Source organism: Pseudophryne corroboree, chromosome 3, assembly GCF_028390025.1.
Source record: "Pseudophryne corroboree isolate aPseCor3 chromosome 3, aPseCor3.hap2, whole genome shotgun sequence".
Taxonomy (NCBI): Eukaryota; Metazoa; Chordata; class Amphibia; order Anura; family Myobatrachidae; genus Pseudophryne; species Pseudophryne corroboree.
The window spans coordinates 556,139,068-556,211,156 of record NC_086446.1 but is presented as its reverse complement, the minus strand read 5'-3'; the positions used below and the strand labels follow the sequence as shown (position 1 = coordinate 556,211,156).

The 72,089-nt window shown below is 42.5% G+C and overlaps 5 pseudogenes; 4 read left to right on the top strand and 1 right to left on the bottom strand.

The window, feature by feature from the left end:
- Positions 1–15,212: 15,212 nt before the first annotated feature.
- Positions 15,213–15,331, bottom strand: LOC134898236 (5S ribosomal RNA; annotated as a pseudogene).
- Positions 15,332–21,130: 5,799 nt separating this feature from the next.
- LOC134896575 (5S ribosomal RNA) lies at positions 21,131–21,249 on the top strand (annotated as a pseudogene).
- Positions 21,250–27,892: 6,643 nt separating this feature from the next.
- On the top strand, positions 27,893–28,011 carry LOC134897763 (5S ribosomal RNA; annotated as a pseudogene).
- Positions 28,012–34,867: 6,856 nt separating this feature from the next.
- Positions 34,868–34,986, top strand: LOC134896574 (5S ribosomal RNA; annotated as a pseudogene).
- A 6,751-nt stretch (positions 34,987–41,737) lies between these two features.
- LOC134896573 (5S ribosomal RNA) lies at positions 41,738–41,856 on the top strand (annotated as a pseudogene).
- Positions 41,857–72,089: the final 30,233 nt, after the last annotated feature.

The following is a 72,089-nucleotide window of genomic DNA, read 5'->3' as shown; positions in this document are numbered from 1 at the left end:
TAATGAGGGGTGTCCCACCCCCCCTTAAATGGTAAGTATACAGATGTGGATAAATCCACAGGGAACCAGCGCTCAAACCCTATTTGTAGTGGTGAATGATACGGTTATAAAGTGAAACTAAAATCAATAATGAAAAAGCAGGTAATATACTTAAGGTTGTTTATTCTAAGATGCTGAGATACTTTCTTTCCCAACAGGTATAAATTCGGTTTAAAAGTCAATCAGTGATTGGGGCACGCTCCTGGTTTGAGCTTAAATTCTGAAGTGCAAGGTTCAATTGAAAGAACAAATGCTGTAATCTTTGTAAAGTCGAAAAAAAGAAAAAGAAAAAGAAAAATGCCACAAAAAAAATATTAATGATAATATGTACTAAAGTCCAAACGGTTTACAAGTCTATACAGACAGCGGCGTCCCGCTAATCTGTGCTCTGAAGTGAAGGATTCTCTTGTGAAGTGATGAACAGTTGACAGCGGTAGTGTATGCTTTGGTTAGAGTGGAGAATAAGGACCCTGGACTGGCGCTATTCCTCCTGCAGCACGTCCCACAGTAGAGCGCCCGAATCAGGCCCGCTCTGTGGGGCCGCTGACCTGGGGTGTGCACCTGTCACAGAGGCGAAGTGGACCCGGCCGGAGTTCTCCGAGCGGCTGGCCGCGCCTCTCCTCCTCCTACAGGGACTTACCTTCTCCCTTCCCCTCCGCCTTCCACTCTCCGCTGTCTCGGGCTTCTTCCGTCGCCTGGCAACCGGTTGCTTCCGGATCTCCGGATCACGTGACCGGATGGTTTGCGGAAAGGATTAGCAGTACTGTCCTTCTTTGTAGTGAATATTCGTCCTCAGTCCAATGTAGTATAGATGGGTAGCTCCTGCTTATCATTAATATTTTTTTGTGGCATTTTTCTTTTTCTTTTTCTTTTTTTCGACTTTACAAAGATTACAGCATTTGTTCTTTCAATTGAACCTTGCACTTCAGAATTTAAGCTCAAACCAGGAGCGTGCCCCAATCACTGATTGACTTTTAAACCGAATTTACACCTGTTGGGAAAGAAAGTATCTCAGCATCTTAGAATAAACAACCTTAAGTATATTACCTGCTTTTTCATTATTGATTTTAGTTTCACTTTATAACCGTATCATTCACCACTACAAATAGGGTTTGAGCGCTGGTTCCCTGTGGATTTATCCACATCTGTATACTTATGCATACACAATACAATAATCACTGTAATCTCATTGTTCATTGGACACAGAGATATGTCTCCGCATTACAGTAAAGGTCATAGGTGGATTTGAAAGGGTGGGCGATGTCTTTCCCCAACTGCTCTTGTGGGTGGTATCCTCTGGATTCCCGCCGCATATGTAATTTACAGTAAATACAGTTAATGTTCATATTCTACTTTTGTACATAACTATACGCAGGAACAAGCGATCTTTCTCTAACTAACACCGGAATGTTACCCTCAAAATACCCTACAGCTGGATACTAGACATCACCTTCCAACCTTTATCTGACCCTTCCTATCATGCAAAGGCGAATCTCTCTGTCCAGGAACGGTTTAAACTATTAATACTCGCTGACATGGTCTAGGGGAACTATATCTACAATGTACACTATTTGGGTTAAATATGTAATGTTCTAATAACCCTCTATTCGTTCACACACTCTACCGTAAATGCGCATACCACGCGCCAAGGCGCATGGCCGTGAAAGCTCCGTTACGCAAAGTGCGGATATGCGCACGCACGGCAGGGCGAGTGCACGCGCAGCGGGCATGTGCATGGGGTTAGTACAAGGCATATGCATTATGATATTTTTCGACTTTGACAGTGCCTGCAGTGCAGGCAGCTAACAGGGAGGGCTGCGCTAGGCAGCCCTGAAAAGAGCTTTTCTGACAAGAAAGAAGACTTCAAGGGCTGCAGCATAGGCACTTGGTGCTATATGTCATACTGACATATCGTGCTGCGGCTCCCTCACCTCCCTCAGCGGCGCTGCTGTATACTCCCACGCCCTGGTTGCCAGGTACTTACAACGGAGGCGCTCCGGTCTCATCAGGCACACATATTGCCGCTGCTCTCCAGGATCGCATGGCCATAGGATAGGGAGGAGGTAAGAGGGTCCCCCAGGTGGGACCCGCCAAAATCGTAATCCGGTCGCGGTCTCCGGAGACGGACCGCGTCGCTGGCATGGACACTGTGGCCGTGCAGGGACCCCACTATATCCACCGGGGCAAGGAGCACAGGTCGGATTCACTAAAATCCGTTTAGTATAGGCTCCACAGTACCCGGTGGTGAAGTCCAGCAGAGGGGATAAGGCTCTGATCTGTAGACCCTCCCCCAGCCCCAGGTGCCATCTACAGCAGATATTCCCACCCTGGAGCTGCATCTCTCTCTCTCCCTCACTCCCTGTCAGCATTTGGGCGCCATTACACAGAGCTGTGATGATTTTGGGACTGCTGGGCACTATCTCCTCTGTAAAGTTGCCTGCCTTATCAGTGCTGTGCATTTACAGGACACTTAAGTATTCTAAATGTCGTTTAGACAGTGTTAGTTAAGAACAAGTGCATAACTTTAGGGATATTTAGTACAAGTATCCTGTGATATACATCCAGTATTTACTGTGCATTGTTATATCTGTATACATACATAGCTTTACTTAGTATTGCTAGTCCAGTGCAGTTTTATTGTTGTTTGTAATAAATTCTGCATTGTATATGTGACTGTGTGTGCCAATAACTGCTGTGTGGTTCCTATTCCGTGTATCTCACACACATATTGCTATCCCTATATTCTGTATCCTGACGGGGGCTAAGTGCATCAGGGTCTTCTATATATATATATATATATATATATATATATATATATATATAGTGTTTCACAAGATATACTGTTTGACATTTTTCTCTGTGTATTTCAGTCACCATATACCACTTAAATCCTCTGTTTGTGACCTGCATTTGCAATCACACTCCATATGTTTTTTTTTTGTCAAGTACGGTGTCTGGCTATATTGTACTGTTACGCCCTAGAGCTACATTCTCCAATTACGTCTGTGTGGTGGGAGATCCATGGCTGATCCCGCGTCATGCAGTGCTGATGCTGCGGATTTATCTGAGGAAAATATTCCTCCTGATGGTCCAGGTATTGGGGGTTCTGTACCCCTCGGTCAGCCTGCAGCACCGGTGGCACACCAAGACCCACCTTGGGCTGCTTTTTCTAATTTACTGACTATGCTAGTAATGATACTTGCACCCCCTGTGGGACCTCCTGTGCCTGTACAATCACATATTGTCCCTTTTGTAAATCCACCATGGGTGAATTCTCTGTTCCACTCAGTTACAGCAGTTAAATTAGTCTTTGGTTAAACAAAAGCCTGACCCTCGCCCCCCTAGGACCAAAGGGTCATCTAAGCGGGCCATTTCTTCCTCACAATCCATGCATGTTTCGGATACTTCATCCGATGAAGATGGCGTATATACTGACCCATCAGACACTGATGCAGACGCTTCTGATGGGGAGTCTACAACACAGGTGGATATTCTTGACCTCTTGGAGGCTATCAAACTGATTCTTCAGATCGATGATGAAACTGAACCTCCAGATATGTCTAAGAAACCTGATAAGTTCAAACGTCAGAAGGTTACTAAATTAGTTTTGCCACATTCTGACCATTTAGTTGACATATGTCAGGAATCCTGGGAGTCTCCAGGAAAGAAAATCTCCTTGTCTAGAAAGATGCTATCTCGTTATCGCCTCGCTGCAGAGTTAAGTAAAAATTGGGAAACTCCACCTCCGGTGGACTCACAACTTACACGTCTGGTGGTGTCTTCTACTCTACCTGTCACTACCGTCACCTCTCTGAAGGAACCGACGGATAAGCGTGTGGAGGGTTGCTTGAAGTCTATTTACACTCTTGCGGGTGCTGTGCATAGACCTACTATAGTGGCTTCTTGGGCTGCAAAAGCAATTGAAGCCTGGGTTCAAGAAGTTGAAGCGGAGCTACCTTCTAATTTTTCTGATAATGTTAGACTGTGTCTTTCATATATTACCACAGCCTCTCATTACATACAAGAGGCGGCCTCTGATGCCGGTGTACTGGCAGCCAAAGCGTCTTCTACGTCCATTCTGGCTCGCCGGATTCTGTGGTTGCAGTCCTGGTCTGTGGACCTGGGCTCTAAAAAGACCTTAGAGGTGATCTCTTTTAAGGGAAACATCCTTTTTGGGGAAGATCTGAACAAGATTGTTGCTGACTTAGCGTCTGCTAAAACTGCATGTCTGCAGAGTACTAATCCTTTGGCTCCGAAGGCTAAAAGTACCACCTTTCGTTCCTTTCGACCTCCAAGTAAAGCAAAGGGTCAGGCATACCCGAAACAGGCTCGCACTGCCAAAACCTCTAAGCCCAAACCTGGGATGCCCGTCAGCCTGCTTCCAAACCAGACAAGCCTGCTGCATGACGGGGCGTGCCTCCCCCTGGGGGACCCCAGGGTGGGAGGCCGACTTCTGCGGTTCGCCAAGGTATGGTTACAGACCACTTCAGACGCCTGGGTGAGAGAAGTCGGCACTCACGGATACACCATCTCTTTCAAGAAATGTCCCCCTCGCCAGTTTTGCTCGACAAATATCCAAAAAACTCTACATTTGGTGGTACAGTCCCTCCTGGAAACAGGAGTGATAGTACTGGTGCCTATGGCTCAGTGAGGCAGGGGGTACTATTCAATGCTGCTCCTAGTTCTGAAACCGAATGGAACCTCACGGCCCATTCTCAACCTCAAGTCTTTTAACAAATTTCTGAAGGTTTCCAAATTCCGTATGGAAACTCTTCGCTCTATTGTTCTGGCCTTGGAACCCAAGGACTATATGGTATCCTTGGACATTCAGGATGAATACCTACATATACTTATTGGCATGTTGCATCGGCAGTATCTGCGGTTTGCTATTGGCAACCTACATTATCATTTCCAGGCCTTGCCTTTTGGACTGACCACAGCTCCGCAAATCTTCACCAAGGTCATGGCGGTCATAACGGCCCTTCTACGCTGTCGGAGTATCAGGATCCTGCAGTATCTTGACGACTTGTTGATCCTGGCGGACTCCCCAGAGGTTCTCCTCCGTCATCTGGAGCTGACGATCCAATTCCTGCAAGCCCATGGGTGACTCATCAACTTGAAGAAATCCTAGCTGGTTCCTGCTCAGAGCATGGTACACCTGGGGCCGTTACTGGACACACACAACCAATGTTTGTTCTTGTCTCCAGAGAAGGTCCTGAAACTTCAGGACAGGATACGATGCTTCCTCTCTCGCCCTCGTGTATCGATACACTCAGCGATGCAAGTACTAGGCCTCATGGTGTCGACATTGTAGAGTACGCTCAATTTCATTCTCGCCCTCTGCAGAGGTTAATCCTTTACAAGTGGGATGCCCTGCCTCACCGGATCAGGTCTCACTTGATTTCCTTGACTACGGAAGTTCATCTGTCTCTGAGCTGGTGGCTACAGGACTAACGATTGAGCAGGGGTCGTCCCTTCTGGATCTCCAGCTGGGTCCTCCTAACAATGGATGCCAGTCTGAGGGGTTGGGGTGCGGTGTTGGAGCAACACTCTCTTCAGGGTCGGTGGTCCAGGGAGGAATCTCTCCTTCCGATAAACATTCTGGAGTTGCGGGCAGTGTTCAATGCTCTGAATCTGGCCCTGCCTCTGGTACAGAACAGGCCTGTTCAACCACAGTCGGACAATGTCACCACGGTGGCGTACATAAATAAACAAAGCGGCACTCGAAGCCGCATGGCAATAATGGAAGTGTCAAAGATTCTTCTATGGGTGGAAGGCCATCTGCCAGCCATATCGGCAGTGTTCATTCCGGTGCCCTCAACTGGGAAGCGGACTTCCTCAATCGTCAGGACGTACACGCCGGAGAGTGGAGCCTTCATCTGGAAGTCTTTCAACTCCTAGTGGACAAGTGGGGCCTACTAGATGTAGACCTGATGGCGTCTCAACACAATCACAAGGTTCCGGTCTTCGGAGCAAGGACAAGGGATCCTCAAGCAGCGTTTGTAGATGCACTGGAAATTCCATGAACTTTTGGCTGCCATACGTGTTCCCTCCCGTGTCACTCCTGCCCAGGGTAATAAGGAAGTTCAAACAAGAAGGAGGATAACTACTTCTAATCGCACCAGCGTGGCCCAGACGGCATTTGTTCTCAGACCTACAGGGTCTCTCGATAGAGCATCCTCTTCTACTTTCGCAATGCCCAGACCTCCTCGTTCAGGGCCCTTGTGTCTATCAGGATCTGGCCCGACTGGTTTTGATGGCCAAAGGATTTTCTGAGAGGGTCATTCAAACTATGTTGAAAGCCCGTAAACCGGCTTCAGCTCGGATTTATTTTAGGGTCTGGAATTCTTACTTCACCTGGTGTGCGGCTAAGAATTATGATGCATACAAGTTCAGTACTGCCAAACTCTTGGCTTTTCTGCAACAGGGCCTGGACTTAGGCCTTCATCTGGCCTCCCTCAAGGTTCATATTTCAGCCTTATCGGTATGGTTTCAGAGAAAAAAATTGTGACTTTGCCTGACGTTCATACTTTCACTCAGGGTGTTTTACTGATTCAACCTCCCTATGTTACTCCTGTGGCTCCTTGGGATTTGTCGATTGTTCTGGATGCCCTACAAGAGTCTCCATTTGAACCTCTTGAGTCTGTGGACCTTTAATGGCTTACACTTAAAGTTTTATTTTTGCTGGCTATTGCCTCTTCTAGAAGGGTTTCAGACTTGGGTGCCTTATCCTGTCGGTCACCCTTTCTGATTTTTCACTGTGCGGTTCTTAGAACTCGCCCTGGTAATCTGCCTAAGGTGGTGTCGTCTTTCCACCTTAACCAAGAAATTGTGATTCCGGCCTTTATCTCTCCTAGTTTGTCCTCCAAAGAATGGTCTTTGGATGTGGTACGGGCTCTCCGTATATATGTGAAGAGAACCGCCTCTCTTAGAAGATCTGATTCTCTCTTTGTCCTTTTCGGTTTTCACAAATGTGGCTGGCCTGCAAATAAGCAGACCTTGGCCAGTTGGATTAGAATGGTGATTGCACAAGCTTATATACAAGCTCCTGCTACTATTAAGGCCCATTCTACTCGGCTTGTTGGGCCTTCTTGGGCGGCACCTCGTGTCACGTCCCTAGAACAATTGTGCAAGGCGGCTACGTGGTCCTCAGTGAACACATTCATCAGGTTTTATGCCTTTGATACTTCTGCCTCCCAGGATGCTTCCTTTGGACACCGGGTTCTTGTGCCCACTACAGTGCATACCCTCCCATGAGGAACTGCTTTAGGACATCCCCGATGTTATTCCCTGTGGAATACCAGTGTACCCTGCTGCAGAAAAGGAGATTTATGTGGTTATATGTGGCTACTAACGGTTGTCATCTCTTTTACCTGCTACTGCATTGGACTGGTTAACAAAACTGAGCTCCAGTGCCTGGAGGCGGGGATATAGAGGAGGCGATGCAGTGTATCTTGGGATGCAGTCAAATCTTTAGCCTGTTGGTGCCTCGGATCAAGATCCAACTCTACACCCCGATGTTATTTCCTGTGGAATCCAGTGTACCTCGCAGAAAGAGATTTAACAATGGTAAGTCTTACCATAAATCTTTTTTAAAACTATTATTATCAGTGATCAAATCAATAAAAATGGGCATCCACAGACTATCAGGGTTTCAGCTGGATAATATATTCAATTCAGATATTTTGGTTAGAGGCTACTTACTACAGCAGCACAGAGTCTAACGTTGGACTTTGTTGTTGACAATATGGGTTGGTATCGGGTGACCGGCAGTTGGGAGACCGCCGGTCACCATACCGATGCTGGGATCCCGTCTGTCAGATGGCCAGCAGGGGGGGGTGGGGAGGGGAGAGTGCAATGAAACCACTTGCGGGCTCACTGCACTCACCCCGTAGCGAGTTTGGTGGCTCACTGCGCTCACCACAGGTTATATTCCCACTCGATGGGTGTCGTGGACACCCACGAGTGAGAATAGTCCCTGTTGGTCGGCATGCCGACCGGCGGGCTAGTCAGTGTTCGGGAATGCTGGCATCGGTATTGTGATCACATCCCTACAATACACAGGTTGTGAACTGAGGACCATATGGCATGAGGCTATCACTGGCAAAATGAAAAGATGGCAATGAGGCACAAGGATAACACAGTCAGAATTAACATGACAAAGAGGCACAAGACATGAGGATATTAGGAATGACGGAAAAGGAAAGGAAAAAATGGATGGAGCCAGAGCCGGCCCTAACCAATATGATGCCATAGACAAGATTTTGGCTGGTGCCCCCTTGCACAGATGATAGTTCCACCTCTGACCCTGTACCCCTTTCCCAGCACTCCTCACCCATAGCAGTACTCATTTTGGAGCTCCTACCCCCTATATTTTAAATAGGAACAGTGTGCACATTCAGTGTGCAGCCCAAAATGGTGCGTGTTCTTGCTGGGAAGGGGCTTGGCTTCACAATAATACTCAGAGTTAAAATTACGCCACACAGTACTGCAACTTTATTCACATTATATCATGCAATAGTGTCTCTTATTCACGTTACATCACACAGTAGTACCACGTTACGCCTCACAGTAGTGCCCCTTATTCACATTACACCACACCATATTGCTCTTTATTCACATAAGACCACACAGTAGTGCCCTTTCTATACATTTTGCCACCAAGTACTGTAGTACACCTTATACACATAATGTCGCACATTAGTAAGGCATTTTGTATGCAGATAGAGCCGCAGTCACACACAGTATATAGGCATGCTGCATATCATTTTAATCAGCAGAAGCTGCTTATGCCCCTAGGCATTTGCCTATGCATAGGGCCGGCTCTGGATGGAGCTCACAGGGTCCAAGTACCAAGCTACAATAAATAAGACTGAAAAATGGAAACTTGTAAAATAATGAGCAGGTTTAAATAGCCTGCTCACTGACGAAGAAGTGGGCATTTAGAGGGGGAGGGTCATTGACCAAAGGGTTTTAGCCTTGGTGAGACATAAAGTAGACAGAGATAAAATACAAACCAATCAGCTCCTGTTATCTTTCAATTGCAGCCATATTCATGGTACTTATTGGCTAATACTTTATCTCTCTCCATACAATCTCTCTCCAATGCTTAGTATACAGAGCCCTAAGCCTTTAAAGTACACCTGAAGTTATGGCACATAACAGTCATTGGGGTAATTCCAAGTTGATCGCAGAAGGAATTTTGTTAGCAGTTGGGCAAAACCATATGCACTGCAGGGGAGGCAGATATAACGTGCAAAAAGAGTTAGATTTGAGTGGGTTATTTTGTTTCTGTGCAGGGTAAATACTGGCTGCTTTATTTTTACACTGCAAATTAGATTGCAGATTGAACACACCACACCCAAATCTAACTCTCTCTGCACATGTTAAATCTGCCTCCGCTGCAGTGCACATGGTTTTGCCCAAATGCTAACAAAGAGGGTCATTCCGAGTTGTTCGCTCGTTATATTTTTCTCGCAATGGAGCGATTAGTCGCTAATGCGCATGCGCAATGTCCGCAGTGTGACTGCGCCAAGTAAATTTGCTATGCAGTTAGGTATTTTACTCACGGCATTATGAGGTTTTTTCTTCGTTCTGGTGATCGTAATGTGATTGACAGGAAGTGGGTGTTTCTGGGCGGAAACTGGCCGTTTTATGGGTGTGTGCGAAAAAACGCTACCGTTTCTGGGAAAAACGCGGTAGTGGCTGGAGAAACGGAGGAGTGTCTGGCCGAACGCTGGGAGTGTTTGTGACGTCAAACCAGGAACAAAACTGACTGAACTGATCGCAGTTGCCGAGTAAGTGTGAAGCTACTCAGAAACTGCTAAGAAGTGTCTATTCGTAATTTTGCTAATCTTTCGTTCGCAATTTTGATAAGCTAAGATTCACTCCCAGTAGGCGGCGGCTTAGCGTGTGCAAAGCTGCTAAAAGCAGCTTGCGAGCGAACAACTCGGAATGAGGGCCAAAATTCCTGCTGCGGTCAACTTGGAAATACCCCCATTGTTATTTGGCTATACAGCCATTGTGAGTCTGTGTCAGGTATTCTCATTTTGTCATACTGCCGTTGTAAATCTATGTAAATGTTAGTCTCTGTTTTTGTGAGTTTCTGTGATAGTATACTGTATGTCATTTCATTAGTGGATATCTTTGTTATTAAGTGAGAACTTTTTGATATATTTTAAAATAAATTATAAAACATCTTTCACTTTTTAATATTGTATTATTTTTTAGTTCTTTCTGCATGTGCGGTTTTGAAATTTAATTTCAAATTATTGCATTTTTTTCCACAAGGTATTTAACATGAGAAACCCATATTTATTTAAACTCAGACACTTTTTTATTGGAAGTCTGATAAACATTTTACAAAATCCTATTACATCCATGAATAAGAATAACCACAGTATGTTCCACTAATAGGAATTGTGAATGCAAGCGTCCAGTCCTATCCTTTCACTTTGATACTGGCAATTACCTGGGTGGCTTAATTCCACACACGTAGACCTGTTGGCTTATGTACAATATGATCTATTAGTGGTTTTTATGCCTATTCATTGCAATGTATCTAATCTTGAACAAACAAAAAGTAAAAAAAAAACTGCAGTTGGCAGAGTCTGAGTGAATGAAACCATGTACAAAACCACAAAATACATGAAACAAATATATAGACACACATAGATAGATAGATATGCAGTACATATATCTATATATTGTATATACACACACACAAGCATGTATGTATTTATTTATTTATTTATTAACAGTTTCTTATAGAGCGCAGCAAATTCTGTTGCGCTTTACAACTGGACACAATTAGAAGACAAAACTGGGTAGAAGCAACAGTCAGAGATAGAAGGGCCCTGCTCGTAAGCCTACAATCTATTGAGAAATAAGCATTGATACTAGTGATGTGCACCGGACATTTTTCGGGTTTTGTGTTTTGGTTTTGGATTCGGTTCCGCGGCCGTGTTTTGGATTCGGACGCATTTTGGCAAAACCTCCCTGAAATGTTTTTTTCGGATTCGGCTGTGTTTTTGGATTCAGGTGTTTTTTTACAAAAAAACCTCAAAAACAGCTTAAATCATAGAATTTGGGGGTCATTTTGATCCCATAGTATTATTAACCTCAATAACCATAATTTCCACTCATTTCCAGTCTATTCTGAACACCTCACACCTCACAATATTATTTTTAGTCCTAAAATTTGCACCGAGGTCGCTGAATGACTAAGCTAAGCGACCCAAGTGGCCGACACAAACACCTGGCCCATCTAGGAGTGGCACTGCAGTGTCAGACAGGATGGCACTTCAAAAAATTGTCCCCAAACAGCACATGATGCCAAGAAAAAAAGAGGTGCACCAAGGTCGCTGTGTGACTAAGCTAAGCAACCCAAGTGGCCGACACAAACACCTGGTCCATCTAGGGGTGTCACTGCAGTGTCAGACAGGATGGCAGATTTAAAAAATAGTCCCCAAACAGCACATGATGCAAAGAAAAAAAGAGGTGCAATGAGGTAGCTGTGTGGCTAAGCTAAGCGACCCAAGTGGCCGACACAAACACCTGGCCCATCTAGGAGTGGCAATGCAGTGTCAGACAGGATGGCAGATTTAAAAAATAGTCCCCAAACAGCACATGATGCAAAGAAAAAAAGAAGTGCACCAAGGTCGCTGAATGGATAGTATACTTGACGACACAGAGGTAGGTAGAGCAGTGGACTACTGTACCGTACTGCTATATATTATATACTAGTGGTCAGCAAAACTATGCACTGTCCTCCTACTACTGCACACAACAACTAAAATGCACCACAGGTATGGATGGATAGTTTACTTGACGACACAGAGGTAGGTAGAGCAGTGGACTACTGTACCATACTGCTATATATTATATACTGGTGGTCAGCAAAATTATGCACTGTCCTCCAACTACTGCGCACAACAACTAAAATGCGCCACATGTATGGATGGATAGTATACTTGACGACACAGAGGTAGGTAGAGCAGTGGACTACTGTACCGTACTGCTATATATTATAAACTGGTGGTCAGCAAAATAATGCACTGTCCTCCTACTACTGCGCACAACAACTAAAATGCACCACAGGTATGGATGGATAGTATACTTGACGACACAGAGATAGGTAGAGCAGTGGACTACTGTACCGTACTGCTATATATTATATACTAGTGGTCAGCAAAACTATGCACTGTCCTCCTACTACTGCACACAACAACTAAAATGCACCACAGGTATGGATGGATAGTTTACTTGACGACACAGAGGTAGGTTGAGCAGTGGACTACTGTACCGTACAGCTATATATTATATACTGGTGGTCAGCAAAATGATGCACTGTCCTCCTACTACAGCGCACAACAACTAAAATGCACCACAGGTATGGATGGAAAATAAACTTGACGACACAGAGGTAGGTAGAGCAGTGGTCTACTGTAGTGTACTGCTATATATTATATACTGGTGGTCAGCAAAATTATGCACTGTCCTCCTACTACTGCGCACAACTAAAATGCGCCACAGGTATGGATGGATAGTATACTTGACGACACAGAGGTAGGTAGAGCAGTGGACTACTGTACCGTACTGCTATATATTATATACGGGTGGTCAGCAAAATTATGCACTGTCCTCCTACTACTGTGCACAACAACTAAAATGCACCACAGGTATGGATGGATAGTATACTTGACGACACAGAGGTAGGTAGAGCAGTGGACTACTGTACCGTCCTGCTATATATTATATACTAGTGGTCAGCAAAATTATGCACTGTCCTCCTACTACTGCACACAACAACTAAAATGCACCACAGGTATGGATGGATAGTTTACTTGACGACACAGAAGTAGGTTGAGCAGTGGACTACTGTACCGTACAGCTATATATTAAATACTGGTGGTCAGCAAAATTATGCACTGTCCTCCTATTACTGCGCACAACAACTAAAATGCACCACAGGTATGGATGGATAGTATACTTGACGACACAGAGGTAGGTAGAGCAGTGGACTACTGTACCGTACTGCTATATATTATATACTGGTGGTCAGCAAAATGATGCACTGTCCTCCTACTACTGCACACAACAACTAAAATGCACCACAGGTATGGATGGATAGTATACTTGACGACACAGAGGTAGGTAGAGCAGTGGACTACTGTACCATACTGCTATATATTATATACTGGTGGTCAGCAAAATTATGCACTGTCCTCCAACTACTGCGCACAACAACTAAAATGTGCCACATGTATGGATGGATAGTATACTTGATGACACAGAAGTAGGTAGAGCAGTGGACTACTGTACCGTACTGCTATATATTATATACTAGTGGTCAGCAAAACTATGCACTGTCCTCCTACTACTGCACACAACAACTAAAATGCACCACAGGTATGGATGGATAGTTTACTTGACGACACAGAGGTAGGTTGAGCAGTGGACTACTGTACCGTACAGCTATATATTATATACTGGTGGTCAGCAAAATGATGCACTGTCCTCCTACTACAGCGCACAACAACTAAAATGCACCACAGGTATGGATGGAAAATAAACTTGACGACACAGAGGTAGGTAGAGCAGTGGTCTACTGTAATGTACTGCTATATATTATATACTGGTGGTCAGCAAAATTATGCACTGTCCTCCTACTACTGCGCACAACTAAAATGCGCCACAGGTATGGATGGATAGTATACTTGACGACACAGAGGTAGGTAGAGCAGTGGACTACTGTACCGTACTGCTATATATTATATACGGGTGGTCAGCAAAATTATGCACTGTCCTCCTACTACTGTGCACAACAACTAAAATGCACCACAGGTATGGATGGATAGTATACTTGACGACACAGAGGTAGGTAGAGCAGTGGACTACTGTACCGTCCTGCTATATATTATATACTAGTGGTCAGCAAAATTATGCACTGTCCTCCTACTACTGCACACAACAACTAAAATGCACCACAGGTATGGATGGATAGTTTACTTGACGACACAGAAGTAGGTTGAGCAGTGGACTACTGTACCGTACAGCTATATATTAAATACTGGTGGTCAGCAAAATTATGCACTGTCCTCCTATTACTGCGCACAACAACTAAAATGCACCACAGGTATGGATGGATAGTATACTTGACGACACAGAGGTAGGTAGAGCAGTGGACTACTGTACCGTACTGCTATATATTATATACTGGTGGTCAGCAAAATGATGCACTGTCCTCCTACTACTGCACACAACAACTAAAATGCACCACAGGTATGGATGGATAGTATACTTGACGACACAGAGGTAGGTAGAGCAGTGGACTACTGTACCATACTGCTATATATTATATACTGGTGGTCAGCAAAATTATGCACTGTCCTCCAACTACTGCGCACAACAACTAAAATGTGCCACATGTATGGATGGATAGTATACTTGATGACACAGAAGTAGGTAGAGCAGTGGACTACTGTACCGTACTGCTATATATTATATACTGGTGGTCAGCAAAATTATGCACTGTCCTCCTACTACTGCGCACAACAACTAAACTACACCACAGGTATGGATGGATAGTATTTAACAAGAGAGGGAGGGAATACCGCACAGGATATGGTAAGTATAAGCAAATGATATTATACAACCAAAGTCAAATGATTACAAGAAAACAGTGTTTTCTAATTCTAATATTAGTTGGTGGTGCACCCTGAGTCAGTATAAGAGCATAGGAAAGTGTAGAGAAAAGAAGACTCTTTTGTGGGCGCACTCTTTAATTTGAAATGAATATAGAAATTGGTCTAAATAGATTAAAATTCAAATTTTAATGATTCAAAAAAATTAAGATAATAAGTGGTTCATAAAGAAAATAATAGTCAAAACGATAATACATTCAAATAGCACAAAGTGCTGATACAGGATAGAAGCTAAATTCTGGCTGACAGAAGAAATTCTGAGTGTTTATGAACAATATAGTTTGAATTTTTGGACGGTACGTTCTACTGATAAACACAACACTGTAATATGTTCCTTGTAAGAGTATAATTAATACAAATAAAGCAGTCTGGAGGCTGGTTATACTTATGAATAGTATAAGGGTGGAAAATAAGATGACAGTGTGAATCTTCTGTCAGTGTTAGACACTGCATGGGCTAAACCAATAAGCTCTACTAAACTGAGTATTCCTCAATGGTCACCCACTTGAGTACTGACCCAGCCCAACACTGATTAGCTTCCGAGATCAGACGTCTTCTGGCGTTTCCAGTGTGGTATGATAGTAGAGGAAATGAAGATTAATTGGAAGCTCTGGACTCACTGATGAGAGTTCACGAAATTACATAGTTATGAAGATAGATATAAGAGATGGAGGGAACCAGATGGATCTGCAGCCAATGTTAGACAGGGACGTGGCCCTGAATCAAATGGTGAGAGTCCACGAAGTACAGAAAAGAAGGAAATGAGAGAACAGTACTTGTAATTTTGACAGTATTGTAATTTGGACAGTATTAGAATAGATAGTAGCATCAATTATTGTAAATGGCTGGAATCTAATGATATCGTAATCAGAAATTAACAAGACAAAAAAATGTCTGAGATGAAGAAACAAAGAAATGAAAGAATGAAGAGGGATAACAAATAATCACCCTACTATATTAAAGTATCCAACTGCAGGATGTTGATATTGAAGGAAACAAAAATAGATAACACAAAGACTGTAGCAAAATTACAATGGTATGTCCTGACTTGGGGTTTAGATTGATTAATATCCAATATCATAATACATGTACAGTAAATCGTAATATGGAATATAGATATTAATGTAGTTGAGAATGCTGGAACGAAACCAGCTAATAATCTGCACACCGCAAGTATAACCTTTTTCAAACATAAATTAATACTAATTGAATGTGTAGCGATGGCGGGCCATTAACTGCTGATATGCATTTTGTAATAAAAAAGATATAAGGTGAAAAAGAGAAAAAGGAGCTGATATTACCGCACTGGGTGTTAAGCCATCTCGTTATTGCGAGTGCCCCTGGCTTGGTAGAGCCCCTGATGGCTCGATTGGTGAGAGAGGGGAGGCGCCGGGTGCCGCCGGCTTGGCGGTGATGCTGGCGAGTGCGGGAGGCCGTCCACTGGAGGTGCCACTGGCTTGGTGGAGCCCCTGATGTCTCGATTAGTGAGAGAGTGGAAGGCTCCGGGCACCGCCGGCCAGGCGGTAATGCTGGCGGGTGCGGGAAGCCGTCCACTGCTTCGACGGGGATGGGAAAGTCAGAGGAGGCGCTAAGCGCATATAGGTGCTGATAAACGTCCGTTGCTGCAGTCAGCCAGATGAAAAAAAAGGGGGGGGGGGGTGATGTCGGAAAACGCGTTTCACCCGTCCACCGGGCTTGATCACTTCCTGGTGAGGGCTGGATCCCAGCGGTGCTTTTAAAAGCAGGTTAATCTGGATCATCCAATCAGGCGGACATGTGTTTATCCATTAATTTAGCTGCTAGGATCATGTGACTTGTGTCGTCCGGACAGATTGCAATAGTACTGGATCAATTGTTGATTGCCAGGAGACTCCATTATATATGTGAATAAAATGGAAAAAAGGGGGATTATAAAACACAACCAAAGTAATGACCTTAGACACTTTGATATATAAATTGTAGATAATGACCGAAGAAATGCAGACTAAATTAAATGTAGGTAATTGCAGGTGATTGCTTTGACCCTGCAAATGTAAAAGCACAAATAAATCCTAAAAAGCGTGAAGGATGCTGTTTGTTGAAAAAATAGGTTTGTGGACACAATTCACGAATAGTATCACCTAATTGTGAGAAGTACTGGTACATTAAAAGGATTAATTAGTGGCCTAATTTCCAGCTGTGAATTATCTCATTAAGGCTGGGTAATATAGCTGTTATCAGCTGATACTGAGACCGTTTTAATACCATTTAATTGATCCTATAGAATGCCCTCAGTGGATAGTCTCAACAGGATGAATTTAGACCATGATTAGTTGCCAAACATAAGTATATATACGGTAGGTGAATAAAATAAGTGCAGTCTGCAAAGAGTACACATGCACTGCTTAAAGTTTGACATGAGGGTAGTAGACTCAAATCCGTGGCACTGTTACCACACATTGGTTTATAGCTGATTAAAGTTGGCATAGATCTAGATAGTTAATCTAGTATAGTAATAAACTAGTTGTGCCCATGGCTTATTGTGATAAGGGAACGGCTCTGATATTCCCCTTCTGGGGCTGAGTGTGTCTGCTCATGATGTATTACTAAATATTAATAATAATTAAATCTGAAAAGGAGGTAAGTATTAGGAAAATAGAGAAGAATTGATTGGGTAATGAACTGGAGCTAGGAGGATTTAAATAATAGCTTAGATTAATTGATGTTTTGAGTCATAATGACTACTGTATCTGGGACACGGTAAAGCTATAAATATTAGGGACAATCAAGATACTTAGAAATGCTAATAAACAATTGTTGAAAGAATTGTGAGTAGGTGCGTAGGTGATGGTAGTGTCTAATGGAAATTGGAACCATTTACCGATGAGATAATGAAGGGTGTGTGCTGTGATGTGTAATGCCACAAATGCAATTGTTATGTATTGGCAGTGTGGAATAGGAACAACTGAAGGTTAATGAATAACTGAAACCTAATAGTGTGTAAAATACAATGGGGAAGGTGAGAATTGATGGTGGGCGATGGGAAAATATAAGGATAGGTCAACACGGTGTTAAGTGACAATTATAATCATACATGTATAAAGTATGGAGTAATGCTAGAATAAATGAAATTATATTGAGGGGGGGGGGTTGTGATTAAGGTGTGTGGGTGTATGTACGAAGAAGTGAGTATATGTAGGAGTGGGATTGTGTGGTATTGCTGCCGGATGACCTAGTGAAAGCAGGGTGCATATACCGTAGAGCCGTGTACAGGTTAGTTGAAATTATAAATAAAAAGGTTAAAGGTGTAGCCACATTGTTGGATCAGTATGGGTGTCATAAGAATACACTATAATTGATATACTCATTTAGACCTGAAGGTTTTAGCCCTCCCAGCTTGAAGGTCCATTCACTTTCTTTCTTGATAAGTACCATCAGAAATGCCTCATCTGATCTTCAGAAAGGCAAAAAATTGACATCGGTAGCCAGGCATTTCCATGCTCATCACCATGATTCTCCATGTGAAATGCGAGCGTTTGGTCTTGACAGAGTTCACTTGGGCATACGTGGGGGTGATCTAAGCAAGGAACTCATAAAAAAAGAAAGTGAATGGACCTTCAAGCTGGGAGGGCTAAAACCTTCAGGTCTAAATGAGTATATCAATTATAGTGTATTCTTATGACACCCATACTGATCCAACAATGTGGCTACACCTTTAACCTTTTTATTTATAATTTCAACTAACCTGTACACGGCTCTACGGTATATGCACCCTGCTTTCACTAGGTCATCCGGCAGCAATACCACACACTCCCACTCCTACATATACTCACTTCTTCGTACATACACCCACACACCTTAATCACAAACCCCCCCCCTCAATATAATTTCATTTATTCTAGCATTACTCCATACTTTATACATGTATGATTATAATTGTCACTTAACACCGTGTTGACCCATTCTTATATTTTCCCATCGCCCACCATCAATTCTCACCTTCCCCATTGTATTTTACACACTATTAGGTTTCAGTTATTCATTAAACTTCAGTTGTTCCTATTCCACACTGCCAATACATAACAATTGCATTTGTGGCATTACACATCACAGCACACACCCTTCATTATCTCATCGGTAAATGGTTCCAATTTCCATTAGACACTACCATCACCTACGCACCTACTCACAATTCTTTCAACAATTGTTTATTAGCATTTCTTAGTATCTTGATTGTCCCTAATATTTATAGCTTTACCGTGTCCCAGATACAGTAGTCATTATGACTCAAAACATCAATTAATCTAAGCTATTATTTAAATCCTCCTAGCTCCAGTCCATTACCCAATCAATTCTTCTCTATTTTCCTAGTACTTACCTCCTTTTCAGATTTAATTATTATTAATATTTAGTAATACATCATGAGCAGACACACTCAGCCCCAGAAGGGGAATATCAGAGCCGTTCCCTTATCACAATAAGCCAAGGGCACAACTAGTTTATTACTATACTAGATTAACTATCTAGATCTATGCCAACTTTAATCAGCTATATACCAATGTGTGGTAACAGTGCCACGGATTTGAGTCTACTACCCTCATGTCAAACTTTAAGCAGTGCATGTGTACTCTTTGCAGACTGCGCTTATTTTATTCACCTACCGTATATATACTTATGTTTGGCAACTAATCATGGTCTAAATTCATCCTGTTGAGACTATCCACTGAGGGCATTCTATAGGATCAATTAAATGGTATTAAAACGGTCTCAGTATCCGCTGATAACAGCTATATTACCCAGCCTTAATGAGATAATTCACAGCTGGAAATTAGGCCACTAATTAATCCTTTTAATGTACCAGTACTTCTCATAATTAGGTGATACTATTCGTGAATTGTGTCCACAAACCTATTTTTTCAACAAACAGCATCCTTCACGTTTTTTAGGATTTATTTGTGCTTTTACATTTGCAGGGTCAAAGCAATCACCTGCAATTACCTACATTTAATTTAGTCTGCATTTCTTCGGTCATTATCTACAATTTATATATCAAAGTGTCTAAGTTCATTACTTCGGTTGTGTTTTATAATCCCCCTTTTTTCAATTTTATTCACATATATAATGGAGTCTCCTGGCAATCAACAATTGATCCAGTACTATTGCAATCTGTCCGGACGATACAAGTCACATGATCCTAGCAGCTAAATTAATGGATAAACACATGTCCGCCTGATTGGATGATTCAGATTAACCTGCTTTTAAAAGCACCGCTGGGATCCAGCCCTCACCAGGAAGTGATCAAGCCCGGTGGACGGGTGAAACGCGTTTTCCGACATCACCCCCCCCCTTTTTTTCATCTGGCTGACTGCAGCAACGGACGTTCATCAGCACCTATATGCGCTTAGCGCCTCCTCTGACTTTCCCGTCCCCGTCGAAGCAGTGGACGGCTTCCCGCACCCGCCAGCATTACCGCCAGGCCGGCGGCGCCCGGAGCCTTCCCCTCTATCACTAATCGAGACATCAGGGGCTCCACCAAGCCAGTGGCACCTGCAGTGGATGGCCTCCCGCACTCGCCAGCATCACCGTCAAACTGGCGGCGCCCGGCGCCTCCCCTCTCTCACCAATTGAGCCATCAGGGGCTCTACCAAGCCAGGGGCACTCGCAATAACGAGATGGCTTAACACCCAGTGCGGTAATATCAGCTCCTTTTTCTCTTTTTCACCTTATATCTTTTTTATTACAAAATGCATATCAGCAGTTAATGGCCCGCCATCGCTACACATTCAATTAGTATTAATTTATGTTTGAAAAAGGTCATACTTGCGGTGTGCAGATTATTAGCTGGTTTCGTTCCAGCATTCTCAACTACATTAATATCTATATTCCATATTACGATTTACTGTACATGTATTATGATATTGGGAATTACTCAATCTAAACCCCAAGTCAGGACATACCATTGTAATTTTGCTACAGTCTTTGTGTTATCCATTTTTGTTTCCTTCAATATCAACATCCTGCAGTTGGATACTTTAATATAGTAGGGTGATTATTTTGTTATCCCTCTTCATTCTTTCATTTCTTTGTTTCTTCATCTCAGACATTTTTTTGTCTTGTTAATTTCTGATTACGATATCATTAGATTCCAGCCATTTACAATAATTGATGCTACTATCTATTCTAATACTGTCCAAATTACAATACTGTCAAAATTACAAGTACTGTTCTCTCATTTCCTTCTTTTCTGTACTTCGTGGACTCTCACCATTTGATTCAGGGCCACGTCCCTGTCTAACATTGGCAGCAGATCCATCTGGTTCCCTCCATCTCTGATATCTATCTTCATAACTATGTAATTTCGTGAACTCTCATCAGTGATTCCAGAGCTTCCAATTATTCTTCATTTCCTCTACTATCATACCACACTGGAAACGCCCGAAGCCGTCTGATCTCGGAAGCTAATCAGTGTTGGGCTGGGTCAGTACTCAAGTGGGTGACCATTGAGGAATACTCAGTTTAGTAGAGCTTATTGGTTTAGCCCATGCAGTGTCTAACACTGACAGAAGATTCACACTGCCATCTTATTTTCCACCCTTATACTATTCATAAGTATAACCAGCCTCCAGACTGCTTTATTTGTATTAATTATACTCTTACAAGGAACATATTACAGTGTTGTGTTTATCAGTAGAACGTACCGTCCAAAAATTCAAACTATATTGTTCATAAACACTCAGAATTTCTTCCGTCAGCCAGAATTTAGCTTCTATCCTGTATCAGCACTCTGTGCTATTTGAATGTATTATCATTTTGACTATTATTTTCTTTATGAACCACTTAATATCTTAATTTTTTTGAATAATTAAAATTTGAATTTTAATCTATTTAGACCAATTTCTATATTCATTTCAAGTTAAAGAGTGCGCCCACAAAAGAGTCTTCTTTTCTCTACACTTTCCTATGCTCTTATACTGACTCAGGGTGCACCACCAACTAATATTAGAATTAGAAAACACTGTTTTCTTGTAATCATTTGACTTTGGTTGTATAATATCATTTGCTTATACTTACCATATCCTGTGCGGTATTCCCTCCCTCTCTTGTTAAGTATTTCCATGCTGAGTAATCTCTCTGCTTCCCAATACCTGCACGGTCATAAAAATCTTTCTCGTCAATAGGATCTCTTTCCTACTGTCTTCTGTTCTTTACGTGGTTCCGTAAGAATTGTTACACTTCCTACAAATCATTTTAACACTCACAACCTCACCAAATACTATGACTACATTTTCATTAAAAACAGCACTGATATCTAAACGTAGAAACCTAGAAGAATACGGTGATATTTTTTCAGACACATTTCAGAATCCAGCTACTCCCAAAGATTGGAGAACAGATCTTTCTAAACTACATAAAAATTTACAAAAAGGATTAGACTTACGTGGGACATTACTACCTTAGAGAACTATCACAAAACCAAGATCTCACCCAGAGGCCTACGACCCCGTGTTTTTCCTTCCTTTCCTCTGGCCACAGAGAATTTAAAGGCGGAATGGGAAGCAGTCCTATTGAAATGCTCCCATGAGTTGACCCTGATACTTATCAAACATGATAATCTAGTTTTAGATCAAGTTGAAAAGAGTATTGAGGAATTAGGCAAAACATTAGAAACCTGGGAGAAGGATCCTACCTTCCAAAACACTTTTGACAAATATAAAAAGGAATTGGATGCGTACGAAACTTCTATAATAGAACGAAAACGTAACAAATTCCATAGGGATAAAAGTGATTTCTCTCAAGGAAATATATTCCGTTGGAGCACCTATACCCCTAGAGGTAGAGGAGGACAAACAAGAGAAGATATTAGCTCTTCTGAAAGAGAATCCTCATATAGTGAAGACTCCTCTACAGAACATCTGGAAGGAGCCTCAGCAACATCGAAACGCTACAACAGTGAGGATCCTTTTTTAGGGAAAGGTCAACGCTCAAGAGGCAGAAACAAACCTCAGGGAAGACAAGACGAGGGGGGACGAAACACCGACAAAAACAATCGCGATTGGGATCCCCCAAGGACCTCTCATTACCCAATACGGAAAACCCAGAAGTACTAACTACAGACAGACTACAGATCATCAATCTCAGCACTAGAATCCTAACGGAAGATCAAGTGGAAGTCTTAAGCAAAGGACTTTAATTCTCACCCACATCACCATTTAACAGGTTTAAATGGGAAAAAGATCTCAGGCTTTTTGGCCGTAAATTATTATTAAAATTTTTTTTTGCTAAAATTAGCAACAAGGATACGACGGACACTTCACTACCTATGATTACCAGACCAATTCTGACTACCTTCATACTGGAGGAACCATCCACCTCAACATCTTTTCATACACCTCTATCTGAAGAGGAAATAACGGCAATCCAGACCCTGGAGGAATTATACATGGAATCACCCTCGAATACGTTACCGGTATAGAATACCAGACCCACATGTAAGGTGAAGTCAACCTTTTTTCCACCAGATAACAACAGTCCAGAGATTAAGGTCTTCTTGGATCTGGTGTCAAGAGAATTCGATGAGATCCAAATGAACTCCAAGACAAGATGCTGTACTAAAAATCTGAAATATAGAGAGCGACTTGCTCTCAAAGAAATCCAGTCATGGAAGGATATAATTCTCAAGCCCTCAGATAAAGGGGGCAATATTGTGATATGGCCTGTCCCCATGTACGAGGAAGAAGCACTAAGACAACTCTTAGACACCTCGTGCTATCTGAGATTACCACTCAATCCAACAGTCAAATTCCATAGACAGTACATGCATATGATTGAAGAAGCATCGGCTCTAGGAACTATTACACAACAAGAGGTCAAATACCTCACAGTCTCCAACCCCAGAGTACCTACGTTTTATCTTTTACCAAAGATACATAAGAACATCAAAAAACCACCAGGCAGGCCTATTGTCTCCGGAAATGGGGGATTATTGGAGATACTTAGCAAATTCTTGGACCTACATCTCAGGGAACATGTCTTAACACTACCCTCCTATCTGAGAGATACATCAGATTTATTACATAAATTACATGATATCTGTGTAGATAGAGACTGTATTCTAGTTACCTTGGATGTTGAGGCCCTGTACAGCAGCATCTCTCATCAACAAGGTGTACAAGCAACTAAGTTCTTTCTGGACATGAAAGAAAAAAATGATTTCAATGATTTTCTTTGCGAATTGTTGAGTTTTGTTCTTAACAAGAATTTCTTCACATTTGGTGATCAATTCTTCCAGCAGATCCGAGGGACAGCGATGGGAGCAGCTTGTGCTCCCACGTATGCAAATCTGTTCCTCGGCTGGTGGGAACAAACTATTGTGTTCAGTGATGAGAATCAGAAATACACACAACACATTCTAAATTGGCTCAGATTCATAGATGATATTCTTGTGATCTGGGACAGTGATGAACAACTCCTACTTGATTTTATCAATGTACTGAACGACAACAATCTCAATATCTTCTTGACCCATACTATAAGCAAAGAAATGGTATCTTTTCTCGATCTCAACATTTATAAAACTGCTAATGGAACTCTGGCTACTGAGTTGTATCGAAAGGATACAGCTACCAACAGTATTTTGTACCAGACCAGTTCACATTTTCCGCCCACTATCGAGAATATTCCTAAAAGGGAATTTCTCAGACTCAGACGCAACTGCACAGAAGACAGTGTTTATAAACAGAAAAGTCAGGAACTTGCGACTAGACTTCAAACACGGGGTTACAGCAAACGTTCTTTAAAAAGAGCTCAGAAAGCTGTTCTGAAAACAAAAAGAGATACCCTAATTTTCCAAGACAAACCAAAGGATGAAAAAGATTAAACTAAAATCTGTTTTGTAGGTACCTTCTGCCCAGAATGGCGTCAGATAAAGAATGCAATCCATAAACATTTACCGGTTCTGCACCTTGATGCAGACCTATCACCTTTATTGGATTCCACGCTCCAATTTAGCTGGAGGAGAGCAAATAACGTGAAGGACATGCTCGTGCAGAGCCACTTTACACGTAATCCCACCAAAATCAGTAACACAACTGGGTCCTTTTCCTGTAGACAATGTAAAGCTTGTCCTCAGATCCAGGTTACAGACAAGGTTACAGATAGATTAGGTCGTGATATTCAAATACGACATTTCTTTAACTGTAACACAGAAGGAATGGTCTACTGCTTAATCTGCAGCTGCAACCAACGTTACATTGGTATGACCACAAGGAAATTTAAAACCCGAATCCTGGAACATATGGGTACCATCAGAAATGCCTCATCTGATCTTCAGAAAGGCAAAAAATTGACATCGGTAGCCAGGCATTTCCATGCTCATCACCATGATTCTCCATGTGAAATGCGAGCGTTTGGTCTTGACAGAGTTTACTTGGGCATACGTGGGGGTGATCTAAGCAAAGAACTCATCAAGAAAGAAAGTGACTGGACCTTCAAGCTGGGAGGGCTAAAACCTTCAGGTCTAAATGAGTATATCAATTATAGTGTATTCTTATGACACCCATACTGATCCAACAATGTGGCTACACCTTTAACCTTTTTATTTATAATTTCAACTAACCTGTACACGGCTCTATGGTATATGCACCCTGCTTTCACTAGGTCATCCGGCAGCAATACCACACAATCCCACTCCTACATATACTCACTTCTTCGTACATACACCCACACACCTTAATCAGAAACCCCTCCCCCCTCAATATAATTTCATTTATTCTAGCATTACTCCATACTTTATACATGTATGATTATAATTGTCACTTAACACCGTGTTGACCCATCCTTATATTTTCCCATCGCCCACCATCAATTCTCACCTTCCCCATTGTATTTTACACACTATTAGGTTTCAGTTATTCATTAAACTTCAGTTGTTCCTATTCCACACTGCCAATACATAACAATTGCATTTGTGGCATTACACATCACAGCACACACCCTTCATTATCTCATCGGTAAATGGTTCCAATTTCCATTAGACACTACCATCACCTACGCACCTACTCACAATTCTTTCAACAATTGTTTATTAGCATTTCTTAGTATCTTGATTGTCCCTAATATTTATAGCTTTACCGTGTCCCAGATACAGTAGTCATTATGACTCAAAACATCAATTAATCTAAGCTATTATTTAAATCCTCCTAGCTCCAGTCCATTACCCAATCAATTCTTCTCTATTTTCCTAGTACTTACCTCCTTTTCAGATTTAATTATTATTAATATTTAGTAATACATCATGAGCAGACACACTCAGCCCCAGAAGGGGAATATCAGAGCCATTCCTTTATCACAATAAGCCATGGGCACAACTAGTTTATTACTATACTAGATTAACTATCTAGATCTATGCCAACTTTAATCAGCTATAAACCAATGTGTGGTAACAGTGCCACGGATTTGAGTCTACTACCCTCATGTCAAACTTTAAGCAGTGCATGTGTACTCTTTGCAGACTGCGCTTATTTTATTCACCTACCGTAATTATACTTATGTTTGGCAACTAATCATGGTCTAAATTCATCCTGTTGAGACTATCCACTGAGGGCATTCTTTAGGATCAATTAAATGGTATTAAAACGGTCTCAGTATCAGCTGATAACAGCTATATTACCCAGCCTTAATGAGATAATTCACAGCTGGAAATTAGGCCACTAATTAATCCTTTTAATGTACCAGTACTTCTCATAATTAGGAGATACTATTCGTGAATTGTGTCCACAAACCTATTTTTTCAACAAACAGCATCCTTCACGTTTTTTAGGATTTATTTGTGCTTTTACATTTGCAGGGTCAAAGCAATCACCTGCAATTACCTACATTTAATTTAGTCTGCATTTCTTCGGTCATTATCTACAATTTATATATCAAAGTGTCTAAGTTCATTACTTCGGTTGTGTTTTATAATCCCCCTTTTTTCCATTTTATTCACATATATAATGGAGTCTCCTGGCAATCAACAATTAATCCAGTACTATTGCAATCTGTCCGGACGACACAAGTCACATGATCCTAGCAGCTAAATTAATGGATAAACACATGTCCGCCTGATTGGATGATCCAGATTAACCTGCTTTTAAAAGCACCGCTGGGATCCAGCCCTCACCAGGAAGTGATCAAGCCCGGTGGACGGGTGAAACACGTTTTCCGACATCACCCCCCCTCCTTTTTTTTCATCTGGCTGACTGCAGCAACGGACGTTCATCAGCACCTATATGCGCTTAGCGCCTCCTCTGACTTTCCCGTCCCCGTCGAACCAGTGGATGGCTTCCCGCACCCGCCAGCATTACCGCCAGGCCGGCGGCACCCGGCGCCTTCCCCTCTATCACTAATCGAGCCATCAGGGGCTCCACCAAGCCAGTGGCACTCGCAATAACGAGATGGCTTAACACCCAGTGCGGTAATATCAGCTCCTTTTTCTCTCTTTCACCTTATATCTTTTTTAATACAAAATGCATATCAGCAGTTAATGGCCCGCCATCGCTACACATTCAATTAGTATTAATTTATGTTTGAAAAAGGTCATACTTGCGGTGTGCAGATTATTAGCTGGTTTCGTTCCAGCATTCTCAACTACATTAATATCTTTATTCCATATTACGATTTACTGTACATGTATTATGATATTGGGAATTACTCAATCTAAACCCCAAGTCAGGACATACCATTGTAATTTTGCTACAGTCTCTGTGTTATCTATTTTTGTTTCCATCAATATCAACATCCTGTAGTTGGATACTTTAATATAGTATGGTGATTATTTTGTTATCCCTCTTCATTCTTTCATTTCTTTGTTTCTTCATCTCAGACATTTTTTTGTCTTGTTAATTTCTGATTATGATATCATTAGATTCCAGCCATTTACAATAATTGATGCTACTATCTATTCTAATACTGTCCAAATTACAATACTGTCAAAATTACAAGTACTGTTCTCTCATTTCCTTCTTTTCTGTACTTCGTGGACTCTCACCATTTGATTCAGGGCCACGTCCCTGTCTAACATTGGCAGCAGATCCATCTGGTTCCCTCCATCTCTGATATCTATCTTCATAACTGTGTAATTTCGTGAACTCTCATCAGTGATTCCAGAGCTTCCAATTATTCTTCATTTCCTCTACTATCATACCACACTGGAAACGCCCGAAGCCGTCTGATCTCAGAAGCTAATCAGTGTTGGGCTGGGTCAGTACTCAAGTGGGTGACCATTGAGGAATACTCAGTTTAGTAGAGCTTATTGGTTTAGCCCATGCAGTGTCTAACACTGACAGAAGATTCACACTGCCATCTTATTTTCCACCCTTATACTATTCATAAGTATAACCAGCGTCCAGACTGCTTTATTTGTATTAATTATACTCTTACAAGGAACATATTACAGTGTTGTGTTTATCAGTAGAACGTACCGTCCAAAAATTCAAACTATATTGTTCATAAACACTCAGAATTTCTTCCGTCAGCCAGAATTTAGCTTCTATCCTGTATCAGCACTCTGTGCTATTTGAATGTATTATCATTTTGACTATTATTTTCTTTATGAACAACTTATTATCTTAATTTTTTTGAATAATTAAAATTTGAATTTTAATCTATTTAGACCAATTTCTATATTCATTTCAAGTTAAAGAGTGCGCCCACAAAAGAGTCTTCTTTTCTCTACACTTTCCTATGCTCTTATACTGACTCAGGGTGCACCACCAACTAATATTAGAATTAGAAAACACTGTTTTCTTGTAATCATTTGACTTTGGTTGTATAATATCATTTGCTTATACTTACCATATCCTGTGCGGTATTCCCTCCCTCTCTTGTTAAGTATTTCCATGCTGAGTAATCTCTCAGCTTCCCAATACCTGCACGGTCATAAAAATCTTTCTCGTCAATAGGATCTCTTTCCTACTGTCTTCTGTTCTTTACGTGGTTCCGTAAGAATTGTTACACTTCCTACAAATCATTTTAACACTCACAACCTCACCAAATACTATGACTACATTTTCATTAAAAACAGCACTGATATCTAAACGTAGAAACCTAGAAGAATACGGTGATATTTTTTCAGACACATTTCAGAATCCAGCTACTCCCAAAGATTGGAGAACAGATCTTTCTAAACTACATAAAAATTTACAAAAAAGGATTAGACTTACGTGGGACATTACTACCTTAGAGAACTATCACAAAACCAAGATCTCACCCAGAGGCCTACGACCCCGTGTTTTTCCTTCCTTTCCTCTGGCCACAGAGAATTTAAAGGCGGAATGGGAAGCAGTCCTATTGAAATGCTCCCATGAGTTGACCCTGATACTTATCAAACATGATAATCTAGTTTTAGATCAAGTTGAAAAGAGTATTGAGGAATTAGGCAAAACATTAGAAACCTGGGAGAAGGATCTTACCTTCCAAAACACTTTTGACAAATATAAAAAGGAATTGGATGCGTACGAAACTTCTATAATAGAACGAAAACGTAACAAATTCCATAGGGATAAAAGTGATTTCTCTCAAGGAAATATGTTCCGTTGGAGCACCTATACCCCTAGAGGTAGAGGAGGACAAACAAGAGAAGATATTAGCTCTTCTGAAAGAGAATCCTCATATAGTGAAGACTCCTCTACAGAACATCTGGAAGGAGCCTCAGCAACATCGAAACGCTACAACAGTGAGGATCCTTTTTTAGGGAAAGGTCAACGCTCAAGAGGCAGAAACAAACCTCAGGGAAGACAAGACGAGGGGGGACGAAACACCGACAAAAACAATCGCGATTGGGATCCCCCAAGGACCTCTCATTACCCAATACGGAAAACCCAGAAGTACTAACTACAGACAGACTACAGATCATCAATCTCAGCACTAGAATCCTAACGGAAGATCAAGTGGAAGTCTTAAGCAAAGGACTTTAATTCTCACCCACATCACCATTTAACAGGTTTAAATGGGAAAAAGATCTCAGGCTTTTTGGCCATAAATTATTATTAAAAAATGTTTTTGCTAAAATTAGCAACAAGGATACGACGGACACTTCACTACCTATGATTACCAGACCAATTCTGACTACCTTCATACTGGAGGAACCATCCACCTCAACATCTTTTCATACACCTCTATCTGAAGAGGAAATAACGGCAATCCAGACCCTGGAGGAATTATACATGGAATCACCCTCGAATACGTTACCGGTATAGAATACCAGACCCACATGTAAGGTGAAGTCAACCTTTTTTCCACCAGATAACAACAGTCCAGAGATTAAGGTCTTCTTGGATCTGGTGTCAAGAGAATTCGATGAGATCCAAATGAACTCCAAGACAAGATGCTGTACTAAAAATCTGAAATATAGAGAGCGACTTGCTCTCAAAGAAATCCAGTCATGGAAGGATATAATTCTCAAGCCCTCAGATAAAGGGGGCAATATTGTGATATGGCCTGTCCCCATGTACGAGGAAGAAGCACTAAGACAACTCTTAGACACCTCGTGCTATCTGAGATTACCACTCAATCCAACAGTCAAATTCCATAGACAGTACATGCATATGATTGAAGAAGCATCGGCTCTAGGAATTATTACACAACAAGAGGTCACATAAATCACAGTCTCCAACCCCAGAGTACCTACGTTTTATCTTTTACCAAAGATACATAAGAACATCAAGAAACCACCAGGCAGGCCTATTGTCTCCGGAAATGGGGGATTATTGGAGATACCTAGCAAATTCTTGGACCTACATCTCAGGGAACATGTCTTAACACTACCCTCCTATCTGAGAGATACATCAGATTTATTACATAAATTACATGATATCTGTGTAGATAGAGACTGTATTCTAGTTACCTTGGATGTTGAGGCCCTGTACAGCAGCATCTCTCATCAACAAGGTGTACAAGCAACTAAGTTCTTTCTGGACATGAAAGAAAAAAATGATTTCAATGATTTTCTTTGCGAATTGTTGAGTTTTGTTCTTAACAAGAATTTCTTCACATTTGGTGATCAATTCTTCCAGCAGATCCGAGGGACAGCGATGGGAGCAGCTTGTGCTCCCACGTATGCAAATCTGTTCCTCGGCTGGTGGGAACAAACTATTGTGTTCAGTGATGAGAATCAGAAATACACACAACACATTCTAAATTGGCTCAGATTCATAGATGATATTCTTGTGATCTGGGACAGTGATGAACAACTCCTACTTGATTTTATCAATGTACTGAACGACAACAATCTTAATATCTTCTTGACCCATACTATAAGCAAAGAAATGGTATCTTTTCTCGATCTCAACATTTATAAAACTGCTAATGGAACTCTGGCTACTGAGTTGTATCGAAAGGATACAGCTACCAACAGTATTTTGTACCAGACCAGTTCACATTTTCCGCCCACTATCGAGAATATTCCTAAAAGGGAATTTCTCAGACTCAGACGCAACTGCACAGAAGACAGTGTTTATAAACAGAAAAGTCAGGAACTTGCGACTAGACTTCAAACACGGGGTTACAGCAAACGTTCTTTAAAAAGAGCTCAGAAAGCTGTTCTGAAAACAAAAAGAGATACCCTAATTTTCCAAGACAAACCAAAGGATGAAAAAGATTAAACTAAAATCTGTTTTGTAGGTACCTTCTGCCCAGAATGGCGTCAGATAAAGAATGCAATCCATAAACATTTACCGGTTCTGCACCTTGATGCAGACCTATCACCTTTATTGGATTCCACGCTCCAATTTAGCTGGAGGAGAGCAAATAACGTGAAGGACATGCTCGTGCAGAGCCACTTTACACGTAATCCCACCAAAATCAGTAACACAATTGGGTCCTTTTCCTGTAGACAATGTAAAGCTTGTCCTCAGATCCAGGTTACAGACAAGGTTACAGATAGATTAGGTCGTGATATTCAAATACGACATTTCTTTAACTGTAACACAGAAGGAATGGTCTACTGCTTAATCTGCAGCTGCAACCAACGTTACATTGGTATGACCACAAGGAAATTTAAAACCCGAATCCTGGAACATATGGGTACCATCAGAAATGCCTCATCTGATCTTCAGAAAGGCAAAAAATTGACATCGGTAGCCAGGCATTTCCATGCTCATCACCATGATTCTCCATGTGAAATGCGAGCGTTTGGTCTTGACAGAGTTCACTTGGGCATACGTGGGGGTGATCTAAGCAAAGAACTCATCAAGAAAGAAAGTGACTGGACCTTCAAGCTGGGAGGGCTAAAACCTTCAGGTCTAAATGAGTATATCAATTATAGTGTATTCTTATGACACCCATACTGATCCAACAGTGTGGCTACACCTTTAACCTTTTTATTTATAATTTCAACTAACCTGTACACGGCTCTATGGTATATGCACCCTGCTTTCACTAGGTCATCCGGCAGCAATACCACACAATCCCACTCCTACATATACTCACTTCTTCGTACATACACCCACACACCTTAATCAGAAACCCCTCCCCCCTCAATATAATTTCATTTATTCTAGCATTACTCCATACTTTATACATGTATGATTATAATTGTCACTTAACACCGTGTTGACCCATCCTTATATTTTCCCATCGCCCACCATCAATTCTCACCTTCCCCATTGTATTTTACACACTATTAGGTTTCAGTTATTCATTAAACTTCAGTTGTTCCTATTCCACACTGCCAATACATAACAATTGCATTTGTGGCATTACACATCACAGCACACACCCTTCATTATCTCATCGGTAAATGGTTCCAATTTCCATTAGACACTACCATCACCTACGCACCTACTCACAATTCTTTCAACAATTGTTTATTAGCATTTCTTAGTATCTTGATTGTCCCTAATATTTATAGCTTTACCGTGTCCCAGATACAGTAGTCATTATGACTCAAAACATCAATTAATCTAAGCTATTATTTAAATCCTCCTAGCTCCAGTCCATTACCCAATCAATTCTTCTCTATTTTCCTAGTACTTACCTCCTTTTCAGATTTAATTATTATTAATATTTAGTAATACATCATGAGCAGACACACTCAGCCCCAGAAGGGGAATATCAGAGCCGTTCCTTTATCACAATAAGCCATGGGCACAACTAGTTTATTACTATACTAGATTAACTATCTAGATCTATGCCAACTTTAATCAGCTATAAACCAATGTGTGGTAACAGTGCCACGGATTTGAGTCTACTACCCTCATGTCAAACTTTAAGCAGTGCATGTGTACTCTTTGCAGACTGCGCTTATTTTATTCACCTACCGTAATTATACTTATGTTTGGCAACTAATCATGGTCTAAATTCATCCTGTTGAGACTATCCACTGAGGGCATTCTTTAGGATCAATTAAATGGTATTAAAACGGTCTCAGTATCAGCTGATAACAGCTATATTACCCAGCCTTAATGAGATAATTCACAGCTGGAATTTAGGCCACTAATTAATCCTTTTAATGTACCAGTACTTCTTATAATTAGGTGATACTATTCGTGAATTGTGTCCACAAACCTATTTTTTCAACAAACAGCATCCTTCACGTTTTTTAGGATTTATTTGTGCTTTTACATTTGCAGGGTCAAAGCAATCACCTGCAATTACCTACATTTAATTTAGTCTGCATTTCTTCGGTCATTATCTACAATTTATATATCAAAGTGTCTAAGTTCATTACTTCGGTTGTGTTTTATAATCCCCCTTTTTTCCATTTTATTCACATATATAATGGAGTCTCCTGGCAATCAACAATTAATCCAGTACTATTGCAATCTGTCCGGACGACACAAGTCACATGATCCTAGCAGCTAAATTAATGGATAAACACATGTCCGCCTGATTGGATGATCCAGATTAACCTGCTTTTAAAAGCACCGCTGGGATCCAGCCCTCACCAGGAAGTGATCAAGCCCGGTGGACGGGTGAAACACGTTTTCCGACATCACCCCCCCTCCTTTTTTTTCATCTGGCTGACTGCAGCAACGGACGTTCATCAGCACCTATATGCGCTTAGCGCCTCCTCTGACTTTCCCGTCCCCGTCGAACCAGTGGATGGCTTCCCGCACCCGCCAGCATTACCGCCAGGCCGGCGGCACCCGGCGCCTTCCCCTCTATCACTAATCGAGCCATCAGGGGCTCTACCAAGCCAGGGGCACTCGCAATAACGAGATGGCTTAACACCCAGTGCGGTAATATCAGCTCCTTTTTCTCTTTTTCACCTTATATCTTTTTTAATACAAAATGCATATCAGCAGTTAATGGCCCGCCATCGCTACACATTCAATTAGTATTAATTTATGTTTGAAAAAGGTCATACTTGCGGTGTGCAGATTATTAGCTGGTTTCGTTCCAGCATTCTCAACTACATTAATATCTTTATTCCATATTACGATTTACTGTACATGTATTATGATATTGGGAATTACTCAATCTAAACCCCAAGTCAGGACATACCATTGTAATTTTGCTACAGTCTCTGTGTTATCTATTTTTGTTTCCTTCAATATCAACATCCTGCAGTTGGATACTTTAATATAGTAGGGTGATTATTTTGTTATCCCTCTTCATTCTTTCATTTTTTTGTTTCTTCATCTCAGACATTTTTTTGTCTTGTTAATTTCTGATTATGATATCATTAGATTCCAGCCATTTACAATAATTGATGCTACTATCTATTCCAGAGGTTCTCAAACTCGGTCCTCAGGACCCCACACAGTGCATGTTTTGCAGGTAACCCAGCAGGTGCACAGGTGTATTAATTACTCACTGACGCATTGTAAAAGGTCCACAGGTGGAGCTAATTATTTCACTTGTGATTCTGTGAGGAGACCTGCAAAACATGCACTGTGTGGGGTCCTGAGGACCGAGTTTGAGAACCTATGATCTATTCTAATACTGTCCAAATTACAATACTGTCAAAATTACAAGTACTGTTCTCTCATTTCCTTCTTTTCTGTACTTTGTGGACTCTCACCATTTGATTCAGGGCCACGTCCCTGTCTAACATTGGCAGCAGATCCATCTGGTTCCCTCCATCTCTGATATCTATCTTCATAACTGTGTAATTTCGTGAACTCTCATCAGTGATTCCAGAGCTTCCAATTATTCTTCATTTCCTCTACTATCATACCACACTGGAAACGCCCGAAGCCGTCTGATCTCGGAAGCTAATCAGTGTTGGGCTGGGTCAGTACTCAAGTGGGTGACCATTGAGGAATACTCAGTTTAGTAGAGCTTATTGGTTTAGCCCATGCAGTGTCTAACACTGACAGAAGATTCACACTGCCATCTTATTTTCCACCCTTATACTATTCATAAGTATAACCAGCCTCCAGACTGCTTTATTTGTATTAATTATACTCTTACAAGGAACATATTACAGTGTTGTGTTTATCAGTAGAACGTACCGTCCAAAAATTCAAACTATATTGTTCATAAACACTCAGAATTTCTTCCGTCAGCCAGAATTTAGCTTCTATCCTGTATCAGCACTCTGTGCTATTTGAATGTATTATCATTTTGACTATTATTTTCTTTATGAACCACTTATTATCTTAATTTTTTTGAATAATTAAAATTTGAATTTTAATCTATTTAGACCAATTTCTATATTCATTTCAAGTTAAAGAGTGCGCCCACAAAAGAGTCTTCTTTTCTCTACACTTTCCTATGCTCTTATACTGACTCAGGGTGCACCACCAACTAATATTAGAATTAGAAAACACTGTTTTCTTGTAATCATTTGACTTTGGTTGTATAATATCATTTGCTTATACTTACCATATCCTGTGCGGTATTCCCTCCCTCTCTTGTTAAGTATTTCCATGCTGAGTAATCTCTCAGCTTCCCAATACCTGCACGGTCATAAAAATCTTTCTCGTCAATAGGATCTCTTTCCTACTGTCTTCTGTTCTTTACGTGGTTCCGTAAGAATTGTTACACTTCCTACAAATCATTTTAACACTCACAACCTCACCAAATACTATGACTACATTTTCATTAAAAACAGCACTGATATCTAAACGTAGAAACCTAGAAGAATACGGTGATATTTTTTCAGACACATTTCAGAATCCAGCTACTCCCAAAGATTGGAGAACAGATCTTTCTAAACTACATAAAAATTTACAAAAAAGGATTAGACTTACGTGGGACATTACTACCTTAGAGAACTATCACAAAACCAAGATCTCACCCAGAGGCCTACGACCCCGTGTTTTTCCTTCCTTTCCTCTGGCCACAGAGAATTTAAAGGCGGAATGGGAAGCAGTCCTATTGAAATGCTCCCATGAGTTGACCCTGATACTTATCAAACATGATAATCTAGTTTTAGATCAAGTTGAAAAGAGTATTGAGGAATTAGGCAAAACATTAGAAACCTGGGAGAAGGATCTTACCTTCCAAAACACTTTTGACAAATATAAAAAGGAATTGGATGCGTACGAAACTTCTATAATAGAACGAAAACGTAACAAATTCCATAGGGATAAAAGTGATTTCTCTCAAGGAAATATATTCCGTTGGAGCACCTATACCCCTAGAGGTAGAGGAGGACAAACAAGAGAAGATATTAGCTCTTCTGAAAGAGAATCCTCATATAGTGAAGACTCCTCTACAGAACATCTGGAAGGAGCCTCAGCAACATCGAAACGCTACAACAGTGAGGATCCTTTTTTAGGGAAAGGTCAACGCTCAAGAGGCAGAAACAAACCTCAGGGAAGACGAGGCGAGGGGGGACGAAACACCGACAAAAACAATCGCGATTGGGATCCCCAAAGGACCTCTCATTACCCAATACGGAAAACCCGGAAGTACTAACTACAGACAGACTACAGATCATCAATCTCAGCACTAGAATCCTAACGGAAGATCAAGTGGAAGTCTTAAGCAAAGGACTTTAATTCTCACCCACATCACCATTTAACAGGTTTAAATGGGAAAAAGATCTCAGGCTTTTTGGCCGTAAATTATTATTAAAATTTTTTTTTGCTAAAATTAGCAACAAGGATACGACGGACACTTCACTACCTATGATTACAGGACCAATTCTGACTACCTCCATACTGGAGGAACCATCCACCTCAACATCTTTTCATACACCTCTATCTGAAGAGGAAATAACGGCAATCCAGACCCTAAAGGAATTATACATGGAATCACCCTCGAATACGTTACCGGTATAGAATACCAGACCCACATGTAAGGTGAAGTCAACCTTTTTTCCACCAGATAACAACAGTCAAGAGATTAAGGTCTTCTTGGATCTGGTGTCGAGAGAATTCGATGAGATCCAAATGAACTCCAAGACAAGATGCTGTACTAAAAATCTGAAATATAGAGAGCGACTTGCTCTCAAAGAAATCCAGTCATGGAAGGATATCATTCTCAAGCCCTCAGATAAAGGGGGCAATATTGTGATATGGCCTGTCCCCATGTACGAGGAAGAAGCACTAAGACAACTCTTAGACACCTCGTGCTATCTGAGATTACCACTCAATCCAACAGTCAAATTCCATAGACAGTACATGCATATGATTGAAGAAGCATCGGCTCTAGGAACTATTACACAACAAGAGGTCACATAAATCACAGTCTCCAACCCCAGAGTACCTATGTTTTATCTTTTACCAAAGATACATAAGAACATCAAGAAACCACCAGGCAGGCCTATTGTCTCCGGAAATGGGGGATTATTGGAGATACCTAGCAAATTCTTGGACCTACATCTCAGGGAACATGTCTTAACACTACCCTCCTATCTGAGAGATACATCAGATTTATTACATAAATTACATGATATCTGTGTAGATAGAGACTGTATTCTAGTTACCTTGGATGTTGAGGCCCTGTACAGCAGCATCTCTCATCAACAAGGTGTACAAGCAACTAAGTTCTTTCTGGACATGAAAGAAAAAAATGATTTCAATGATTTTCTTTGCGAATTGTTGAGTTTTGTTCTTAACAAGAATTTCTTCACATTTGGTGATCAATTCTTCCAGCAGATCCGAGGGACAGCGATGGGAGCAGCTTGTGCTCCCACGTATGCAAATCTGTTCCTCGGCTGGTGGGAACAAACTATTGTGTTCAGTGATGAGAATCAGAAATACACACAACACATTCTAAATTGGCTCAGATTCATAGATGATATTCTTGTGATCTGGGACAGTGATGAACAACTCCTACTTGATTTTATCAATGTACTGAACGACAACAATCTCAATATCTTCTTGACCCATACTATAAGCAAAGAAATGGCATCTTTTCTCGATCTCAACATTTATAAAACTGCTAATGGAACTCTGGCTACTGAGTTGTATCGAAAGGATACAGCTACCAACAGTATTTTGTACCAGACCAGTTCACATTTTCCGCCCACTATCGAGAATATTCCTAAAGGGGAATTTCTCAGACTCCGACGCAACTGCACAGAAGACAGTGTTTATAAACAGAAAAGTCAGGAACTTGCGACTAGACTACAAACACGGGGTTACAGCAAACGTTCTTTAAAAAGAGCTCAGAAAGCTGTTCTGAAAACAAAAAGAGATACCCTAATTTTCCAAGACAAACCAAAGGATGAAAAAGATGAAACTAAAATCCGTTTTGTAGGTACCTTCTGCCCAGAATGGCGTCAGATAAAGAATGCAATCCATAAACATTTACCGGTTCTGCACCTTGATGCAGACCTATCACCTTTATTGGATTCCACGCTCCAATTTAGCTGGAGGAGAGCAAATAACGTGAAGGACATGCTCGTGCAGAGCCACTTTACACGTAATCCCACCAAAATCAGTAACACAACTGGGTCCTTTCCCTGTGGACAATGTAAAGCTTGTCCTCAGATCCAGATTACAGACAAGGTTACAGATAGATTAGGTCGTGATATTCAAATACGACATTTCTTTAACTGTAACACAGAAGGAATGGTCTACTGCTTAATCTGCAGCTGCAACCAACGTTACATTGGTATGACCACAAGGAAATTTAAAACCCGAATCCTGGAACATATGGGTACCATCAGAAATGCCTCATCTGATCTTCAGAAAGGCAAAAAATTGACATCGGTAGCCAGGCATTTCCATGCTCATCACCATGATTCTCCATGTGAAATGCGAGCGTTTGGTCTTGACAGAGTTCACTTGGGCATACGTGGGAGTGATCTAAGCAAGGAACTCATCAAGAAAGAAAGTGAATGGACCTTCAAGCTGGGAGGGCTAAAACCTTCAGATCTAAATGGGTATATCAATTATAGTGTATTCTTATGACACCCATACTGATCCAACAATGTGGCTACACCTTTAACCTTTTTATTTATAATTTCAACTAACCTGTACACGGCTCTACGGTATATGCACCCTGCTTTCACTAGGTCATCCGGCAGCAATACCACACAATCCCACTCCTACATATACTCACTTCTTCGTACATACACCCACACACCTTAATCACAAACCCCCCCCTCAATATAATTTCATTTATTCTAGCATTACTCCATACTTTATACATGTATGATTATAATTGTCACTTAACACCGTGTTGACCCATCCTTATATTTTCCCATCGCCCACCATCAATTCTCACCTTTCCCATTGTATTTTACACACTATTAGGTTTCAGTTATTCATTAACCTTCAGTTGTTCCTATTCCACACTGCCAATACATAACAATTGCATTTGTGGCATTACACATCACAGCACACACCCTTCATTATCTCATCGGTAAATGGTTCCAATTTCCATTAGACACTACCATCACCTACGCACCTACTCACAATTCTTTCAACAATTGTTTATTAGCATTTCTTAGTATCTTGATTGTCCCTAATATTTATAGCTTTACCGTGTCCCAGATACAGTAGTCATTATGACTCAAAACATCAATTAATCTAAGTTATTATTTAAATCCTCCTAGCTCCAGTCCATTACCCAATCAATTCTTCTCTATTTTCCTAATACCTACCTCCTTTTCAGATTTAATTATTATTAATATTTAGTAATACATCATGAGCAGACACACTCAGCCCCAGAAGGGGAATATCAGAGCCGTTCCCATATCACAATAAGCCATGGGCACAACTAGTTTATTACTATACTAGATTAACTATCTAGATCTATGCCAACTTTAATCAGCTATAAACCAATGTGTGGTAACAGTGCCACGGATTTGAGTCTACTACCCTCATGTCAAACTTTAAGCAGTGCATGTGTACTCTTTGCAGACTGCGCTTATTTTATTCACCTACCGTATATATACTTATGTTTGGCAACTAATCATGGTCTAAATTCATCCTGTTGAGACTATCCACTGAGGGCATTCTATAGGATCAATTAAATGGTATTAAAACGGTCTCAGTATCCGCTGACAACAGCTATACTACCCAGCCTTAATGAGATAATTCACAGCTGGAAATTAGGCCACTAATTAATCCTTTTAATGTACCAGTACTTCTCATAATTAGGTGATACTATTCGTGAATTGTGTCCACAAACCTATTTTTTCAACAAACAGCATCCTTCACGTTTTTTAGGATTTATTTGTGCTTTTACATTTGCAGGGTCAAAGCAATCACCTGCAATTACCTACATTTAATTTAGTCTGCATTTCTTCGGTCATTATCTACAATTTATATATCAAAGTGTCTAAGTTCATTACTTCGGTTGTGTTTTATAATCCCCCTTTTTTCCATTTTATTCACATATATAATGGAGTCTCCTGGCAATCAACAATTGATCCAGTACTATTGCAATCTGTCCGGACGACACAAGTCACATGATCCTAGCAGCTAAATTAATGGATAAACACATGTCCGCCTGATTGGATGATCCAGATTAACCTGCTTTTAAAAGCACCGCTGGGATCCAGCCCTCACCAGGAAGTGATCAAGCCCGGTGGACGGGTGAAACGCGTTTTCCGACATCACCCCCCCCCTTTTTTTCATCTGGCTGACTGCAGCAACGGACGTTCATCAGCACCTATATGCGCTTAGCGCCTCCTCTGACTTTCCCGTCCCCGTCGAAGCAGTGGATGGCTTCCCGCACCCGCCAGCATTACCGCCAGGCCGGCGGCGCCCGGCGCCTTCCCCTCTCTCACTAATCGAGCCATCAGGGGCTCCACCAAGCCAGTGGCACCTGCAGTGGACGGCCTCCCGCACTCGCCAGCATCACAGTCAAGCCGGCGGCGCCCGGCGCCTCCCCTCTCTCACCAATTGAGCCATCAGGGGCTCTACCAAGCCAGGGGCACTCGCAATAACGAGATGGCTTAACACCCAGTGCGGTAATATCAGCTCCTTTTTCTCTTTTTCACCTTATATCTTTTTTAATACAAAATGCATATCAGCAGTTAATGGCCCGCCATCGCTACACATTCAATTAGTATTAATTTATGTTTGAAAAAGGTCATACTTGCGGTGTGCAGATTATTAGCTGGTTTTGTTCCAGCATTCTCAACTACATTAATATCTATATTCCATATTACGATTTACTGTACATGTATTATGATATTGGGAATTACTCAATCTAAACCCCAAGTCAGGACATACCATTGTAATTTTGCTACAGTCTTTGTGTTATCCATTTTTGTTTCCTTCAATATCAACATCCTGCAGTTGGATACTTTAATATAGTAGGGTGATTATTTTGTTATCCCTCTTCATTCTTTCATTTCTTTGTTTCTTCATCTCAGACATTTTTTTGTCTTGTTAATTTCTGATTACGATATCATTAGATTCCAGCCATTTACAATAATTGATGCTACTATCTATTCTAATACTGTCCAAATTACAATACTGTCAAAATTACAAGTACTGTTCTCTCATTTCCTTCTTTTCTGTACTTCGTGGACTCTCACCATTTGATTCAGGGCCACGTCCCTGTCTAACATTGGCAGCAGATCCATCTGGTTCCCTCCATCTCTGATATCTATCTTCATAACTGTGTAATTTCGTGAACTCTCATCAGTGATTCCAGAGCTTCCAATTATTCTTCATTTCCTCTACTATCATACCACACTGGAAACGCCCGAAGCCGTCTGATCTCGGAAGCTAATCAGTGTTGGGCTGGGTCAGTACTCAAGTGGGTGACCATTGAGGAATACTCAGTTTAGTAGAGCTTATTGGTTTAGCCCATGCAGTGTCTAACACTGACAGAAGATTCACACTGCCATTTTATTTTCCACCCTTATACTATTCATAAGTATAACCAGCGTCCAGACTGCTTTATTTGTATTAATTATACTCTTACAAGGAACATATTACAGTGTTGTGTTTATCAGTAGAACGTACCGTCCAAAAATTCAAACTATATTGTTCATAAACACTCAGAATTTCTTCCGTCAGCCAGAATTTAGCTTCTATCCTGTATCAGCACTCTGTGCTATTTGAATGTATTATCGTTTTGACTATTATTTTCTTTATGAACCACTTATTATCTTAATTTTTTTGAATCATTAAAATTTGAATTTTAATCTATTTAGACCAATTTCTATATTCATTTCAAGTTAAAGAGTGCGCCCACAAAAAAGTCTTCTTTTCTCTACACTTTCCTATGGATGGATAGTATACTTGACGACACAGAGGTAGGTAGAGCAGTGGTCTACTGTAGTGTTCTGCTATATATTATATACTGATGGTCAGCAAAATTATGCATTGTCCTCCTACTACTGCGCACAACAACTAAAATGCACCACAGGTATGGATGGATAGTATACTTGACGACACAGAGGTAGGTAGAGCAGTGGACTACTGTAGCGTACTGCTATATATTATATACTGGTGGTCAGCAAAATTATGCACTGTCCTCCTACTACTGCGCACAACAACTAAAATGCACCACAGGTATGGATGGATAGTATACTTGACGACACAGAGGTAGGTAGAGCAGTGGACTACTGTACTGTACTGCTATATATTAAATACTGGTGGTCAGCAAAATTATACACTGTCCTCCTACTACTGCGCACAACAACTAAAATGCACCACAGGTATGGATGGATAGTATACTTGACGACACAGAGGTAGGTAGAGCAGTGGACTACTGTACCGTACTGCTATATATTATATACTGGTGGTCAGCAAAATTATGCACTGTCCTCCTACTACTGCGCACAACAACTAAAATGCACCACAGGTATGGATGGATAGTATACTTGACGACACAGAGGTAGGTAGAGCAGTGGACTACTGTACCGTACTGCTATATATTTTATATACTGGTGGTTAGCAAAATTATACACTGTCCTCCTACTACTGCGCACAACAACTAAAATGCACCACAGGTATTGATGGATAGTTTACTTGACGACACAGAGGTAGGTAGAGCAGTGGACTACTGTACCGTACTGCTATATATTATATACTGGTGGTCAGCAAAATTATGCACTGTCCTCCTACTACTGCGCACAACAACTAAAATGCACCACAGGTGTGGATGGATAGTATACATGATGACACAGAGGTAGGTAGAGCAGTGGACTACTGTACCGTACTGCTATATATTATATACTGGTGGTCAGCAAAATTATGCACTGTCCTCCTACTACTGCGCACAACAACTAAAATGCACCACAGGTATGGATGGATAGTATACTTGACGACACAGAGGTAGGTAGAGCAGTGGACTACTGTACCGTACTGCTATATATTATATACTGGTGGTCAGCAAAATTATGCACAATCCTCCTACTACTGCGCACAACAACTAAAATGCACCACGGGTATGGATGGATAGTATACTTGACGACACAGAGGTAGGTAGAGCAGTGGACTACTGTACCGTACTGCTATATATTTTATATACTGGTGGTTAGCAAAATTATACACTGTCCTCCTACTACTGCGCACAACAACTAAAATGCACCACAGGTATGGATGGATAGTTTACTTGACGACACAGAGGTAGGTAGAGCAGTTGACTACTGTACCGTACTGCTATATATTATATACTGGTGGTCAGCAAAATTATGCACTGTCCTCCTACTACTGCGCACAACAACTAAAATGCACCACAGGTATGGATGGATAATATACTTGACAACACAGAGGTAGGTAGAGCAGTGGACTACTGTACCGTACTGCTATATATTATATACTGGTGGTCAACAAAATTATGCACTGTCCTCCTACTACTGTGCACAACTAAAATGCACCACAGGTATGGATGGATAGTTTACTTGATGACACAGAGGTAGGTAGAGCAGTGGACTACCGTACTGCTATATATTATATACTGGTGGTCAGTAAAATTATGCACTGTCCTCCTACTACTGCGCACAACAACTAAAATGCACCACAGGTATGGATGGATAATATACTTGACGACACAGAGGTAGGTAGAGCAGTGGACTACTGTACCGTACTGATATAATACTGGTGGTCACTGGTCAGCAAAACTCTGCACTGTCCTCCTACTATATACTACAATGCAGCACAAATATGGAGCTTTTTTCAGGCAGAGAACGTATAATACTGGTGGTCACTGGTCAGCAAAACTCTGCACTGTCCTCCTACTATATAATACTGGTGGTCCCCAGTCCCCACAATAAAGCATACTGAGCACAGATAATTGCAGCACACTGAGCACGGATATGGAGTGTTTTTCAGGCAGAGAACGTAGATATTTTCAGCACACTGAGCACAGATATTTGCAAGCACACTGAGCCCAGATATTTGCAGCACACTGAGCACAGATATTTGCAGCACACTGAACACAACTGAGAGAACGCTGCATACGTCCTCTCCCTATCATCTCCAATGCACGAGTGAAAATGGCGGCGACGCGCGGCTCCTTATATAGAATACGAATCTCGCGAGAATCCGACAGTCGGATGATGACGTTCGGGCACGCTTGGGTTAACCGAACAAGGCGGAAAGATTTGAGTCCGCCTCGGAACCGTGTAAAATGGGTGAAGTTCAGGGGGGTTCGGATTCCGAGGAACCGAACCCGCTCATCTCTAATTGATACACAAGTATAGGGACTATCTATTGCATAGTTGTCCACCAGATAGATATCTTTCTATTAGATAGATAGATAGATAGATAGATAGATAGGTAGATAGATAGATAGATAGATAGATATAGAGATAGATAGATAGATAGATAGATAGATAGATAGATAGCAGGGACATGCAGTCAGGGGAGGCAGTGCAGGGGAGGGGCCATGATTCCCTCTCTCACAATTGCTCCGGCCCCACTGTGGCTGAATGTAACTGACATACCCGGGCTGCGGTGACAGATAAGGACTGCACTGGGCACCGGGATGTCTGCGCTGTATTCCCCCAGTGACCCAGCGCAGTGAAGCAGTGGCAGCTGCTCTCAGCCTCCCTGGGGCAGAATTGCCCCGGCTCTGAGATCCACAGTAACAGCTCCCCCAATCTGAGGCAGGCGGCTGGGGATCATACACAGTGGGTAGGCGGGCGTCCAGCTCTCAGCACCAGACTCCAGCGTGGGGATGAATGTGCTCGGCACTCTACTCGCATGCCTGGGGGCTCCGCTCCATACTCTTCCAGCCCAGGCTGCTGCATGGTGAATGGGCGCTGACTGCAGAATGAAGATGGTGGCCGAGAGCATGATCCTCCCCATCACAATCATTTACCTGTCGGGGCAATGACAGGTAATGCACTAGTTTCTGGCCCTCTACAGTGTGTTCGTGTATGTCACTGTGTGTGCACACTTTGCCCTCCCACGTGCTGTTCTGCGGACCCCAGGCTGTAATGTTTATATCGTATTTTATGCCGACAGTAATGTGCTCTCCCTAGTATCACCCTATCCCTGTCTACTGTCACCCAATGCTGTCACCCTCTCCGTGGCATCACCCTCTTCCTGTCACCCCCTCCCTGGTGTCTCCTTCTCCCTGTCACCCTCTTCCTGTCATCCTCTCCCTGGCATCCCCCCACTGCGGTCACCCTGGCATCACTCTCTCCCTGCCTACTGTCACCCAATGCTGTCACCCTCTCCGTGGCATCACCCTCTTTCTGTCACCCCATCCCTGGTGTCTCCTTCTCCCTGTCATCCTCTCTCTGGCATCACCCACTGCTTTCACCCTGGTGTCACCCTCTCCCTGTCACCCACTTCCTGACATCACCCTCTCCCTGTAACCTACTGCTGTCACGTCTCTACCTGTCACCCAATGCTGTCAGTGTTACCCTCTCCCTGTCACCCTCTCTGTGGCGTCAACCTGTTCCTGTCACACCCCCACCCTGGTGTCTCCTTCTCCCTGTCACCCTCAACCTGACGTCACCCTCTCCCTGCCTACTGTCACCTACTGCTGTCACCCTCTACCTGTCACCCAATGCTGTCAGTGTTACACTCTCTCTGTCACCCACTGCTGTCATCCTCCCTGGCGTCATCCTCTCCCTGTCACCCTCTCCCTAAATATTTATTTTTTTATTTTATAAAAATGTACAATATATTAGCCACCTGCTCATCACAAGTTTGATCAGGCAGGCTGTGGGCATTGGCGGTGGTGGCATTGGACTGAGATGCAAATTAGCGGCAGGGGGGGCTTGGATGATTGATGGTGGCGATTTTGTAGGACATTGGTGGGGGCGGCAGCCATTGGTGTAGGCAGCGGCTATTAGCGCTGGTGGTAGTGGGCATCAGCTTGGGGGCAGTAGCAGGCATCAGCTCGGCGTTGGTAGGGGTCGTCGGCGGGACTCGGTGGACATTATGGCTGCAGTGTCTCACCAGCCACTGACCTCACCGCACGCCACTGATAGATAGATAATGCAATTATACATGAACATTTGCATTTGCACAGTGCAACACATTTGTAATATAATTTGTAAATTAGTCTAAAACTAAAACAGTGGAAATTCTAATATCAGTCTATAAAACAAGAGATCGAGAGCAGCACTTGCCCAACTACAAACTTAAGCCTTTTCAACGTTTTTACAGTTTTCAGGTGTGCAAAATAGAAACTTTTTAATTAATAAACCTGAATGTAAAGTATGAAATCAAATTGTGATCCACTAAGCTTGCAAAAAATCATGGTCTTTCCCTACCATCACTGTATTTAACTAGATAATTGCAATTTTAAATTTGAGAAATTACTTAAAGAAAACTATAGTAAAATATAGCTTATGTATAAAAAAAACAACTTCTGTTGTACTGCTGCAACTTTGGGAGAATTCTCTGACATCAAAAGTACTAAGGACCTAATTCAGACCAACTAGCAGCAGCAAAATTGTTCTCTAATGGGCAAAACCATGTGCATTGCCGGGGAGGCGGGTAGATATAACGTGCAGAGAAATTTAGATTTGGATGGGTTATGTTTCTGTGCAGGGTAAATACTAGCTGCTTTATTTTACACTACAATTTTGATTTCAGTTTAAACACACACACCACGGAAATCTAACTCTCTCTGCACGTTATATCTGCCCCACTTGCAGTGCACATTGGGGGTCATTCCGAGTTGTTCGCTCGCTAGCAGATTTTAGCAGCATTGCACACGCCTGGCTGGCCGCCGCCCTCTGGGAGTGTATCTTAGCTTAGCAGAATTGCGAACGAAAGATTAGCAGAATTGCGAATAGAAAATTCTTAGCAGTTTCTGAGTAGCTCGAGACTTACTCCTACACTGCGATCAGCTCAGCCCGTTTCGTTCCTGGTTTGACATCACAAACACGCCCTGCGTTTGGCTGGCCACTCCCCTGTTTCTCCAGACACTCCCGCGTTTTATCCTGGCACGCCTGCGTTTTTCCGCACACTTCCAGAAAACGGTCAGTTTCCGCCCAGAAACACCCACTTCCTGTCAATCACACTCCGATCACTTCAACGATGGAAATTCTTCGTTCGGACGTGAGTAAATCTACTAAGTTTTGTGCTAAAATACTTAGCGCATGCGCACTGCGTACCATGCGCATGCACATTTTCGCCTTAATCGCTCCGTTGCGAAAATCAGCAACGAGCGAACAACTCGGAATGACCCCCATGGTTGGCCCATTAGAGAACAATTTTGCTGCTGTGATCAGGTTTGAATTAAGCCCCAAGTTACTTCTTGAAAAAAATTCTATAAAGCCTAAGTGTCATTCTTGGCATATCTTAAAAAAATAAAAAAAATAATGGAGTTGGGTTCTCAGCCTAGAACGATGCAGCTTAATGTAATTCTTTAGCAGTGCCTTACAGTGTACATACAGTATATGGGAAACATACTGGCAGTGGCGATGACTTGAAACATTTAAACACAGTGGGAAGGAGTCTCTGTTCTGAACAGCATACACACCTGTCTCCCCGCACTTCCAGGTATGGACATCGCAGCATCACGCTGTGCATCACCGGCGGCCACCAGAGGGGGTGAAGTCAGTAACCATGGTTATGACTCGCCAATCTGGAGTATCCCATGCTGGCAGCAGCCCGATCTAGCCTACCTGGGAGCATGCAGGAACATCCACTGCTGTCCACCAGGCGCTGAGAGGTGGGCCAGTGTCCATAGCAACCCACACTAAACAAAAAACACAAACACATAAGTGAAAATACACAAAACCAGCACATGACAGCAGGACGTAGAGCAGCATATTCATTAACTCTTAAAGCTGCTGTAATATATATACTGTCAGAGACATAAATAAATAAAGGGTGTGAATAGTCACCCACAAAGCATATACACCAACACTTAGAGCAATATTTATATCCCACTGCTCCAACCATTTCACTCTTAGTACATCCTTAACCAATACCTATTTATAAAGGGATCACAGCCCAAAAACTATATTCTAGGTAGGTAAGTTGTAACCCCCACTAGGTAAAGAAAACAATTTAAAGGACCATAAAGTGAAATGGTTTAGATCGAGAAGTAAAACATTATCACCAGCTGCAACAAAATGGGAAGAAAAAGCAATATTAGAAATACAAATGTACAAAAAACATATTAATGACAAATTCTTATTCAAACCAGCTGGCAAGACCGTATTCACGTCAAAGATCCATTTAGACTCCAGCTGTAATCATTTCCTGTTTCTATCTCCTCCTTCTACCATAGGAGGAACGTGATCAACTAACTTATGCCGCAGTGTGGACATCGAATGGCCAGCTTCCTTAAAATGTCTTGCTACAGGTTGGTCCACATTTTTCCTTCTAATGAATGTCTGATGGCAGATCTGTTTTGTGCTGCTTGTTCACGGAAAGAACACATCATCTTCCCGATGTAGGCTAAGCCACACGGGCACTTGGGGTCTATTTATTAAGCCTTGGATGGTTATAAAGTCGCTGGAAATAAAGCACCAGACAATTGACTCCTAACTGCTATGCCCCAGGCTGTGTTTGAAAAATTACAGTTAGGAGCCGATTGGCTGGTACTTTATCTCCAGTGACTTTATCTCCATCCAAGGCTTAGTAAATAGACCCCTTGATAACATATATGCCAAATCTTGAGGTGCAGGTGAGTACATGTCTAAAAGCAAACTTTTTTCCGGAATGAGGATGCAATATTGTTGGTCCCATTTCCAAGTATCGACAGGTCGTGCAGCCAGTGCATCTGTATGACCCAGGAACTTTACTCAAGTAAAGTGATCTAAATTCTCTGTCGTGATCAGTTACATCATTATGGACCAGCCACTCCTTGAGGTTTCCCCCACTCCGGTGACAATTTAATAAGTGGCTGTCTTTCAACGCTGTTATTGATTTATCAGTTTTAACAATCAGCCAAAGTCTCTTTGCATTCGTTCTCACCACATTGCTAGCCACATTAAACGTTGTAATTAGTGCAGTTACTTTGTGGTTTCATTTTGTCTTCTTCACCAGACGCTGATACCATGTTAAAGCTAATGAATATGCTGCACTACATGCACTGGTTTTGTGTATTTTCACTTATGTGTTTGTGTTTTTTGTTTAGTTTGGGTTCCTATGGACACAGCACCTGGTTGGACAGCAGTGGACGTTCCCGCATGCTCCCAGATAGTCTGCCAGCGTGGGAGACTCCTGATTGGTGAGTCATAACCATGGTTACTGACTACGCCCCCTCCGTCGGATGTCAGTGATGCTTGGCGTGATGCTGCAACGTCCATACCGAAAGTGCGGGGAGACGCTGGGATCAGCGCGATACACTGGTGGCTATAAAGGTATGTTTTGTTTATTGTATATTTGTCCCGACGAAAAGGTGCTAAATAAAGGCACCTGAAACGTTGATATCTACATGCTGTGAGCTGTCCGTTTTTTTTAAAACCTAGGAGTGCCTCCCGCTTCTGCTGATATATACTGTGTACATATATATATATATATATATATACAGTCGTAGAGCCCGGCACTCTCAGCATTACATAGATACCTCTCCTGTTGCCTTCCGTGTTTAGAGGGCCAAGCAGCTCCCCAATGCAGAATACACGTGTGTGGCGGCACTCAGGACAACAAATACACAGGGCACATGCCCTGATGAAAAAGCAACATGCTTTGAAACGTTGGTTTAAACACGGCTGTCTGTGTATTTATTGTCCTGAGTGCCGACGCACACGTGTATTATATATATATATATATATATATATATATTATTTAAACATATCATATATACATACATATATCATTCCTGCACTCACAGCAAAAATAGAAACAACAGTGGGGTGCAACTAGTGGGTTATAATGTCTCCACAACGTCCATGCATATAGTACAGTGTCCACTGGTATAGGAGGTGCACTCCAATACCTTTGGACACACATATATATATATATATATATATATATACCTCCAAACCGCACGGCACTCACAGGGACTCGTTACACCAAAATTTTAATGCCAGTGTTTCAAACAGTCAACATGTTTCGAGGCTGACGCCTCTTCCTGTGTCCTGAGGAAGAGGCCTCAGCCTCGAAACATGTTAAAATGTGTACCGTTTAAAGGAAGTCAGCCAGCGATCACATTTCCAAGCGCTCCTGTGCGCTATACACAGCTGACCCGCACACCGTGCTTCCTGTCAGCTCAATGGAATGCACTTCCTGTAGGTCGTGGAACGCGGAAGTGGGGCCGTGGAGCGCAAGAAGACTTCCGGTCACGGAGAGTTAGTCGTTGTTGCGGATGTGTAGCAAATTAATACAATATTATTTTGTATGTAAAGTTCATCTGTTAGGATGTCAGTAAAGTGCTGGTCCAATCTTAAATAAGATTCATTGATATTATAAATACTTTGGTGGTCCATTAATTGAGGTAGTCCTTTATAAGTGATATAAAAGCAGCTAAAGTGATGATTTCAATTGATTCCGTGATCTGTGCTAATATGGAAATCACAATGAGTATTATTTCATACATATGTGACAATCATAAAAAAGGTAAAATATATATAAGAAATATAGAGGAATATATAAAGTGACTGTGTGAGTAAAGTGACATTAGTGCAAAAAGTAAAATATAAGTAAAGATGGATAAAAAAAATGCATGTAGACGGACATTCTGATTCATAAAAGATTCATAGGAAATTCATAAGAAAGGTGCAATCTCCAAAGATTCATTAAAGCCCAGGAGGGTACCTAACTCAAAAATCTAAAACATCTCTCTTTTAGAAAGTTTCTTAAGGATGTCTCCTCCACTCTCTCCTAATTTTGCTAACGCTATAACTTTAAATGAAAAATCATCCCGGTTGCAGTTATGGCTTTCAATGAAGTGTCTATGTATGGCATGTGTGGTAATTTTATTTTTAATGTTTCACACATGCTCCTGGATGCGCAATTTGAGGGTCCTTTTGGTCTTCCCCACATATTTCATCCTACATGTGCATTCCAGTATATATATGACCATATTTGAGTTGCAGTTTATAAAGTATTTTATCTTATATTCTTTAGAATGGTCGTGGTTATCGAATAGTTTCCTTTTTGCATGTACGAACATGCGATATGTAAGTGACGTCAATTACATATCACAAATGCGTTTTAAGAAAGTTGCTATAGTTTTTAACATTAGATTGACATTTTGCAATTAAGCTATAACCCCCCTGTTTTTTATCTTTCTCTATTCTCCATTACAAATTAAAGAGTTTTTGTATGTATTGCTATTCACTTCCTGTCAGCTGATGACAGGAAGTGAGGTCATGTTGTTTGTTCCACATTGCTAATCACTTCCTGTCAGCTGATGACAGGAAGTGAGGTCATGTTGTTTGTTCCACATGTCTCCACCATCTTAAGTGTCAGAGGTATAAATACATCTAAATGCCTCTGGGACATTACCCCCTTGATGAAGTCCTTTGCATTAGGACGAAATGCGTCGGTAGTTACCCTGGACCCTCTTTTGATGGACAGATAAGCTTTTATATCAATTGTTTCTTGTACGTGTGATACCTGCTCGTTTTAAACCATGGGTTTAATTTATGTACTAAAGTAAATGTGAAGGGAGATATCCTAGACCCTATTTTTATGGACAGATAAGCTTCTATATAATTTGTTTCTTGTACGTGCGATACCTGCTCGTTTTAAACCGTGGATATATTTTATGTACCTAATTAAATGTGAAAAATTATCTTTCTACTATGCTATTGTGGAGTGTGATATTCTGGGAGCATTTCCAATTAACACTCACTAAGTGGAAAAATGCTATAAGTACATATAGGTTTAAACGGTACACATTATTGGTTGTTTCTTTTTCTCTTTTGCATATCACTGTGATGATATTGGTCTGAGGACCGAAGATTCCTATCTGAGATAAGTGCTTGTCCCATTTTTTTCACTAAATTTCATTCTATGTCCCCACCGTCATTTTCTGGGCATTATTAGGCGCTGACTACTTCTATTTTTTACACATTCTAATTGCCATAATTTGTTATCAGCTGCCACCCACGTTTGTCAGGAATGCATGTGAAAATATTTTAATTATAAGAAAATATTTTAATATTTTACTACAGATTATATTTGATCCACATGAGCACACACTTATACATTTTGACGATATATACATATATATATATATATACACACAACACAAATATCTTTATCTTGCGCTCAAAAGGAAAGCAGCACCACAGGTGAGATCTCCGTTGCCAAATCTCAAATTAACATAGAACAGAAAAAGCAATTCCTGAGTGCGCTTGTATAGATTTGACGGAAAGCCTTCCCAGTGGGTATATCTTATACTGTGCAGGTCAAAATTTTCTGGGTTCCTAAAATGGATAACCCCTCACCAGAAAGTCACCCAAAAAAAATGGCCCATATATATATATATATAGTGATGTGCACCGGACATTTTTCGGGTTTTGTGTTTTGGTTTTGGATTCGGTTCCGCGGCCGTGTTTTGGATTCGGACGCGTTTTGGCAAAACCTCACCGAAAATTTTTTGTCGGATTCGGGTGTTTTGGATTCGGGTGTTTACAAAAAAACCCTAAAAAACAGCTTAAATCATAGAATTTGGGGGTCATTTTGATCCCATAGTTTTATTAACCTCAATAACCATAATTTCCACTCATTTCCAGTCTATTCTGAACACCTCACAATATTATTTTTAGTCCTAAAATTTGCACCGAGGTCGCTGGATGGCTAAGCTAAGCGACACAAGTGGCCGACACAAACACCTGGCCCATCTAGGAGTGGCACTGCAGTGTCAGACAGGATGGCACTTCAAAAAAATAGTCCCCAAACAGCACATGATGCAAAGAAAAAAAGAGGCGCACCAAGGTCGCTGTGAGACTAAGCTAAGCGACACAAGTGGCCGACACAAACACCTGGCCCATCTAGGAGTGGCACTGCAGTGTCAGGCAGGATGGCACTTCAAAAAAATTGTCCCCAAACAGCACATGATGCAAAGAAAAAAAGAGGCGCTCCAAGGTCGCTGTGAGACTAAGCTAAGCGACACAAGTGGCCGACACAAACACCTGGCCCATCTAGGAGTGGCACTGCAGTGTCAGGCAGGATGGCACTTCAAAAAAATTGTCCCCAAACAGCACATGATGCAAAGAAAAAAAGAGGCGGATAAAAGAGATGGATAGTATACTTAATGAATGACGACACAGAGATAGGTACAGCAGTGGCCATTCCGTACTGCTATAGTATACTGGTGGTCACTGTGTCAGCAAACTGCAAAACTAAAATGCACCACAGGTATAGAATGTAGATGGATAGTATACTTAATGACGACACAGAGGTAGGTACAGCAGTGACCTTCCGTACTGCTATATATAGTATACTGGTGGTCACTGTGTCAGCAAACTGCAAAACTAAAATGCACCACAGGTATAGAATGTAGATGGATAGTATACTTAATGAATGACGACACAGAGGTAGGTACAGCAGTGGCCTTCCGTACTGCTATAGTATACTGGTGGTCACTATGTCAGCAAACTGCAAAACTAAAAAATGCACCACAGGTATAGAATGTAGATGGATAGTATACTTAATGAATGACGACACAGAGGTAGGTACAGCAGTGGCCTTCCGTACTGCTAAGTATACTGGTGGTCACTGTGTCCGCAAACTGCAAAACTAAAATGCACCACAGGTATAGAATGTAGATGGATAGTATACTTAATGAATGACGACACAGAGGTAGGTACAGCAGTGGCCTTCCGTACTGCTATATGTAGTATACTGGTGGTCACTGTGTCAGCAAACTGCAAAACTAAAATGCACCACAGGTATAGAATGTAGATGGATAGTATACTTAATGAATGACGACACAGAGGTAGGTACAGCAGTGGCCTTCCGTACTGCTATTTATATAGTATACTGGTGGTCACTGTGTCAGCAAACTGCAAAACTAAAATGCACCACAGTTATAGAATGTAGATGGATAGTATACTTAATGACGACACAGAGGTAGGTACAGCAGTGGCCTTCCGTACTGCTATATATAGTATACTGGTGGTCACTGTGTCAGCAAACTGCAAAACTAAAATGCACCACAGGTATAGAATGTAGATGGATAGTATACTTAATGAATGACGACACAGAGGTAGGTACAGCAGTGGCCTTCCGTACCGTACTGCTATATATAGTATACTGGTGGTCACTGTGTCAGCAAACTGCAAAACTAAAATGCACCACAGGTATAGAATGTAGATGGATAGTATACTTAATGAATGACGACACAGAGGTAGGTACAGCAGTGGCCTTCCGTACTGCTATAGTATACTGGTGGTCACTGTGTCAGCAAACTGCAAAACTAAAATGCACCACAGGTATAGAATGTAGATGGATAGTATACTTAATGACGACACTGAGGTAGGTACAGCAGTGGCCTACTGTACCGTAATGCTATATATTATATACTGGTGGTCACTGGTCAGCAAAACTCTGCACTGTACTCCTCCTATATAATATTATACTGGTGGTCCCCAGTCCCCACAATAAAGCAGCACACTGAGCACAGATATGGAGTGTTTTTCAGGCAGACAACGTATACTGGTGGTCACTGTCAGCAAAACTCTGCACTGTACTCCTGCTATATAATACAGTTGCTCCCCAGTCCCCACAATTATGCAGTGTGAGAACAGATATATGCAGCACACTGTGAGCACAGATATGGAGCGTTTTTTTCAGGCAGAGAACGGATAACTGGTGGTCACTGATCAGCAAAACTCTACACTGTACTCCTCCTATATACAGCTGCTCCCCAGCCCTCCCCACAATTAAGCAATAGTGCACAGCACAATCAAGTTCAACAATAACGGAGAGGACGCCAGCCACGTCCTCTCCCTAACATTTCCAATGCACGAGTAAAAATGTCGGCGACGCGCGGCTGCTTATATAGAATACGAATCTCGCGAGAATCCGACAGCGGGATGATGACGTTCGGGCACGCTCGGGTTAACCGAACAAGGCGGGTAGATTTGAGTCCGCCTCGGAACCGTGTAAAATGGGTAAAGTTCAGGGGGGTTCGGATTCCAAGCAAAACTCTGCACTGTACTCCTCCTATATAATATTAATTATACTGGTGGTCCCCAGTCCCCACATTAAAATAAAGCAGCACACTGAGCACAGATATGGAGTGTTTTTCAGGCAGACAACGTATACTGGTGGTCACTGTCAGCAAAACTCTGCACTGTACTCCTGCTATATAATACAGCTGCTCCCCAGTCCCCACAATTAAGCAGTGTGAGCACAGATATATATGCAGCACACTGAGCACAGATATGGAGCATTTTTTTCAGGCAGAGAACGGATAAAACTGGTGGTCACTGATCAGCAAAACTCTGCACTGTACTCCTCCTATATTATACAGCTGCTCCCCAGTCCTCCCCACAATGAATTAAGCAATAATGCACAATCAAATTCAACAATAACGGAGAGGACGCCAGCCACGTCCTCTCCCTAACATTTGCAATGCACGAGTGAAAATGGCGGCGACGCGCGGCTGCTTATATAGAATCCGAATCTCGCGAGAATCCGACAGCGGGACGATGACGTTCGGGCGCGCTCGGGTTACCCAAGCCATACGGGAGAATCCGAGTATGGCTCGGACCCGTGTAAAAAGGGTGAAGTTCGGGGGGTTCGGTTTCCGAGAAACCGAACCCGCTCATCACTAAAATATATATATATATATATATGCTAATTTTGTAGAAAAATAGGTTCAGGAACTCCCGGGAGTGGGCAGTGGTGGGTGGAGCTGTGGGTAATGTGGGAGGAGCTGCAGTGGGAGGAGCTGCAGTGGGTGGGAGCACCTTTGTAAGAATAAAGCCTTTTCCTATGTAAGGATAAGGGGGGTGTCCTCGCTATAAGGGGCATGGCCTTGCTGCAATGGGCAAGGCTTTGTAAGAAAAAGACCTTATACCCCAGTTTTGCATCCTGCATGCCCAGACATTGGCAACCACAGTAAAAAAAATAAACAACCTTATTCATGCCACTTACATTGTTTGTAATTTTACTTCCTTATAGTAATAATGCCCTTACACAATATGACACACACAGTTATGCCCCACTCACAATAATGCCACTTACAAATTAGGCCCCACAGTGAGGCTTTTATTTACTTTTAAATTACCTGCTGGTTGTCAGGGGTCCCATTCTGATTGCCAAGGGTCCCATGCTCATTGCCAGGGGTTTCATGCTCTGGATTCCATGCTCATTGCCAAGGGGTTTCCCTGCTTGCTGACAGAGGTCTGATGCTTGTTGCCAAGGCGTTTCCTGCTCATTGCCAAGGCGTTTCCTGCTTATTGCCAAGGGTTTCATACTTATTTCCAAGGGGTTTCCCTGCTCGCTGACAGGGATCTCATGCTCATTGCTAAGGGTTTTTCCTGCTCACTGCCAGGGCTCTCATGCTTATTGCCCAGGGTTTCAGTTCCCGGCCTCATTAACAGAGAGTACCATGGGCTGTGTGGGGAGTTATTAGATACTTATCTATCTATGTTTACAATTACAGTGTGCAGTCCAGCCTCCCTCACCTCCATATGCGAGACATTTGTATATCTATCTGCCACTGGGGGCCTGATTCAATGATAGACACAGTGGGGCAAACTTACTAAAATTCATGTTTCAGCCAATTTCAGTCTAGGTTGAATTCAACTTACATCTGACGTGTGAAATTGCAACTTTTTGGAGAAAAAAAACCTGGTCATTTACTAAACTACCGTGTTTGTGAGAATCGAGTTTTTGGATGTCGATGTCATTCATATTGCAGGGCAGTGTTTTAAAGGAGAGTTTAGTAAAACACTTCCGTACATTACACAATGAAGTCTGGCTGGATCAGTGAGATCCGTGCAGGGCTTCATTGTGTAAAGTATTTAAATAATAAAAAAAAATTAAAACATTGTGTGGAGTCCCCCTCCTTAATATAACCAGCCCGTGCTCTTTGAACCGATCCTGTTTGTTAAAATACTGGAAAAAAAATGCATAAGGGTTCCCAGTATTTTAACAATAATAGGTAAGTATATCTAAGTGTGAGTTTGAGTGTGCATTAATTTTTTATTAAAGTTGTACTATCATGGTGTCTGTGTCCTGTGTTTATTGTAATGTTTATTTGGCTGTGAAACTACAGGTAGCAGTGGGCCCTTTAATGCCCCGCATGATGGTAGTTGTGGTTCTCCAAGTACCAGCGTGTGGGGTAGACTTGCTGGGACCTATAGTTTCACAGGAAAAGACAATATTTATTTGTAATTTTTCACTTACAAGCTATGAACTCGCCACACCACAGCCCAGGGGTGGCGGGCATAGCCCCAGGCTTCAGCTCTGGCCCTTGGGTGTCTGGAGGAGTGGACACCTTTATTGGCAAGGTCCTCACTCACCCAAGGAACCCCAGCCAGGGCTGACTAGTTGGGGGGGGGGGAGGGGGGTAATGCCACGGCCACAGGGACCTGTATAAATGTATACCCCGGCTGTGGCATTATCTTCTTGACTAGTGGAGCCCGTTGCTGGTTACAAAAATATGGGGATCCTTTTTCCACTTGTATTTTGGAACCAGGAATGGCACAAGAGCCTGGAGCGGTTTCTAAAATACTGGGAACTCCTACGCATTTTTCCAGTTTTTTTTTAACAGCCACGACCTGCTCAAAAAGCCCAGGGCTGGTTATATTCTGGAAGGGGAAACACGCACATTTTTATTTTGAACTATTTAACACATTTTTCCACAGAGAAGCATGCCCAGATCTCACTGATCCGTACATGATTCTCCAAACACGCCAGCCAAAAGCAGTTCCATTTGAAAGTTCTAATTCTATACAAATTCTATCCTTTTGCTGTAGTGTTTGGCTATTGTCAGCATAAATTGAGAATTCTTGGTAAATTCCCGTGTTGGATGAGGTACATGTGAAAATCCAACCATGTTTGATTGATGGTCTATTAATTTGTATTTGTGTTGTTGGGGCGTGACAGTGAATACGAATTGATTAAACTCTGCTGTGATTGCTGTTTAGTAAATTACTAAGTTGCATTTTGGGCTGAAAATACAAACTGATAAACACATGAGCTTAGTAAATTTTAACCAGTGTCTTTGGGGAACTGCTGTACAAAAATATGCTAATGCCGCAGGAGGCATCTAGTGTAAATATAGACACCTCCTGCTGGCTTCTCTGAGCTGACTTTTTCTAAAAGTTTGCTGTTGCTGCCTCTTCCCCACACACAAAAAGTATGCTAATGCCGCAGGAGGCATCTAGTGTAAATAGACACCTCCTGCTGGCTTCCCTGAACTGACTTTTTATAAACGTTTGCTATTGCTGCCTCTTCCCCACACACAAAAAGTATGCTAATGCTGCAGGAGGCATCTAGTGTAAATAGACACCTCCTGCTGGCTTCTCTGAACTGACTTTTTCTAAACGTTTGCTATTGCTGCCTCTTCCCCACACACAAAAAGCCACAGCACTTGAGGGCATAGGGAGCACTGTGAGTGATCTTGCAGAACCAGAGCTGCACATTTGCAATGTGGCATCTGCACATATGCATGTAACACCCCGGGCTTGGTGGGTATGTCTAAGTTGTTGGAAGAGGTATCACAGATGTTGGGTGGCTATGTGACAGACCTTTTACCTAAAATGTTCTTGTACCTTGTTTATAGTACCTTGCTCAGAGAGGTATGATAGATTGATTAGAAACAGGAGTTAGTCAGCAATTCCTACAGGGTGACTTTTTATTGAGCCGTAATGAGTAGTTGTTTGGCAAAAATATGATAATCACAAGAATGACATGGCAGCAAAGAAGATTGGTAAATCAGTCATCAAAGAAAATTGGCAAATGGCATGCAGAAAACAATTAGTAATGCAATAGAACAATCAATGTAATCACAGATATACTCTTATTCCAAATTAACAGAACAATAATGTGGTGATGAGAAAAATGATAAAAAACACAATTCACTTTTACAATTTCTAACTTTCCCTAACAAGGATGTTTTAATCTTCACTGGCAAATAACTTTGGAGCTCTCTTTAAAACCTGAGGTGCCACAGTTTTGCAATGGGGTACTCTATGTATTCACTCAGAACTTCTGTGATAGAGGTACTCACTAGCTGGATCTGTCTCAGTAGTTCCTTACTGCACAAAATGGCCAATGCATCTGGTCCCCAGCTGCGATGTCTCACACTCACTCACCGAGCTCTCTGCTTTACAATAGCACCTCGCCGCTTCTGCTCTGAAGTGCTGCTCTCACAACCCATCGAGACTATGTGGTTTGCATCCATTACAACTCCTGCCCTGCTCCTCACTCAGCATGTCCAGCACCTCCAATCACTTCCATAAAACGTCTCCTTCTTTTACCCACAAGGCTCCGTGATCAGATCAGAATAGATGTGACAAACTAAATAAGTTAGATTGAAGAGGTGATAGGGGAGATGATACTGTAGGTTTGTAAAAAAAAATAAAAAAAAAATAAAGCAGAGAGTAGGAAGTTTCAAATATAAAAGCAGAAGTTGTTTAAAGTCTGGATAAGAATTTGCTAGCATTTTGGATAAGAAACCAGTATAATCTGGGACTAGTCATGTTACCTGGACACTTCTAGTCCAGGCCATAATAGTGGGAGAGTGACTGGATGTGATTAGTGTGGAGACAAGAGTGAGAAGGCAGAGGCTTGGAAGACTGAGCAGTAATATTATCACCTTTAAAAATAATTATCCCAAAATATTTCTGCAGTGCAGTGAGCGTAATAAATATTTACCTGCAATTTTCTTTAAAGCTGGCCATTCACCTAAAGATTTATTGTCAGATCTAACTGGTTGGAATGAAAATCTGGTAATGCACTGTATGGGAGCAAATGACAATTGATCATTTGCTCCTAAATGCTGTAAAACTGACAAAAATGGTCGTTCAGACAAAATATTGGTGTCGGCAGGAACCGCCTAGTGTGTACTGGACTTAAGTCTTGACCCAATGTATAAAAAACCCCAAACAAACAAAAAAGAAAAACACAGTAGATGAACCAGACTGTTACAGAGAAGCTTCCGATACCAAATGAGTTAAAACTCAGCAAGCCCAATAACTTAATAAACAGGGAACCAATAAGGAGTGTCCCTCCATTCTTGGAAGGATCAGGTTTGATATTGTCAAGTATTTGACTGTTACAAAATATAGTAAATAAGTAGAGTAAAATTGCATTGTTTGCTCTTAACTGCATGTGGTTTGCCATAAAATACATGCAATTTAGGAATTTTGAAAAAGCCACACATTGTGAGTAGTTTGACTTTTCACCATTCAGTCCTGCAGCTTGGCACTGAAAGCAATGTGTGTTGGTTTCAAATCTATCAAAAAAATTCTCTAGGATTTGTTTTTTACAGGTAAATAATTCTTTTAATTTTAGTCAGTATGACTATGCATACAGGGCCGGTTCTACACCTTGAGGCGCCCAGGGCGAAAGTTTCCACTGGTGCCCCCCCGCCTCCCCTGCAAAACAGTTAGTGCGCACCTTCGTCGCATGGCAAAAGATAGGGGCATGGCTTCATAGGGGAGGGGTGTGGTCACAGTTATGCCCCCAGTAGTTGTGACCCCAGTAGTTGTGCCCCCTGTAGCTGTGCCCCCTGTAGATTTGCCCCTGTTGATATGCCCCCAGTAGATTTGCCCTAGTAGTTGTGCTTCCTGTAGATTTGCTCCAAGCAGTTGTGCCCCCAGTAGCTGTGTCCCCTGTAGCTATGCCCCCAGTAGATGTGCCCCCTGTAGTTGTGCCCTGTTGCTGTGCCCCCAGTAGATTTGCCACCTGTAGCTATGCCCCAAGTAGATTTGCCCCAGTAGTTGTGCCCCCTGTAGTTGTGCCCCAGTAGCTGTGCCCCATGTAGCTGTGCCCCCAGTAAATTTGCCCCAAGTAGTTATGCCCCCAGTAGATTTGCCCCTGTAGCTGTGCCCCCTGTAGATTTGCCCAAAGTAGATTTGCCCCAGTAGATATGCCCCAAGTAGTTGTGCCCCCAGTAGATTTGCCCCAGTAGTTGTGCCCCCCCAAGTTGTTGTGCCCACTGTAGCTGTGCCCCCAGTAGTTGTGCCCTCTGTTGCTGTGCACCCTAGTAGCCACTTACAAACACAAAAAATTAACAAAAAACAATACTTACCATCCCTGCTCCAGACTGCTGCTGCCACTGCTGCTCCGTCTATGGCCGCCCGCTCCTCTATATGGGAGAGACGTCATGACGTCTCTCCCATAGCAGTGCCGCACAGACCCTAGAGGTCAGTTATGACCTCTAGTGTCTGACGATGGAGCGGGCTGCAGCGGGCACCCACACAGCCCATGGCGTCTGCTGCAGCCAGGGAGTGGGATGCGGGGTGTGGGCAGGTGGCAGGTGCCTGCAGGGTAACTGTGGCTGCGCCCGCAGTCCGCAGCGCCCCGGGCGCAGGCACTGCTTGCCCGCGCCAAGAACTGCTCCTGTATGCATATAGTATAAAAACTAGGTTCAGTGTATTAATGAGCAGTATAGCTTGCAGAAATTGTTTTGCTAAATGTTTGTGCAGAAATTAGTGTCCTTCAAAACAATATGATATACAAGAACATATTCAAATCTTACATTTAGAATTTGCAGTAAAATAATAAAATAAATCTATAACTTAAAACTAATAGTGTAACCACACAATTCAGAGTAAACAGATTCACTCTAACTTAAAACTGTTGTCGTGTACAGTATATGGCCATAGAGAATATTTTTACATGCTGGATTTTTAAGATACTTAAACTAATTATCCCACAAAAAACATCATAGTTAAACTGGATTGCTTTTTTCAATTATGCATATTATCTTTCCCACTGCTTCCCCCATTACAACAAAACTAATATAACTATATATTTTTTGTTGTTTGAAACTATAGATGATGATATATGTTTTGTCATAATCTGTATTATTTGTCATGTGATACTTTCTAAATATAATTTTTTTCCCCTTTTACTGCCAATGACTTAAGGTACGCACACATGGAGCGATGTATCCTCCAGGGACATATTGTGAGTGACGGGATCCGGCGGGGTGCTGGCATCGGCAAGTGCAAACACACTTGCCGATGCCAGCAATAAAGAGCTATGGTAGGGGGGAGCATAGCCATGCTACATTTTGCATCGTTCGCCAACTTCACAGATCCTTTTTCATGTTAAAGAGTTCTGAGGAGGCGACACGCATCGTATTGTTAACATGACCGCACATGGACTGTTTTTAAATGATGTGTCGTTCCGATCGGTTGGAAATGCCCATATTGTTTAAAAAAATCTATCTGTGTGTGGGCACCTTTTAGACTCAGCATAATTGCCTGTCCAACATGTTGCTGGTCATTTCTACTGCAAAATCACTTGATTACCTAATTTGCAGCATCCCACTATTGAGGCTTTAACGTGATAGATACTATGGTGCATTTTGAGAGGATGTTATATGACCCACCATTTTACTAGAAATGTCCACAGACTCCAATTTGTAATTTTGGCTTTTTTTGTTCCTACAGTATAATTAACCTCAAAAACATTCATTTCCAGTTATTTCCAGTCAGTTTTGACCACCTACTGCTCACAATATTGTTTTCATCCAGTTTAAGCCAAAAACTGCAGCAAGCTGACGGGTTGCTAAGTGACAGAGCAGCTGCACAAACACATGGCAGATTATAGCACATATAAAGAACATTGCCACACAGAAGTGGCATAAATTAAAAGTGGTTCAAGATGGAATTGTCTTTGAGAACTCCCACCCACCCTTATCTTGTATAATAAAAAAGACATGCACAGTTTAACAAACCATGTACTCCAGTGACAAGGACTGACACTTTTGTGGCTGCAGTGCTTGGTTTGTTTGGGACCCCCTGTCTTTTCTTGACTTTTTAAACTTGTTTTAAACTATTTTTAACCTTTTTTTTTAACACTGGAGCTGATGTGCATTTGACATGTGCGGAGGCAGAACTGGAGTGGATGGACACTGGAAATGTGCATCAGCAGCACTGTAGTGGATGGTTACTGGACAGTTGCATCAGCAGCACTGGAGAAGATAAACACTGGACAAGTGCATCATAAACAGCACAAAACTGGAGCAGATGAACACAGCAAAGCACTGAGAGCAAAGGAGTGGATGGACACAGCACAATGCTTAGCACAGGAGCAGCGACTGAGGAGTATGAACAGATCACAGCACAGCAGCAGCCTCTGGATTTAATGGACACAGAACTAGCCACTGGAGTTGATGGGCACAGCCCGAGCAGAATGCAAAGCAGCGTGAATGAGTGGAACTGGGGCCAGAATCACCATAGAATCCAAAACTAGCAGGAGATCTGACGCTGGCCGGTGCAAGGTTTCTTAGCACCCTAGGCAAAACTTCAGCCTACTGCCCATCCCCCCCTGCCCCCCCCCCCCTCCCCATACTCATTTTTCAGCCAGGCACTGCCGAGGCTGTGTAGTGCTGTCATCCTGGCATGCTGTGTGTGTGTGTCTGGTACCTGCAGTCACTACTGGTGTCCTGCATGGGAGACAATGGCATGCATACAGTCCAGAGCCCCCTGTTAATATTAATTAGTTTAGAGTCAGCAGTGCCCCCACCAGGCCAGGTTCTAGCCACAGGGGAAGATGCACTCGGTGTCACCAGTACTGTCACAATCACACTAACCTGAGTCCATATGGTTCTGCTCATGGACTCTCTGCTGTTGGTGGGTCTCCTGTTGGTTGCCCATGCTTCCACAAAGAGTTGCAGGGATGGATGAGCTTATGAAGCTGTGACACAGGATCTGGGCACATGAAGGGGGAGAGGGACATAAGACCTTGGGGCATTAGTGGGGTGAGGGGGAGAGGGAGGAGGGACACAGGACCTGGGGACATGAGGGGGAATGACACAGGACCTGGGCACATGAAGGAGGAGGGGGTGTCACGGTACATGGGGACATGAGGGTGGTGGGGAGTGGGAGGAGGGACACAGGACCTGGGGAGGATGACAAAGGACCTGGGCATATGAGGGGAGAGAGGGTGACACGGGAAATGGGTGTGTGGGCACAACATCTGGGGGCATGAGGGGGAGGAGGGACACAGGACCTGGGGACATGAGGGGGGTAACACAGGACTAAGGGGATTGACACAGGACCATGGCACATGAGGGGTAAGATGGGGAAATGAGGGGGATGGAGAGGGGGAGTTGGGACACAGGACCTGGAGAAATGAGGAGGGGGTTTTGACACAGGACCTGGGCACATGAGGGGGCGACATGAGACATAAGTGGGGCAGGGGAAGGAGAGACAAAGGACCTGGGGAAATGAGGAGGGGGTGTGACACAGGACCTGGGCACATGAGGGAAAAAGGGGGTGACACAAGACATGAGGGGGAGAGAGGAGGAGGTACACAGGACCTGGGGACACGAGGAGGGTAATACAGGACCTGGTGGGTTGACACAGGACCTTGGCACATGTGTGGGAAGTTGGTGACATGGGGACATGAGGGGGTAGAGAGGGAGAGGGAGGACACAGGTCCTGGGCACATGAGGGGGGAAGGGGGTGACACTAGACATAAGGAGGAGAGGGGAGAAGGGACACAGAAGCTGGGTACATGAGGAGGTGACACATGACCTGGGCACATGAGGGGAAAGGGGTGTCATGGGACATGAGCGGGAGGAGGGACCCATGACCTGGGCACATGAGAGGGGAGGGAGTGTCATGGGACACATGAACTGGGGACTTGAGGGGGGTAAGGAGGGACACATGAACTGATCACATGAGTGGGGAAGGGGTTGTCATGGGACATGAGGGAGTAGAGAGGGGGGACACAGGACCTGGGCACATGAGGGGAAAGGGGGTAATACTAGACATAAGGGGGAGAGGGGACAAGGGACACAGGAACTGGGGACATGAGGGGGTGACCCATGACTTGGGCACATGAGGGGGGAGGGGGGACACATGACCTGGGCACATGAGGGAAGTGTCACAGAACATGGGGACATGACACGGTGGAGAGGGGGAGGATGGACACAACCTGGGGACATGAAACCACAGAGGTGCTGCTGTAGCTGAAAGTGCTTGGTGCTGTAAATTCAGGGTTGGTGCCCAGAGGCATGCATCTCCTTGGCCTCTGGGCGTTACTCCCCTGCTTCTATGGCATAACTGGACATTATCAGACATACTCCATATCCAGCCTCTGTGTATTCTAGATGAACATGACTAGGTTGACTCACATTTGCTGTATATATGGATTGTCCAGAGTCCTGCTTGTATGTATTCCCTACTTTTTTCTAAAGAACTCCATAAAGTTTACTAGCATCACTGAGCATTGAGTGAGCCCAAACATTGGTACACCTGGGCATTCACTTCAGCAATCCAGATAGCCTACAAGTAGTCCTAAAACCACTACCAACTTCTCTGGAGGGTTCGTAAGGATAGACCAGTACTTAATAGCAACTGCAGAGGACCCTGTCTGTACTGCGATGGCTAATGCTCCATATCAAGGTTATTCACATAACAGTGGCCCCTGTGAATTGAGAGAGCACCCAATGATGTTGTTAGAGCCAAACACAAGTGCGCAGAGCCTTCTGGTATTAACATTACCAGCACTGTGCAATTGGTAGCTTCTGCTCCATTGGCTTAGTGCCAACCAACAGAATACAAGTATGTGAGAAGTCAGAGCTGGTTCCCTTCCCTTTCTAATGAGAAGACAGGGGTGTCACGGGACATGAAGGGGTGGACAGGGGGGACACAGGAGCTGGGCACATGAGGGGGGGAAGGGGGTGACAAAAGACATAAGGGGGAGAGGGAAGAAGGGACACAGGAGCTGGGGACATGAGGGGGGAAGGGGGGGCACTAGACATAAGGGGGGGAGGGGAAAAGGGACACAGGAGCTGGGGAAGGGGGGGCACTAGACATAAGGGGAGAGGGAAGAAGGGACACAGGAGCTGGGGACATGAGGGGGGAAGGGGGGCACTAGACATAAGGGAGAGAGGGGAGAAGGGACACAGGAGCTGGGCACATGAGGGGGGAGGAGACACCTGACCTGGGCACATGAGGGGGGAGTAAGTGTCACAGAACATGGGGACATGACGGGAGGTGGAGAAGGGGAGGATGGACACAACCTGGGGACATGAGGGGGTGACACAGGACCTGGGGAGAATCGGGGAGAAGGGTGCCTCAGCCTACAGGATACCATGCTGCGCCGGCGGAGCAGCGCTGTACGAGCCACGGTGGGGGGGGGGGGAGAGGGAGAGAAGGTATCCTCTCTCACCTCGGATTAGTTTCGTACCCTCCGCCAGGCAAACTTGCGCCTCTTCAGGTACTGACGTCGATGGCCGGGTATAGCTTCCGTTCTGTGTATGCGCAGAGCAATGTAACTAATAGACGCTCTGTCCTCCTCTCTCTTTGGTGCCTGTGAGGCTGTCGGCGCTGCGCCCTCTCTCCTTAGTGCTGATCTGTAGGCTGGTCACACACACTGCTCTGCTCATATGCCGCCAATAGATAGCTGCTATTTCAAAGATTTTTTCTTCCAGGCAGCCTTAGCAGGCCGCCCTCAGGTCCCGCCGCCCATAGGCAGCCGCCTAAAGCTGCCTAGTGGAAGCGCCGGCCCTGGGCAGATGACATTTTGCCTTGATGAGAAGTCCGGAATTGGCAGAGAGTTCTAGGTGCTGAGATTTCCTCCCACAATAAATTACCTAAGAATTCAACTCACAATTTGCAGACATAAAATATGGAAGTTATGGAAGTCTGAAAACCAAAAAAGTCTTGAAACACGGTGGTCTACATGTTTATTATGACTGTTCAGTGTGTAGTATTGACAAAAGAAGCAGTCAGTTATCCAGGGATATCCATTTTTTATGTCTACATATTTTGTGCTGGATCTCAAGCTACTAAAGTTTGTGCCAGGAACAATTGCCACACTTCATGGTATGTTGTAATACCAAGTTAGATTTTTTTTTTAATAAAAGATAATATACCAGGACATTGCTTTTGCCTGTTTTTCTCTCTTTATCCTCCTGAGGCACATCTGAAAGAGCAGAAGTAATAAGCACGCAGAAGCAGTTTTGAAACGGTCTACGATCAACTGAAAAATGTTCATTCAGCTGAAGTTCATATCTCCTGTGAGCATACTACAAAAGGAAATCACCAACAGGATTGGAAAATTTTACTTCATTTTATTTCAGTTTGGAAGAAATTTACAGAGAATTTAATAACTTTTTAAATATACAGTACTGTATCTCTTTGTGTTACACATTTATGATTGTTATGTTCACTTGATAAGTAAGAGCACCTAATGAGCTCAGATCTCCTATATAACATACTAGCTGCAGTACCCGGCTCCACTAGGCTAGAAGTCCGTGAAAAGGAACCGGTTAAAAAATAATTTATAACTCTTTGACCTACTGTACATTTATAGATGTTAGTCCAAATAAGTACTAATTAACAATGATTACTTAATATGAATAAGTCTATCATAGTACACATGTGCTGCGATGTTCTGATTGTTCGCTATTAAAGTGTGTTCTACTATCGCTGCTAATTTGCCAAGAGCAGTGCAGTGAATACCTTTCAGCTGAGCCCCACCCACAGCTCTGTGGTGACCAATCGTATGCTATTGAGACCCGTACGCCTGCCGCTGTTGACTTGCGAGAACAGAGCACCTCTCCCTGCGGAGCCCCGCCCACAGCCCCCCTGACGACTGATAATGATGATACTCAGCTTAACACCTGCCTGAGACAATTACTGTCACAGTGGTGAAAACTGCATTTCAATTGGTTGAGTGACTTCAGAGTTTATAGCAATCAGACACACAAACAAACAAACAAATATACAGACATTCTCATTTATAAGATGTACATATAGATAATATTACTGTTTTTTGGGGTTGTTTTTGAGGCAACTCTCTCAAAGATTAGACAGCATTAATTTAAGGAAAATCAGTTTGTTTCATACTGAATATTCACATACTGGAAATAATTTGAAACATAAAATATGTGGGCATAGAAAAACGTATATATCATCATGAGCAAACGTTAGTTCACAGAAGTAATAGTAGAAGCAGGTCCTTGTTGTATTAGTATCCAAGTCTTCCTTATTATTTGCATTTCCCCTTTTTATACCTCCGCCTTAGGAGACAATTGGTTTTTCTAGTCAAATAAAAATAGAAGGGCACACACCATAGTGAAGTACAGTAATAAATTAAATTTGTCAGGCTAAGTTTTAAGCTGATAATCAGTTGACTTTATGCATGTTTTTATGGGTGCTATTATTTATTACTGTACTTCACTATGGTGCACACCCTTCTCTTTTTGGGGGTCATTCCGAGTTGATCGCTCGCTACGGATTTTTGCAGCGCAGCGATCATGGCAGAACAGGGCTAATCTGTGCATGCGTATGCACCGCAATGCGCAGGCGCGTCGTATGAGTACACAGTGGTTCGTTACCCAGTGATGGCTTCTACAACGATTCCGTTCACACAGCCGGTCGCAAAGAGATTGACAGAGGGCATTTGTGGGTGTCAACTGACCATTTTCTGGGAGTGTTTGGAAAAACGCAGGCGTGTCCAGGCGTTTGCAGGGCGGCTGTCTGATGTCAATTCCGGGAACAAAAACACTGAAGTGATCGCAAGGACTGAGTAAGTATAGAGCTACTATACTCAGAAACTGCACAAAATGTTTTTGCAGAGCTCCGCTGCAAAGACATTCGCACACTTGCAAAGCAAAAATACACTCCCCCGTGGGCGGCGACTATGCGTTTGCACAGCTGCTAAAAGTAGCTAGCAAGCGATCAACTCGGAATGAGGGCCTTTATCTGAATAAAATAGATGGGACCTGCACTAATAATGACCCCGTGGAGTAGGCAATGGAGAGGCCACAATAACACTTGTGGAAATAACAACATAAAAATATAACACAAAATAATAACATAATGCAACAAATCTAAACAGAATAAAATCTAAAAAAACCCTGAATATTTAAAAGAAAAAGAGCAGACTTTAAATTGACTGGGAATCATGACTGTAATGGTACAGCAGATAATATCTATTGTGCTAGTTATTGCTGGAACCCTGAAGATAGTTCAGATATCTGCTATACTGTAGAAGGTCTGAGTAAAAATCTAGATAGACAATTCACCTGTATGGGAATCCCAAACTAAATAAGTCCAATATTGTAAATAAAGTCTTTCACACAAAACACTGTAATAAGGACCTGTAGCTGGAAATTATTTCCACAGCAAAAGTACTATATTTGGACTGTTGATATCTGGTTTCAATAATCAGTCAAGGGGCCACATTTCTGTTAGACTCCTCTATCCAGTTGTGTACTGCATAACTTTTCTTGAAGCAGTAATCAGTAGTGATGTTCTAATTAGAGATGTGCGGTGGGCACTTTTTGTGTTTTGGTTTTGGATCTGGATCCCTGCTAGTGTTTTGGATCTGGATTGGTTTTGCCAAAACCACTGTTTCGGGTTTTGGTTTTGGGTTTGGTTTTGGATCTGGATGATTTTTGAAAAAAAACATAAAAACATAAAAACAGCTAAAATCACAGAAATTGGTGGTGATTTTGATCCTACGGTATTATTAACCTCGGTAACATTAATTCCCACTCATTTCCAGTCTATTCTGAACACCTCACAATATTGTTTTTAGGCCTAAAGGTTGCACCAAGGTCACTGAATGACTAAGCTAAGCGATACAAGTGGGCGGCACAAACACCTGGCCCAGTGTCATACAGGATGTCAGTTTTAAAAACTACAGTAGGCCCCAAAGAGCACATAATACAAGGAAAAAAAGAGATGCACCGAGGTCGCTGGGTTACTAAGCTAAGCGACACAAGTGTGCAGCACAAACACCTGGCACATCTAGGAGTGGCAGTGCAGTGGCAGACAGGATGGCACTTTTAAAAAGTAGGCTCCAAACAGCAACATCATACAAAGAAAAAAAAGAGGTGCACCGAGGTCACTGGGTTACTAAGCTAAGCAAAACAAGTGTGCGGCGGCACAAACACCTGGCCCATCTAGGAGTGGCTATGCAATGGCAGACAGGATATCACTTTTAAAAAGTAGGTCCCAAACAGCAAATCATGCAAATAAAAAAGAGGTGCACCGAGGTCGCTGGGTGACTAAGCTAAGCGGCACAAACATCTGGCCCATCTAGGAGTGGCTCTGCAGTGGCAGACAGGATATCACTTTTAAAAAGTAGGTCCCAAACAGCAAATCATGCAAATAAAAAAGACGTGCACCGAGGTCGCTGGGTGACTAAGCTAAGCGGCACAAACATCTGGCCCATCTAGGATTGGCACTGCAGTGGCAGACAGGATAGCAGTTTTAAAAAGTAAACCCCAAATAGCACATCATGCAAAGAAAAAATAAGAGGTACAAGATGGAATTGTCCTTGGGCCCTCCTCCAACCCACCCTTATGTTTTATAAACAGGACATGCACACTTTAAGAAACCAATCATTTCAGAGACGGGGTCTGCCACACTACTGTGGTTGAAATTATTGGTTTGTTTGGGCCCCCACAAAAAAAGAAGCAATTTAATCCCCCCACCAAAAAAGAAGCAATTAATCTCTCCTTGCACAAACTGGCTCTACAGAGGCAAGATTTCGTCCTCATCCTCCGATTCCTCACCCCTTTCAGTGAGAACATCCTCCTCCTGACAGAGTATTAATTCGTCCCCACTGGAATCCACCATCACAGGTCCCTGTGTACTTTCTGGAGGCAATTGCTGGAAAATGTCTTCCTGGAAGAATATATAATTAATTTTGATGAACATCAACTTCTCCACATTCTGTGGAAGTAACGTCCTACGCCGATCGCTGACAAGGTTACTGGCTGCACTAAACACTCTTTCAGAGTACATACTGGAGGTGGGGCAACTTAGGTAAAATAAAGCCAGTTTGTGCAGCGGCATCCAAATTGCCTCTTTTTCCTGCCAGTATATGTACGGACTGTCTGACATGCCTACTTAGATGCTGTCACTCATATAATCCTCCACCATTCTTTCAATGGTGACAGAATCATATGCAGTGACAGTAGACATGTCAGTAATCATTGGCAGGTCCTTCAGTCCGGACCAGATGTCAGCACTTGCTCCTGACTGCCCTGCATCACCACCAGCGGGTGGGGTAGGAAATCTTATAATTTTCCTCGCAGCCCCAGTTGCAGGAGAATGTGAAGGAGGAGCTGTTGACGGGTCATGTTCCACTTGAGTTGACAGTTTTCTCACCAGTAGGTCTTTGCACCTCTGCAGACTTGTGTCTGCCGGAAAGAGAGATACAATGTAGGCTTTAAACCTAGGATCAAGCATGGTGGCCAAAATGTAGTGCTCTGATTTCAACAGATTGACCACCCTTGAATCCTGGCAAAGCGAATGAAGGGCTCCATCCACAAGTCCCACATACTTAGCGGAATCGCTCTGTCTTAGCTCCTCCTTCAATTTCTCCAGCTGCTTCTGCAAAAGCCTGATGAGGGGACAGTGGCAAACGCAGGATTTGCATGGGGGGGTTTCCAGAACTGGGTGGAGCCAAGCACGGGGGTGGGTACTGAGGTGACCCAGTATGTGCTGGGTCCGTAAAACTAGTGTGTCTGTCTGAACTGACTTCAAGTTCAAAGGATTGGAGAACCGTGCAAAAGATGGAAATCATTCTCCACTGCGTT